The 71,895-nt window shown below is 41.1% G+C and overlaps 3 protein-coding genes and 1 long non-coding RNA gene across 5 annotated transcripts in view; 3 read left to right on the top strand and 1 right to left on the bottom strand.

The window, feature by feature from the left end:
* The window catches only part of adamts10 (ADAM metallopeptidase with thrombospondin type 1 motif, 10), a 34,382-nt gene extending 19,086 nt beyond the window's left edge, over window positions 1-15,296 (top strand). Inside the window, exons 16-25 of the mRNA XM_041230191.1 lie at window positions 2,732-2,865; window positions 3,972-4,095; window positions 8,006-8,086; window positions 8,236-8,399; window positions 8,571-8,697; window positions 9,568-9,697; window positions 10,434-10,638; window positions 11,190-11,366; window positions 12,099-12,255; window positions 13,335-15,296. Of these exons, the coding sequence (XP_041086125.1) occupies window positions 2,732-2,865; window positions 3,972-4,095; window positions 8,006-8,086; window positions 8,236-8,399; window positions 8,571-8,697; window positions 9,568-9,697; window positions 10,434-10,638; window positions 11,190-11,366; window positions 12,099-12,255; window positions 13,335-13,444 (1,409 nt within the window). The 3' untranslated portion in view covers window positions 13,445-15,296. The remainder of the gene's footprint in view (window positions 1-2,731; window positions 2,866-3,971; window positions 4,096-8,005; window positions 8,087-8,235; window positions 8,400-8,570; window positions 8,698-9,567; window positions 9,698-10,433; window positions 10,639-11,189; window positions 11,367-12,098; window positions 12,256-13,334) is intronic.
* Window positions 15,297-21,674: 6,378 nt separating this feature from the next.
* Window positions 21,675-61,696, top strand: LOC121301072 (unconventional myosin-If-like). 2 transcript variants are annotated; one of them, XM_041230187.1, is made up of 28 exons: window positions 21,675-21,837; window positions 35,253-35,381; window positions 38,428-38,517; window positions 38,746-38,840; window positions 39,774-39,861; window positions 40,170-40,259; window positions 41,296-41,427; window positions 41,902-42,036; window positions 42,239-42,371; window positions 42,910-43,106; window positions 43,743-43,823; window positions 44,279-44,365; window positions 44,974-45,060; window positions 45,379-45,546; window positions 46,129-46,214; window positions 46,314-46,395; window positions 48,050-48,156; window positions 48,316-48,414; window positions 49,124-49,268; window positions 49,573-49,687; window positions 50,360-50,529; window positions 50,950-51,095; window positions 52,405-52,551; window positions 53,021-53,169; window positions 53,507-53,575; window positions 58,995-59,193; window positions 59,844-60,019; window positions 60,437-61,696. In XM_041230187.1, the coding sequence occupies exons 1-28, from the start codon at window positions 21,835-21,837 to the stop codon at window positions 60,511-60,513; spliced, it is 3,282 nt and encodes a 1,093-aa protein (XP_041086121.1). In that variant the 5' UTR covers window positions 21,675-21,834; the 3' UTR covers window positions 60,514-61,696. The 2 variants fall into 2 exon arrangements, with proteins under 2 accessions (XP_041086121.1, XP_041086122.1); XM_041230188.1 differs by lacking the exons at window positions 21,675-21,837; window positions 35,253-35,381; window positions 38,746-38,840 and having other exon boundaries at window positions 38,432-38,517.
* On the bottom strand, window positions 53,584-58,981 carry LOC121301073. Its single transcript, XR_005947584.1, has 3 exons — window positions 58,280-58,981; window positions 55,993-56,046; window positions 53,584-55,669 (listed from the first exon to the last, which is right to left on the bottom strand). It is a non-coding gene; the product is annotated as an uncharacterized LOC121301073 (long non-coding RNA).
* A 1,649-nt stretch (window positions 61,697-63,345) lies between the features above and the next one.
* Window positions 63,346-70,539, top strand: LOC121300599 (zinc finger protein 414-like). Its single transcript, XM_041229205.1, has 7 exons — window positions 63,346-63,439; window positions 65,247-65,407; window positions 65,970-66,077; window positions 66,169-66,274; window positions 66,770-67,326; window positions 67,989-68,141; window positions 70,345-70,539. The coding sequence occupies exons 2-7, from the start codon at window positions 65,401-65,403 to the stop codon at window positions 70,419-70,421; spliced, it is 1,008 nt and encodes a 335-aa protein (XP_041085139.1). The 5' UTR covers window positions 63,346-63,439; window positions 65,247-65,400; the 3' UTR covers window positions 70,422-70,539.
* The last annotated feature ends 1,356 nt before the right edge of the window (window positions 70,540-71,895 follow it).

Raw genomic sequence — 71,895 nt, 5'->3', positions numbered from 1 at the left:
AATAAAATAAAACAAATGTATTTGTTTGTTTAAGAAAGGAAAATTGCCATACTTCTGCCAATAAACCATGACTTTGGCTTCCTTCCATCTCCTCAGGAGGCCTTTGCACTATCACAGAATTCTGGGAGTTCCTGTTCATTTTTGGATTAAAACCGGTATTCTGATTTGCAGCAACTTCTAAAATACAAACTGCACATCCCATAGTTCTTCCACATGCAGAAAAGTTATTGCTCATCCATATGAAATATGAGAGCTCTCTCTTTCTATCTGTTGTATTTGCAGTGCACACTGCAGGCTTGCTGTCTTTCTCTCTCGCGCAGATTGCAGGATTACCAAACTCCAGCTTTGCAGAGGATTGCTGAGTGTTGCACTTTTCATTGCACCTTTGTGTTTTGCTCTGTTGACCCTCTGCGGCACTTTTGCCAAAAGCTTAAATTTATTAAAAATAAAGAAGGTCTCAGTGGGGGGGGAGGTCTATAATCACTTTCAGCTGCCTGCCCAAGACCTCATTCCAAACTCCCTTACCTCTCCTCCGCCCTCTCCAGACCCCTCAGCTCTCACTTGGCACTCGCACACATGTGCAGCAGCTGAGAGAGTGCTTGTGGACAGTGCTGGCCTTCCCCTGTAGAGAATATTCAATTACAGAAAAAGTTTCATCGCCAGTACAGAGTTTTTGCTACTTCTTAAAGAGCAGGGTTCCGAAAAACAGTTCCTGTTTAAAGAACCTACCTGCAATTTTTGTTTTCATTGTTAACATCCTGACAACTTTTTACACTTCTAACTTTAAGTTCAAATCTCTTTTCAAAATGTCCACTCCAGTGCACTGGGGTTTGAGATCTGTCCTTTAAATCACTGTGCTCTGGCTTTTCTGTTTTGTACTACATCATGGCTCTTTATTGCTGTGTTACCTGTTTGACAATGTGGGCAATAATCCTTACACTATCAGTGCACTAGAGCAGACAATTTTGAAACAGACTTTAAAGTTAGAAGTGTAAAAAGTTGTCAGGGTGTTAACAATGAAAAGAAAAATGACAGGTACGTTATTTAAAAAATTGAAGCAACATGTGGGGACGTGTAACGCTATATTTATTTTCAGAACCACGCTACTTGCTCTTTTAAACCTGCATTTTTCTAGTATTTCATTTTTCCTCACTACCCTCGGATGTTGGTGCAGCAGCAGCCTGCATGTTCTTTTCAGGATCCTCCACACAGATAACATCCACCTTGATGGGGTCCTGCCACTCAGTAGATTTAAAAAAAATACGTTTCTTAATGATGCTTTGTGTAAAATGATACATTATTCATCACGGTACAGCTTTCACACTGCACATCCAGTACATCACACAGCCATTCACACAGCCCAACCAGAACTTCACATAGCCGTTCTCACAGCCCAACCAGGAGGTTTACACAGGTGGCTGTGTGGTCCAGTGATTAAAGAAAAGGGCTTGTAACCAGGAGGTCCCCAGTTCTCTTTCACTCACTCACTGTGTGACCCTGAGCAAGTCACTTAATCTCCTTGTGCTCCGTCTTTCGGGTAAGACGTTGTTGTAAGTGACTCTGCAGCTGATGCATAGCTCACACACCCTAGTCTCTAAGTCCAGTGGTTAATGAAATGGGTTTACCAGGAGGTTGCCGGTTCAATCCTAGCCTCTGCTGTGTGTGTGACCTTGAGCAAGTCACTGAACCTCCTTGTGCTTCGTCCTTTAAATGAAACGTAAGACTGAGGTCCTACTGTAAATGACCCTGCAGCAGTTGTGATGCATAGTTCAACCCCTAGTCTCTGCAAGTCATTTTGGATAAAAGCGTCTGATAAATAGTAAAAATAATAATCACTGACAGCAATTCCCTGTAAACAAACTCTGTTGGCAGTGCGTCTTCAGGCGGAGCATCTGGCCCGCTCATAAACTATTTACAAAAAGTAACAAACACAAAACCGCCCAAATGAAAGCAAAACACAAACCAAACATTTCTCAACATTTCCACATAAGAGTTATAAGAAAACACATGAAAGCGAGGAGGCCATGTAGCCCTCAGTCCTCATCCGGTTCCTAGTAGATGGTTATATTATATAATTTGATAGTTATATTGGTTGTATTATCTCTAATGGGGACGGGTAAGAAAGGAAAACAAGAAAACAAGGCACGGCGCCCAAGCTCTCACCCCTCATGTTTCACTTGTTATAAAGTTTATCAGCTCTTGCCTGCAATGAAACGGCTATTGATTTTTCAAACCACTTGCAGCTTGATTTCGTGGCTCTGCAGTGCAGTCCTGCCCACACCAGTCCCTGGCTTGGATCTGACAGATTTATCAGACTGTGGCCAAAGCAGGTGTTTCTCCATATCTGGCTCAACACAGTCGTGGATTCAAAAGCTTTTTGTAGATAATGCCTTTTTCAAAATTAAGAAAACCTGAAAACTCGGGGTTCCAACTCAACTCCAGCTACAGTACATTAAAGTAAAACACAGCCAGGTTTTTAAAAAGTGGTTTGATGGACACTAGGTAATTCATTAATATGTACAAAACGACTTGTAGAAGGCTGCTGCAGACATAACATTTTATTGTTGTTGCTTGGTTCTACGAACAACTGTCAAAGATAGCTGACGATTTAAATTAAGATTTAGACTGCATCTGCACTTTTTACGACAACTCTGTTGGGCATGCTGTGAGCAGTGACCACACTGAAACTCTGCACTGCAGGCTGACGAGTGCCGCACTTCTGTATCTGCAGGGGGGGTGAAGTCCTGCTCTCTCAACTGCCTGGCCGAAGGATTCAACTTCTACACTGAGCGCGCTCCGGCCGTGGTGGACGGCACGCCCTGCCGCGACGACTCATTGGATGTCTGTGTCAACGGGGAATGCAAGGTAGAGCACGACCCAGATTTAATATGGAATCAAAGTATAACTTAGCCACAGCCCACAGTCAATGGAGGGCACAGTCCTTCTTCAGTGTCTGATCTGCACCTGTTTCACTGGGGAATAAAAGGAATGGCACTTTTCTGATTAAACAGGGAATGTGAGGTATGGCCCAGATTCCCGCTGCACAGGGCTAATGAGAACCAGCTCCAAGACACTTCTCACAGATGCATCAGCAGTTTAACATTCACACACATCTTTCTCGAGGCTAACCGGGGTAAAAACCATTGGCAATGATTATATATAATCAATACAATTCTTTCAAAAGTACATTATAAAACATGATCAAAACCATTATGAACAATAAAAATAAATAGGATTTTGTGACAGGATGATGTGTGGTGATGTCAGGTCAGAACCAAAACACATAGGCAATACTGCAGTTGCAAAACAAACGCGGCATATGCTGTTTATTTAAATAATACAAAAATAAATCAAATATTTGAACAAAAAAACTAATTGCTCAGAGTGAAATAAAAGATTTAAACAAAATACAAATCTAATAAGTAGGTCAGGCTGGGCAGTGGCCCTCACTGTTCCTACTTTTGTTATTTTTTTGTGTTCTCTCTCGCTCCCGTTTCGCCTCTCAACTACTCTCCTCTCAACTCCCCACCCGGAGTGCAGAGAGCTGCAGGTTTATATACAGGTGACCTTCTGCACTGGTTTTTTAAATTACAACTGGCAGAGGACGAGCTGCCGACCTCATCTCTGCCAGAACATGTTTTAAATAAAAACAAAACAATAACAACCAACGCATGGCTACGCCTCCATATTTAAATCATAAAACAAATACAAAACAATAAAATGCACAGGGGCGAGTGGGAGACCCCATTCTAAAAATAAATAAATACATGTACAGGGCTTCTCACCGTTACAGGTGTATTAATTACAAAGACATAATCCCCAGTAATAAAGGCTATAAGATTAGTTAGTAGTTACAGTCTTGTATTATCATTGTATTATCATCAGTGAGAGTAAAGACTAACTGTTCATACCAATGTGTGACTGTGCGTGCGTGTGTGTGTGTGCGTGTGTGTGCGCGTGTGTCCGTACAGCACGTGGGGTGCGACCGGATCCTGGGCTCAGACACGCGTGAAGACCGCTGCAGGGTGTGTGGGGGCGATGGCGGGACCTGTGAGGTCATCGAGGGGGTCTTCAACGACTCGCTGCCTGAAGGAGGTAAGACTGGAAGCTTAAAACTGGTTGTAATGAACAGTGATGAACCTAAACATGAGCTTTATTAACCTCACTGAAGTGGAAAGAGGTCCGTGACATAGCAGGGATTGAGTTTTAAAAGAACTGGTTGAATCTCTACCATTTTGATTATTAAAATAGACTCCAATCACTTTTAATCAATGGCAATGGTCCTCAAAGTATTAAAACAATTCTGACTCCAAAATGCTAAATAAAATGACAATAAAATACTGATTGAGCAACATCTCAAAAGCAGAGTTTAAGAGTACAGAGTAGTAGGTTGTAATGACTTCCTCTACTACCGCTACATCAGTATTGCTGTATTCCAGATTATGTCGGCTGCCGTTGCCGGCACGAGACTGTGTTCTAGCAGGGATCAAATTGCCCATGGGCACATCTTTTAGGATCACTGATGTAGAGGAGAATAAGGCAGAGAGTTTTGCAGGATGGATTTCCATCAGCAGTAGTAACCTGGTCACCATGTTTTTTATCTTGAAGAATTATTCTGCCCCAATAGCCAGGCTGTCTGCCCACAGGTACTCAGTTTAGACCGTGTGCCCGGGCTAAATCAGTCTGGAAGTTCCCACGCTAGAGCGGTGACAGAAACCTCACTGCACCAACTAGATGCACAGATATACGAAACCGAAGGTTAAATGAAATCGCTTTAACCAGAGTAGTTTTGATAACAAGAGTGTGATTCATATTTTTGCAGCTTTGTAGTTTATCACACACATGTTCCACCTTACACAGCAAACCGTAATGCTGTGAGCTTCATAGCAGTGCTGTTATGTGGAGGCGTCCGTCAGACAACCTCCCTCACACAGGAAAGTGTACAGAAGTGTGTGGGAGAACGAGATGTGTCAGCCCAGAAGAAGAGAAGAACCTGAGGAAGAGGCTGTGGGGTTCATCGAGGTTCCACTGCAGTTGCCCCATTCTTTTCTGAGTGCCGAATTCTTTTTGTATTGTTTCCAGTGGTTTAGATTCAGATCACGTTTACTTCTCTCTGCGGGCAAAAAAGTTAAGTTCTTAAGTTGTACAACATTCTATTTAACGATGCTGAAAATATCTTCTGGAAGAATGTTCATTGGTCTGTGTTAAGACTAAGATGTACCGAATTAGTTTAATTTACATCCTACTTTTACACAATTCTCTTACTGTGTTCTAGTAGTTCATCTTTTGTCCAGTACGCAGAACACGGTAGCTGGATAAATAAAAAAAGGGCTTTGATTGTTATAACAAATAAAGCATTGCATGTTCTAATATGGCTATTAGAACCATAATAGAACGTGTAAGACACAACCTTGTTCCAAGGTTGACATTCATGGCTATTTCCCCTTAAATTATACAGCAGTACACTACTACTATAATCATTACCACTCAAACAAAGGTGGTAGAATCCACTGTATGCCATCATCCTGCACTCCCACTGAAACTGTGTTGAACCGCAGTCGTCTATTTGGAGCGCTTCAGATGGCCTTTGGACTGTGTTTTCCAGCAGCTGGCAGCGGTTGACTGCACAGCCTTGCTGTGGTGAGGATATCAGAGAGCCACCCAGTCCAGAGTCCAGCCCAGTCCCCAGAGCCAGACACAGAATGGACCCTCCATTAGCATCCGTCATGAGAGGGAAAATATTGCACAGGACTTAAAATTGTCTTGAAAAAAAACACCATTCCTTCACGCAATAGGAAGACTACTTTACATCCCTTCAGTTTGGAATATGTAAATGTGATACACCATCTAAGGTTAAAACTAGAACTGTCACTCGGTTGAAACATTTTAATCTGTTAATTTATGAGCATTAGTTAATGAATCGGAAGATCATATAGCGGCTATCATGCATAGCAATACTTAAATCAACAGAATCTAAAAAAATGTGCCCAATGGGAATTTGGTCTTTTTAAAACCATTTTTATTATTATTTAAGTAAATGTAACAAATGTTACCTTTCCATCCTATTGCCCTATAACAGATTTAGGGACCTGATAACTCAGTCATACAATACCCAAGGGCCAGAGCAGCACAGTTACGTGCACTGTTTAACCACTGTTTATAACTAAATCAACAGTTTATTATGTTATTCAGGGTAAATGTGCCCTGCTGGATTTTACCTCAGCGCTCAACAGCTCTGGTTACAATGCACAGAGTAGACACACGTTTGGCAATCATTTAAATCAATGTAGATCAACACTCCAGTTCCAAATATGTATGTACATCTTTAGCACACTGTCAGCAATCCTTGTACAAAACAGTTATGATTTATAACCCCCTTTTTATACGAGTTTAAAACCAGTGTCCTGCCACTTCCTGAGAGAGCGCACAGTTCAAATCAGCACTTCCCTACACAGCAGCACGCATTTCTCTGTCTGCCCAGAATGCACAATTAAATTGTACAAAAAAAAAAAAGAATCTGCGAGCAAACCTTTAGTTGAGTAATCAGTCTGATTTTTTTATTCATCCAACAAAGATCTAAAAAAACAAAGAACAGGCCCTAGCAATGTTCAGATTCTTGGGTGACACATCTCATTTAAGACCTGTGTCTTGCTGGTATGCTCAAATCAACTGTCAATTAAAGGAAGGTTGCAACAGAAAATGAAATCAAGATAGCTTAAACCACTTTAATAAGTCTATGGTATATATTCAATTGATTTAAATGGTAGCAGATATAACTAAAAAGAACCCATAGTTTACCATGCTTTGGCATGTTTTTTTGTTTTGTTTTAAATACGGTTGACAATACTCCCTGGGCTTTACAATGTTACCTATGCTTTATTACATGTGTTTACCATGGTAACCTTTCTTGGGCTCATAAACACAAGCCTGGTGGCAGCAGTCCACAGTGGAGTTAAGCCGACAGCTAGCCTTGACCTCAGGTTACCCAGGGGATCACGGCAGCGGTTTTAGAGCACTTTGGTGCCCTCGACCCCACCAGCCACGCTTTCAAAGGAGTATATTTACAGCTCTGGATAGTTTACAGCTGCTAGCTTTGTTTGCCAAGCCACACATGTTTGGTTATTAAATTACATAAACTCCAAGACTGGGCTTGGGTTAGCGGTAAAGAATCTCTATCCTTATTCAAAGACTGAAGAACGGAATAAACATGAATTTGTAAACTGTAGACGGTCTGAGTTAGCAGTGAGATGTAACCCTTAACCCTTCAAAGTGCAGAGTCCAAATTCATGCAGTCCAGATAATACATTATGTACTAGAGAGTTGATCTTAGTCAGTCTGTACCCTGAGAGGGAAAGTCACAGGTGGATTTTTTTAGAGCATTTTACAGTGTCAGGGTACTAGTGCTGTAAAATGCTTTTAAAAATACAGCTGTGGTGTGACCTTACAAGTTTATCAAATTGACCCCTAAGTAACATATTTCTTAACTGTGTTTGCAATAAGCACGTTATTGAGAACTATAGACTATTCAACAGAAATTTTCGTTGTAATCGACGTTCAGCTATAAATACTTGGGAGCTGATGTTGATGGCAACTGTGGAGTCTGTAGTTTTCTGTTGTATATTCAAAAGTAATCAAATGGAAGATCAAAGGATGTGATCACAGATGTTTTTTTTTTTTAATTACCAAAACCAAGAGGTTAAATTTGAAAGACAAGGGGGGGGGGAGATTCCCGGATTCAAGGCCGCTGTTTCCATTACACTTGACACAGCCTCTAGTTTCATGTATCACAAGTGCTTTGGTATTTCCTTGTTCTGAGGGCCTGGTTTTCAATAAAAAAAAAAGTCAGTTAGTGGAAAACTCTCTGACGTTCTTGTATATCTGTAGTGGGCAGTGTGTATGGTTTTGAAAGGGCAAGGAGATTCCACGAAACACGAAAAACAATTAAAAATGATTTGAACGTTTGAATATGCAGTTTAAATGCAGATCTCTGATGGGTTTCTTTCAGGTTATGAAGAGGTTCTTCAGATTCCAAAGGGATCCGTACACATCAGTATACAGGAACTTAACTTTTCCCTCAACTATCTGGGTGAGAATTTGTATATTTGTAATTATATAAACATGTTATATTCTGAACTTATATCCGTACTCTTCACAGCCTCTGGCAGGGCTCTTTTGCTGTTGATATTATACACTGTATTTTCTCTGTGTGATGTATGCTCCTGGTGGTGTGTTCAGTGTTAAAGGACGAGGGAGATCAGTACTTCATCAATGGGAAGCTGACCATCGACACCCCCAGGCGTTTCGACATCGCTGGAACCATCTTCCACTATCGCAGGCCTGTGGATGAACCAGAGACCCTGGAGGCACTAGGCCCCACCAACATTTCCATCGTCGTTATGGTAACACATTTGGGTCACACCAAAAAAAAACTCTGCATTTGTTGAGAAACCACAAGAAGGCCTAGAAAGTTTCTGCTGGAGCTACTGCTTGTTTTAAACCCTCTTAATCAGCTATGTTCCCGAGTGGTTGCAGCACTGGTACATTTCTTCTTTTTTTCTCTTTTTGTGCAGGTGCTAGTCCGAGAAGAGAACCAGGGCATTCGTTACCGGTTCAACCCTCCGTTCTCCAGGGAAACTCTGACCGGCTCCTCCTGGCACTACACTGCCTGGTCCCGCTGCTCTGCCATCTGTGCTGGAGGTATGAGGCTCACCCACAACAGATACTTGCTGAAGCAGAGATTAACATGCTTGAGCGGGACAAAGTTCAGAAAACAAAACTGTGATGTCCTTACAAGACAGTAGTGTAATCTCTGGTCGATTTTAATGACCCTGAACATGTTAAAACAATTGGAATTGTGTTTTGAAAATGAATATTTTGCAATTAGACTGCAGCAGTAAATAGCAAAGTACATAGGCAGCAATATATAGGTGTTAGAACCAGGCCTGCTGCTGATATGCATTTATTACATTCAGTAAGTCAACCAAGTCAACGGTTCTCAGTTCGGGTAATACCAAGTCCACACCTGGTATCACTTAAAAGACACCTATCCGCCGCTCGAGATCTACAATAAGTTTTCCTGCTTTTACATATGTAGTATCACAAGAAAACATAATCCCGGGTATGGATAATCAGGTAGGATAAAGAGAGCTGGGAAGCTTTCAGTTCCTTTCGCAATGGGGGACTAAATGAGATCTGTGAATCTCATTCTGCTTGCATTTGAAACACACTGAAGATCTGAGGTTGATTAGGTGAGCCATGCGCGGCCTCTTTTAATACTGTGTGGCTGGTTTGCTTTAAATGTCATCAGATACTATCTCACCGGAAAGGGGTGCAGATAAAATAGCATTTTCCATTACGTCAGAGTTTTTGTTTGTTTTAAATTGGTGTTTTATCATTTATTTGAAATATGTAAGGGGACGCCTATAACTTATTCACATTATTGCCCCCATTTGCAGCATTTCTTCACGTTACAAAATAAATGAGAAATTCCTGGATATCTCAGGAGTTACACTAGCCTGTACTTTACCTTGCATTTACTTTTACCCTCTCTTCCCTCTCCAATTCCAGGGATCCAGACCCAGCAGGTGTTTTGCAAGAAGCAGGGGGATCATTCAGTGGTGCTTAACCATTACTGTGAGCAGAAGAGCAAGCCAAAGGAGAAGAAGAGAGCCTGCAACTCTGAGCCCTGTCCACCGGCGTGAGTACTGCCTACAACACTACCTACAGTCCTGACTGAAACAACGACAACAACTACGACCGCACACTGACCATAACAACTGTCCCTAACCCTGACCGTAGCACTGATTGTACACTGGCCACAGTGACCAGAACATTGCTAATTCAGGCCTGGCTATCTATTGCTTGGATGGGCACCTCCAAAGAACATCTGGTGCTGTACTGCATGGAATTGTAACCTTGAGTATGGTTCAGGGGGCAGGTCCTGGCAAAACATCTGCCAATCTCCCTACTTAAACACCAGCCGCGCCACAAAAGTTCTCCACGAGCCAGAGGGGACCCCAGACCAGATCTATCTCTTTAATTTTCCCGTTCTATGTCCAATCTAGGTTCCCTTTGGGGGAAGTAATGCTTGCTTCCCAGCCTTGGAGGACGATCAGTTCGGTCTCACCTGTGCAAGGGTGGCTGTCTGCAAGCCAAGGGGAAACCCTGCCCTATCTTCTAAGTCACAAAGCACTTCTCACCTATTTCAATTCCTGAGCTTCTTCCTCCATGCAGCCCTTTCTCCTGTGAATCTGTTTTTGGACTTTGTTAATCGCAAATAGTAGTTTGTTTGAATTATTATTTATTTTTTAAATCCTCATACTGTGTGGCTAATTCCTTTCATATGACAGCTTTATCACTTCTATCGTGATGAAGATCTGTATCAAAGTAAAATAAAAAGCTGACAGCCTCCTCCTCCTCCTCCTCACCTCTAGCTGGACTCTGGGAAGCTGGTCTGAGTGCAGTCGGAGCTGTAACGGCGGGGTGCGGACACGTGAAGTGCTCTGCAAGAGCAAGATCTCTCCCACGGAAGAGAAGACCCTCGATGATGGAGCCTGCCCCTCACCCAGAGCCCCTCTCACCGAGCCCTGCAACAACCAGACCTGCCCTCCTGAGTGGGCGGCCCTCGATTGGTCAGAGGTAGGCAGCTTGTATCGTATTGCGTCCCCTGCATCTGTTACCAACAGTACACCCACATACCTGTATTGACAGCTGAATTATGCGAATTGCTTTCCTTAGATCAAGCCCGCACCTACTTAGAAATACAACGAACAGTGTTGACAGGCCCGGTCATTCTGTTGTTAGATATGAATGAATGCAAGACAGATTCTTTCAAATCAAATATGAAATTCAGCAGCATTTTACATGACAATGTTATCCAATACTAGATCTTGGAACACTTGCCCTACAAGATGTTTTGTAGAGGTCTTCTTTTTCAAAGCATGTTTTATTAATTAAACAAAGTTTGCAGTTTCTGAAACCACTGCAAACAGTTATCCATGTTATAGTTACTATGTGTCTAATAACACTGGCAATGTAATAATTTGAAGCAGCTGTAACACAAGTGAGAAAGTTAACACGGGTAGGTGAGTTTAAAGTGAAGATACCATTCCTAAAAGTCCAGTAACTAACCATGCTAACAGGCTGACTGTGATGCTGGACTGACAGTCTGTGGTGTTGCTTCCCTACAGTGTACCCCGAGCTGTGGGCCGGGATTTCGTCACCGGATTATCCTATGTAAGAGTGGGGACCACAGCATCACCCTGCCAGCCCCTAGCTGCCCCGACGAGGGCAAGCCTACCACCAGCATGAGGTGCAACCTGCAGCGCTGCCCACCTCCACACTGGGCTGCGGGGGAGTGGGGAGAGGTGAGCTGTGATTTCATCCAATCAGGGTCTTCCTAGACCCAAGTACTAAAACACTTGCAGCATATAGAACTTCATACAGGGTCCCGTACTAAACAAGCTGATATCCAACCCCACAAGCGGGCATTCTGGACCTTCTGACTTTGAGAGGAGGGAAAATCTGCTTGTTTCTTACCATGCGGGGCTTTTTCTGTAATACTAAAGATGTATTACAAAGCATAGAAAATCTTAATGGATGTCTTTTACATCTGATACAAACTATCTGATATAAAGAACCTGACAATGGTCTTATCACAGGGTAAGTCAGGGTCTGCTGTATATTGTAACACTACTATGGCAGTGATCCAGAGCCTTGTCCCAGCCAGGTTTTTAGTGGTTTGATTGAACCTAGTTTTTGGAAATGGACTGAAAGAACCACAGATGCGTACCATTTCACTGTGGCAAACATATCGATGTAATTAACTGAACACTGGCTTTTGTATGTTATCTGCATAATCTTATCATGTATTTGAAACATATTAGACACACAGTTGTATGTATACATACAGTACCATTCCAATCAAAAGGAAAACAGGTAAATAGTCTCATACCTTACAATAACCTGTTTTGTCTTTTACCTTTAAATGTAGTTTAAAACTCAAAACAATATATAGTAAAAAGAAGGCCAGATTTGCATTTTGAAATCACTTCTAATAAGTACTCTTGATGCTTTCTGTTCCCCTCCCCCCTCCCCAGTGCTCAGCCAAGTGTGGTCTGGGTCAACAGATGCGGTCAGTCCAGTGCTTGACCTACACCGGACAGCCGTCCAGTGAGTGTTCTGAGGCTCTGCGGCCAGCAGGCATGCAGCAGTGTGAGAGCAAGTGTAACCCCGGCCCTACAGATAATCCCGAAGGTGAGACAGCACTGCCTGTACAGGTCTAGTTATTGGAGCACTGTGGACTTTCAAAGCTTCTCTTCTGAGGAAAAAAGAATTCTGTTTTTTATATTATATTTATATTTTGTAAATGTATCTGAATGACATAACTTACCTGAGCAAAAACAGAACATAGTTTTCACATCTTAAACTTTAACACACCTCTGTGGCCTTAATAAAGCTCCCAGAATCATGTCTAACCTCCAAGCACATCGACATGCGCAGAATGTAACTATTAATCTGTCCTCTTGCAACACTCTGCTCCTGGTGGACCAGATTAGAGTATAGACATGATTTTGAAAGATATACTGAGGCTGCTTTTTAAAGTCACAAAGATTTGATGACTGAAACAGAAAATTATATACAAAGCGAATAAACAACAACATTTTTATTTAAGTTTAACATAGAAACATTTGAGAACAGCCCCATTGTTAACAAAATGTTCAATAAAACAATAGAACACAAGTGTTATTGCAGATGTAATTGCACAATAATAGATCAGTTGTGATGACTGATTTTTCACTACCACACCGTATTGAAAACTGGACTTTTCAATTTTCAGTCAAACTTGCCCTTGGTAATATACCCCAATATGACCTATAGTTCCACCTTTTAATTCCAGCCTTTGTGCTCGTGGGTGTTGTCAATGAGGAGAGAGGTAAGGAGAGCTCAGCTGGTTTCACCAGTACCAGGAGCTAATAGTTAAGCAGATATATTCTGCATTATCCACTGTATTGTACTACTTTGTGTATTATGCACTTTCCACTGTATTTAATGTACTATTTCATGTATTATGCTACTATCATGTATTATGCACTTTCCACTGTATTCAATGTACTATGTATTATGCTACTATTATGTATTATGTACTTTCCACTGTATATCATGTATTATGCATTTCTCTATTTCTCTATTTTCTCATTTCTTGTATTTATTTCATCTTGTAAAGCCTTTTGTGATGGTGTTCCACTATGAAAGGCGCTATAAAAAATAAAGATTGATTGATTGATTGATTGATATGAACTAACTGGATCTCCCCCTTTCCTCCTCTTTTCCAGAATGCAAAGATGTGAACACGGTGGCCTACTGCCCCCTGGTGCTAAAGTTTCGCTTCTGCAGCCGCCCCTACTTCAGGCAGATGTGCTGCAAGACCTGTCAAGGACACTGACCCTCCAAGCCCATTCCAGAGCACTGCAGAGCCCTCGACACAAGACCACTCGACTCAGGCATTCCGTGAGGGCAGCCAGCCAGCCACAGCCCCCTCACTCAGCCGTCTGTGTGTCAGGGGAGATTGAGAGGAAGGGGGGTCCTACCCAAATGAGAAGTGCACTTTACTGGTGTCTTCCTTCAATGCCTAGGGAGAACTTCAAGCACAGTTGCTTTTCATACCCATTTTATTATGTGTAAAAATGAAAATCAATACTGAAGCATTGGTCTATGTAAGTCAAAAAGTGTCTCAAAGTGAATTTTATTTAGCACCCACTTCTCTGACTTAAGTGGGAAGGGAAGAAGTGTGTTTTGAATTTGGATGCAATCCTGTTAAAGGGAATGTGCAATTCTCATTTTCTGCCCACTTGCGTTGTGTTGTAAGTGCAGACAGACATTGTAAAACTACAACAAATTCTGTAACCAGTTACACTGTACTAGGATGGCCACAAATTCTTATGAACATTACACTGATGCTAATGATATTTCATTGGGATGCATTAATTAGGAAATTCACTACAGTAGAGACATAAGCTATTCAGATGTTTACATGAGATTTCATTTTATATGATATGAAATAGTGGACAGTTTGTATAAACTGTTACAGCACAGTACTGATCAGAACACATGCTGTGACCAGGCTGACCGCCATACTCCCGTGACTCTGTGACCTGATCCATTGGTGCCTACTTCTGTAAAAATCCATTACGCAGAATGCAGACTAATAAACAGTTAAGTGTTCATTATCTCATAGGCGAGATGACATGTTCAGTTTGTTTAGCCACATTTTCACATGGAAAAAGGAACAACTATTATTATTCCTTGTTTATAAAAATAGTCAAATATTTTATCATTTTTATTTGTTTTATACCATAAATAGACGCTTAAACTATATCAAATCATGGTTATGTGCAGACCCAAGTTCATTTGGAACTACAAACGTACTCCTTCATTTATAACTACAAAATACTCAATGGTGGTAAATTTAGAAATACTAAAAGAAACTTTGTAAAATGCAGGGACAAATGTTGTAGGTACTTTCCTTGTGTCTTCATTTTTTAAACGCTCACAATGCTGCCACAGTTGTACTTTTGCAATTCAAATTTCCACAGCTCTGGGGTTTTTGCTCACATCATCCAGTTCACTCTTTGTTTAAGTAGCCTCAGTGTGATACTGTGCCTCACCTGTGCTTTCACACCACACCGTTATTTAAAAAAGCAGGTGTGTTCAAAAAGCCTCCATAAGTAATTATTTTTTCTTACTAGTATAGTAAGAATAGATAGATTGATCGATCGATGTCTTTTTCCCCACCATGGCTCAATTACTTTAGTGTTCTGCCCTCCACACAGTGACCCCTGCTGATACGATCAGTGCTCCTTAACAAACCCATGATTTATCACATCCTCTCCCAATTTTGTTCATCTGATATGTGGTTTATACATGATAACTAATACCTGTGTATCTTTCCAGTGAAAATACATAAAAAGGTGCATTGTAAATACATATACAAGCACTCCTCTGTAATGGTGGGTGTTTGTTTATTTATTTTTTACTTTGTGTGTCCAATTATCATTTTTAAATTTGCATGCTCAATCGTTTTTCTCCTCACAGGTTTGCTGTAGAGCAATGAGGAGAAACAGTCCCTGCCAGTTTTACCTCCCTAACTCACAGGAGCGCCTTGGCCAATGCGCCGCTCCCTTCGGAGACCCCAGCTCAGACTGGCCTATTTGTGGGTGTATGTTTTATTTGTACATTTATTGTCTGATGTAGGCAATTTAAATAGGGGTTCTGGTTTTATGGTTAAACTCAATAAAGCCCAGTTTCTATCTCCTGAAAGTCATGGTTTTTGAAAATGTGGTTTCAATGGAGTCACAAAATGTATTACCTGAGTAGCTAATATAAATCAAGAATACTTTCCCAAACAATGATCAGGATCATTTTTGTGGAAATAATTAAAGGTTGTTTTTAAAAATAAAATAACACTGAAGATTTTAAAGAGTAAGTAGCAGGGTTCCGAAAAATACAGCGTTACACGTCTCCATGTGCTGCTACAACTTTTTACACTGATAACATTAAAGTCTGCTTCAAATATCTTTTCAAAATATCTGTTATAGTGCACGGATGGTGTGAGGATTATTGCCCACAATGTGAAATAGGTAACACAGCAATAACGATACATGATGTGGAACGGAATCGAAAAGCCAGAGCACTTACGTATTTTTTTTTTAATCACTCTTCCTGCAGTGATTTAGAGGACAGATTTAAACCCCAGTGCACTAGAACTCTGCTACTTCCTCTTTAAGAAGTAGCAAAAACTTTGCACTGATTTGTGATGAAGCTTCTTCTGTAAGTGGAATGTTCTCTGCAGGGGAAGAGCAGCGCTGTACGCAAGCACTCTCTCAGCTGCTGCACATGTGTGTAGATGCCAAGCGAGAGCTGAGATCATTGAAATAAACCCCATAAAGAGTGTCCAGTAATACCCTGCACATCCTTATTAAATTATACGCCTTATTAAAACAAACAGTCTTGAAACAGAGGTGACATTTATTATACCAAACTGCAACACAACATGAGCACAAAAATGAGCAGAAACAAACATATCAGTATCTACTAGCTTGGCCTTTTGCATCATGCAGGGCTTGAAACCGAGCAGGCTTGGAACCAATGAGATTCTGTGTTGCAGATTCTGCCACAGTTCGATGAGTTTTGTCCGCAGTTCAGTCACATTGGCAGGTAGTGGTCGAGTTCTCCACGTTTGTTTATCAAGGTGTTCCAGATGTTCAACAGGGTTCATTTTGGGACTCTGAGGAGTCCAGTGAAGAAGTTGCAGCTCCTGTTGTCTCGTCCAGGTAGTGGTGATTCTGGATGTATATCATGTGCCGCTGTCTTCCTGGAGATGATGCAATGTCAACTGCAAAACCCTGTGACGGAGCAATGGTATGAGACGGTTCTGATGGAGAGCATTGTAACATTCCAAACTGAGCCATCCCTCCATGACAACCAACTCTTTCCACTGAACCAAATCGCACCCCAGACAGTGACGCTGCAGCCAGTGTTTTACCCTTGCCTTTAAGCAATCACTCTGCAGTTCATCTCCAACCCTCCTGCATACCCATGTGTTTATTCTAATTGAATTGTTGGAAGTGGGATTTATCTGAAATCAGAAAATGTGTCTCCACACCTTTGTGCACTGTATATTTGCATGGGTGAGCAGGGATTTCCAGCAGGTCACTCACCCATTGTAGCGAGCCCATGCAAAACCCGTTGTGCTGCTGCTGCGCGCTGGCCCATGTTTGCGTAGCTAATGACGTCCGCTGGGTTGGGATGGACGTGGCGATGGGCAGCCAGGCCGACATTGTGCAGCGGTCAGACACTCCTGATGATACATCACAATAATGCTTTGCACACACCCATTTGAAAATCAAAGATCTCTGGCAGTCTGCCTCGCACTTTGCCAACAGTCAGAATGTCCAATTCCGCGACCTTGTGTAAAGGGTGAAATATTATGCACACCTGCTCTCTGAGGCATATTGTATACTCCTTCTCAGCTCCACAATGCAGACAGCATTAGTACTATTTTTGGAGGTGCTCATTTTAATACAGCAGGGCACTGTAAATGTATCTTGCATATGTATTTGGCTGTCAGTAAGTCTATAATACCACTAGATGGCAGCATACCATTAGAGCAGGGGTTCTCAACCTTTTTGATTCTGATGCCCCCTTCCCCACTATAACAATTCCATGACCCACCATACAGATTTATATATATATATATATATATATATATATATATATATATATATATATATATATATTCATCGGAGCACACACACCAAACCGTCTCCAGCTGCATTTCACTGAACTTGGTTCTGACGGAGCTGTCTGATGAAATGTCAGTCAGCTCTTCTAACAGCTTTGATCAGACAGAGGGTGGCAGTTTAGCTTCAATATTCTCACTAATGGTTCATGAAAGTAAGTATTACATTTATGGAGTAGACCAGACAGATACACTGCAAGCTGCGCTTTGCTTACGTCAAAGTCAATGTTTTGTTCCTGAATGAAAGAATGTAATAGATCAAACAAAGCAGCAGCCCACCCCCCCGCAGATATAAACTTTCCAGAGTTGTAGTTTCCTTTTGAATGCGTCAATTCTTTTTCATGCTGGGCAATAAAATTAGTGCTCCCACCATTCATAGTTTTATGCAGCTTATTAATTTCACTGAATATGTCTGTGAGGTAACCTAGTTTTGCCAGCCACACGTCATCTTTCAGCACTTTGGCAAGTTGGGGTTTCTTATCAGATAAGGAAGTACATGACTCTTCGTTGAGATTAAATATACAGGTAAGCATTCTACATCGAGATAGCCATTGCACCTCTGTATGCATGAGCAAGGAGTGGTGCTCTAAGCCCATTTCCTCACAAAGTGCAGCAAAACCCCTGGAGTTTGTTGCTCTGGATTTGAGAAAATGAACGAGTATTACTGTTGTGTTCAGAACATTGAAGACCTGGTTCAATATCTTTTGCAGCAAGCTCCTCTTGGTGTAAAAAGCAATGTGTCCAAACAGCGAGAGGTCCAACGGCTTTTATTTTTGGCACAAAAATGCTTTCCGGTCATTGCTGCGGTTCCATCAGTGCTGACCCCGATGCAATTGGTCCAGCTGATTTCTGCTGAAGTCACAAGATCATCTAACAGTTTGAAAATATCATCTGACTCTGTTGTTGTCTTGAGCTCCTTGTAAAACAAAGCGTTTTCATCGAGTTGTATAGCAAAAGCATTGTCACGCAGCCCATCATGCCCTGCGAAACTGCTGATATAAAAGAGATCCGTCGTCATTTCACGGTGTCGTTTCAGTGTCATTTGACATTGGCATTTTTGCCAGTTCTTTGGCCTTTTGCTCACCAAACATTTCCTTTACAATTTCAATAGCACATGGCATATCAACTCCTCAGCAATCCTATGCAATTTTTTTGCTTTAGCAATTTTCTACGCCACTATGTAGGATGACACTACAAGCTTTTTATCCGCGGTAGTTGTAGATTTAATTACAGCTTTAGTAGCAACCAGTTCCTTAGCCTTTCGCTCAAAAAATGAATGTTGCTTTTTTTTACATATTTAATGCTTGCTAATCAAATGTCTCTAATTTGGAGGGTTTCAAACATTCACTGGACTACTTGTGCACAAATGTTGAGGTATATCTCCACTTCCAGTACAAATAAGACCAAAATTGAAGTAGTTATCTTCGTGTTTCATTAATTTTGCAGGGTTAATTATGGCTTTATGTTTTTTACTCACTAATGACATGCTGGAGCTAATAGGTTTCGGCTTGTCATAAGCATGCAGGGAAAATAACACATTCTCTGGTTTATTTTTGGAGGACCCCTTGAAATTTCCTCAAGGGCCCCCAGGGAGCCATGGACCCCTGGTTCAGAACCCCTTGCACTACAGCACTAGGGCATCAGCATTCTAGTTCTTTTAATGAGCACTGTTCTCTCGCTCAAACTCTCTGTGTTATTAGCGAGTGGCTCTCAGCCAATCAACATGTTTTTAAAAAGTGCGCACGCCCTCCAGGTTACACATGTCTGTACATTATTTTCTCTTGACACCTTTGTAACCTTTCCAACCAACCAGATCGCTCCGTTGCAGTAGGATATGTTACCATACACTACAGCTTGTGATTTCTTTAGTGTGTGAAACAGAACTAGTTTAGGCTTGGGGGGGGTACTATTCTATCATCATGACAACCATGAAGATGACCACAGAAGACAACAAAAGAAAGACAAAAAGCTAAAGAAAGATAACAGAACCCGTTTATATATATATATATATATATATATATATATATATATATATATATATATATATATATATATATATATATGTATAATATCAATGATTTGTTTTTAAGTGTAGTGATAACAAATTACCTTAAAAACACAGAGAAAAACAGTTGTTTTTCAGTACTTGGAAATCATTTTTCCATTTTTTTTTCTTTCTTCAGCAATTTTTGTGGTAGTGGTCATCGTCATGTTTTAATCCTTGTGAAAGCAGTCTAGAATAACTGGGCTTTGAAAATCCACCGATGTGTTAACACTGATAACAAAGCATAAACCGCAGCTCGGTATTCACGCAGGCACGCCGGCTCTCTCCAGCTCTCAGCGCCAGTCGGGTTACAGCAACACGGACCGCATCCTGAATAACACGGGGCTGTTACTGGGGTGGATCCTCTTCCATCAAACGTCTACAGAATTACTCAGGGTTTCATCCGGTCACCCCGAGTGCTAGCTGGATATCCCATTATGTCTTCAGCGGTTACTTTTCTATTTATTTTCTCTGTGTACTGTCTAATGAGGACGCCGGTCATTTGTTATAAATTTACTATGAAAAGCACAGCCCCATCAAAATTAAGTATTATCCATGATATAAAAGCTTTTAGGACAGAAGAAAACACACAGAGGTTAGCCTTCTTTCCCGCTCAGCCTTCTTCGCAGTCTCCCTTTTCTCTGTCTCAATCGCTCACAGTGCTGACCGCTAAATCCCTCCCCCTTATCAAAGGCGTGCTCGTGGATTGGCTAGAGGGGCGAGCTCTAACCAATGGCCTCCTTTGCAAGCTAATCCACTCTAGTTTTGCTGCCGCGTGGTGCACACGAACTGTTTATAGTGGGGCTGACCGCTGAAGGCGGGAGAAGACGAAACGTTTGTCTGCTTGAGCCTTACAAGTTTTACCTTCGGATTTTGATTGACAGGTTTGAATAAAATAATCGATAGTATTATCTTCAAGGCTGGAAAGTGTGTTATCAACTTAACCTCAAAGTTTTGGGGAATTTCATTCTGCTTAAATGTTTGCGTGCCTTAACACAAACAGAAAGAAGGTTTAGTGGCTGATACCTTCGTGACAATAGGCATGCTAGCTTTCCGCAATAAAAAACAAACAAACAAAAAAAGAAAAACCTTAAAAACACGTAGAAATGTAGTTTCCCGTCCCAGCCACAATATAGCTACCTAAAACAAGACGTTTAACAGTGTATTTATTACACTTGCAGAGCGACGAGAACGCCTGCTTTATGAACTTGAAATGTTTTTTTGTTTGTTTTTTTTTTTCCCGCTGTACTGTGTAAAAACAAAAGATGCTGTACCCATCTGTGACACCCCAGGCATTAAAAACAGGACAGGCTTTGGGTGGAGCCCAAAGCGATAGCTGCTGTCCGTCAGTAATACTCAAACCGGGAGTAAACACAAATTGGATATAATCTGCAAAGCCGTGCAGCTGCAACTCGTGTTTTTACACCTATTGCAGTATCAAGGTGAAAGATGTTTTTAACATGGTACGGAAATTAAATGTGTGATAAGAGTATAATGTAAGTTTAAAACGGCAAGAATACAATCTGATTGGCTAAGAAGTGTTCCTACCTACAGATATGTCGCCATAGCAGCACATCTTGGAACTTTCAGGACACTCAGCCTGGTATACAGTCTTATTGTAGAAGAGATGTCCTCTCTGTGTGAAATGAAGTCTAATAATGAGACACTCTTTATTTATCTGACTGCTTTACTGAATCATCATGAACTTCTTAATGTGGTGTTCACCGACCACATTGTCTCTTCAGCTAGACACAATGTAAATAAATCTTCTATATGCTAGTGATATATCTGATGAAGGTAATGGGGCATCGAATAGTATAGCAAATAGCTGGTTTGTGTTTATTTATTCACCACTAAACCATCAAGCACATTGAGAAATCGTTTTGGTTTGTTTCAGCTGGTTGTTTGCCCGTGTTGAAACTCTGTTAAAACACAGCTTGAATTTTTCATTCATGTATACCTTCCATCTCTACAAGTAGCAGCAGCTGCAGCGTATTAGTTTCACGTGGGTCCTTACAGCTCCAAACCTAGAGGACATAAACTAACCGGACAGTGCACTGAAGGCGATGGAAGAATGCCGCAAACAGATTTTATTTTAATGTACAGCATTCTTCCACTGGAAGATACCCCTGTCCGGCGCTTCTGACGATTGAAATATTGACGAGCCCCTCTGACCTGTAACCCTCTACAGATGTTTAAACCTATTCCTTTGAAATTAACGTAAAAAATTGGCCTTTTTCAAAAACTGTGACCACTTTGAGCGATTGAGGAAGTTGAGGGAGGAACTGCAAGTGGCTTGCAGAGAGACCTGCAGTGTGAGTGCAACTGAGCAGGACTAAGCAGGGCTGCACTCTGCTGAAGAGCTTTCAAAGATCCCAGAGAGATGTGTTAGATTTAAAGGGATAGGGGCTTGTCTTGGGAACAGGATCAGGATTGAATTGGAGCTGCTTTACAGGGAGGAGGTGGGAGCTGGAATATAAAAGGCTGCAAGATGGTGAGTACAAACATTTCTTGCTCTCCTTATCAGAACTGAGTGTACAAACTATCAATAGATTAACAGCTTGTTCTCATGTTGGTTAGCAAGTGCTGATGTATTGCACGTAGAGCTAACTATCGCACCAAAACATTTTAAATGCTACAACTGCTACATCTGTGTAGCTAGGTTTGGCTTACTAATTTTAACATAGTCAAACCACAAACTACAAAATAGTGTTCTGTGTAAACCCATCATGCTGTATTTTGGATTAAAACTAAATTACACGAAAAGAGTTGCAAAGAATATATTATGAATAATTATTATGGCGGAATTTTTATTGTTTATATGAAATTGCAGTTAAAACAAAACACAGCTAGGGTTGTAAAAGAGTTTGGCAATAATTCACAAACCAGGAAGTGAGGCTGAAAGTTTAATATAAGATACATTTAATAATTATAATAATATTTTTTATATAGTGCCTTTCATAGTGGACCACCATCACAAAGCGCTTTATAGAGGTAGGCTGTGAACTGTGCATTATATGCAGAGTCACTTACAATAGGACATTGATTTAACATCTCATCTGCAGGATGTGACTTGTGACAAGTGACTTGCTCCAGATCATACAGAGAATCAGTGGCAGAGGTGGGATTTGAATAAGTGATCTCCTGGTTATAAGCCCTGGACTTTGACCACTGGACCACACTGCCTCCCTAAGATATATTGGTGTGCCTAAATACAATTAATTTATTTTATCAGAGAATTGCAGGCCATAAATTTATGGCCGTTGACTCATACAGTAGTGATGTGTGAGTGGAAAAGTGTAGATTAAATTGCTTCTCCTTTAAGAGATTATGAAAAGTAATCTGTGGATAGTGCCACCTTGTGGTCAGGTTTTAAAACTACACCCAGTTACCAGTGCCTAGTTCCAATACTGCAATACGCTGGTGTCACTATAAATAATTCAAACCATCACTGATCTGTACTAGAGATAACTAGATGTTGACTTTGCGGATTATTATATAGGTACGTACTTGTATTTAAACCTAAAATTATTTGAAATTAAACTGAATCTGGTTAAAAACAGCAAATCACTTGTGTGAAGAAGTGTCCCTGAGACGCAAGCACGTGAAGGGGACGTTCAGTGGGTCATTAAAAAAAAAAAAAAAACAGCAATAAAAACTTCAGTTTCAGAAGTATTCCATCTGTAAACCTGTGAGTAAATAATGATTCACACTGTACCCCCTTCGGGTAGTTTAAGAAAAAAAAAAGAATCCTAAGTGTTTATGTGAACTCTCTGAGGTATGAAAAGGTCTCTGCCAAGACTGAAAAAACACATGTGCATGCTAAAGTAAATACATAGATAAGAATTATGATGGTACAACATGTATTGACCAAAGGGAACATTGTAAGAATGGCCAGGAGCTGGTGGAAGTTGGTCATTTTCCTGAAAAGACAGTAATGAACAACAATGCATTTAGTATAGAAGCGTTTAATGATAAGCACCTGCAACCATTCAGTGTATCTTTATTAAAATGTGATTTGACATACAGTCCTGCATGTGGATAAAATCACAAACATCTTCAAGGTGTAGCTATTATGAAGTACTGTGGTTTGGATTGTAATCAGTAAGTCATAATCACCCTTATGCAAGTTTACCATGGTATTTTTACACTGTGTTTTTGCACTTTTACCATGCTTTTTACATGGTAATACCACGTATTAACCATAATTTACCCTGGTTTACCGTGTTAATTAATAAGCTTTACCATACCTCACTGTTCTTTACGTTGCTTTGCTATGCTTTAGCATGCTTTCACTATGCTTTTACTATGGGAAACTTTTATAAGGGCAATAAGTCATCTCTGTGCTGATTCTGTCTTTGTTTTTCGATAGCCTTTGCAGGAAGACAGGATTCAGAAAGTGAGTGGCAGAGAGATTCCACTCGTTCTAATATACTACATAATATATTTATTCCCTAAACACTTAACTCTGAGTAGCACACTTTCCTACTAGAAAGTTCTTCCGAATCGCTGATGAGCTTGGGGCTGCTGAGTGTACTACACTGTAAATATGCACAGCATTTAAAAAACAGTTCATTAATTCCATAACTAATCTCCTGACATCACAAAATCCTATTGCCACCTAGTGCTTGTTTTCATTGTGTGTGTGTGTGTGTGTGTGTGTGTGTGTGTAGGTAGTCGGAACAGTATCGGCTATATAGGCTTGCCTGTGGGTTTCAATTACCCAAACAGTTTCCTGTTACGTTGACGGGTTTTGTCATTTTCGTGCTTATCATGCTGTAAGCCCAAATATGGAGGTGCTAATCATCCTTGCACACCCCCCTCCCATCTACTACCATGTTTGCTCTTTCTAAATTAATTTGCTATGAATTACAAGCTATGCAAAGCTCTCGAATTGCATACTGCAGCAACAGCGGGCAGTCCTGCATATTCAAAAAAGTTCAATTGCACAATGATAAGGGGAGCAGTGAAAGCAGTACTGAAGCCAATGAAACAGGAACATCGATTTGAAAGAATGTGACTTAGATAGGGTTGTACAAAAATTAAAAAACGGGAGGGTTGTTAAAAATGTAAAACTCTCTTTAGAAATCTTATGTTCATCCAGTGGGAAACATTGATAATCTTACTGCTATAGTGTTGACAACCCGTTAACATTATGTGTCTATTGCAGTAATACTGTGTCCTGATTTATCTAACTTGTGCTTAATTTACTGGCATTTAGTGTCCTGGGAAAGCATGTTGAATTCCCGGGACACTTTCCTCAAAACAGAGGCAATCCAGGGAAAAAGGGACAGGTGGCAGCCCAAGAATAGGACATCGAAAAATGCTGTCAACTGAAGCTAAATTACAGAAACTTGTGAAGCACAGATCTGATGCATTTTCGGAGATTCTTCCCCTGCGGATTTCAGTTTGCCCCTGAAAAGAGGTAGTAGGTCTGCGTCACAGAAGGGAGATGTTGAAAAGATGACTGATCATGACGCAAGAGGAAAATAAGGAACTAGTGCCGACACAGTCAGAGCCTATCAGAATCTCAAGGAATCAGAATTCAGAATTCTCAAGGGAGAATGATCCAGCATCTTAATAACCATCTGCCACAGCATAAATACATTGCAAAAGCACTTCATAATGGGGAGAAGAATATGTGCCAATAGGGGAAAGAAATTCTATTTAGAACGTATTTTTTACTCTTGCCTTTACCTCTTTATGGTGTTTGCAATAGTTCTTATTACAGCTTCTCAAAAGTTGTGTTTTTGAGGGGCTTTGAATATGAGTTCAGTAGATCAGCCAAAGCAGGCATCAGAAACATGGAGTGCAAAGGAATGTATTGCCAGCAAAACAAAACAAAAACTTGATCCAAAGTAGCCAATCACTAGATGGCACAAATGCATTTTGGCTAATCTAGTTTATGTTACCTATACCTATGGCAGGCAACTGGAACTGAAGAGAAGCTACGGACAGGTGAAACTGTCTTGCAAACATCATAGAAAGGGTGTCATTAAAGCTGTGTCCTCTTTACAGATGGTTATATGAGTTAATGAAATCATTCCATGAGCCCTACCTGTCGTGCACTTTGTGATTCGCTACATAGCGCTCACGTGTGTATTCGTGAAGGAAGCTATTGGGATTGCAAACTTACTTTCAGGTAGTTGGTTACACTTCTTGGCTCATTGGTTCCCAGCAGTGTCTTCTGGAAGTCAAAGCGTCTGGCTTTACAGCATGCCTTTAGGGGAAGTAGCTGGTTGATTTATGACATGAAAGAAGGTGCCGAAGAGGTGGGGACAGTTTCATTCAGAACAGTGTGGACCACATCTGGCAGCATCTCCAGAGGCTTGTCATATCTTGTCACTGTGAAGTAAACAGTAGATTTTTAAAAATAGTGTTCTAAACCACAAGGACAGTGTCATAACAGTAAGAACCTTATAAAACGGCCATTTAGTATTATTATTATTATTATTATTATTATTACACTATGTAACACAATTTTTGTTCCTAGGTAGTAAGTGTTATTTCCTAATTGCTTATGCCTCAAAAGTATAGAAAATGGCTATTATTCCCCACAAACTTTGCTTTTGTGACCAGGACAGTAATATTTCAAAATATCACTATTTCCATTGGGAAAAACGGGCAAATGTGTGTCTTTTCGTTCACATAAAGTCAGAAAAAAACAACATATGAATCCAAATTAACATGTATTTATATTAAAGTAATACAAAAATGACTACAAAAGATTTAGAAGTAAGTAGTTTTTCGAGATTTACGATTATACTGTATTTACTTTAGTATAAATACATGTTAATTTGGATTCATATGTTGTTTTTTTCTGACTTTATGTGAACGAAAATTTGCCCATTTTCCCATTGGAAATAGTGATATTTTGAAATAATAATCATTAACAATAATAATAGCCATTTTCTATACTTTTGAGGCATAAGCAATTAGGAAATAACACTTACTACCCAGGAACAAAAAAATAAAAAATAAAATTGTTACACAGTGTTATTATTATTATTATTATTATGTTGACATATTTGCTGTTTGCAATTAAGTGTGTTGTTCTTAAAACCTTTAAGATTTTTTTTTGTGTTTCTAATTATTCTTTTAGGTTAAACAGTGCTTGAAAAGAAGAATAAACTAATAAACCCACAAAAAGGTTTTATAAATTGCAACTTGATTCAAATAATCAAAGTAAACAAGATTTACTCCAACTTTAGTGAAACTGTAGTTCAAGACAAAAATTATTGGTGATGCTAACGGAAACTGTGATGATAATAATTTTTGGTTGTTTCCAGACAATTTTTTTTTTCAAACTATAGTTGACACTTTCTGTAGTTTTGTCGCAATTTTAAAAAAAGCACCTCAGGTGCTAAAACATCAGTTTGGTAAACTTTAAAAAATGTATGTTTTTAAAACCTCAGTAAATTGTGACAGAAATCATAAATAACAGAAGCTCAAGTTATCTAACTGTAAGAAACTAAAGTCATCTAACTATAAAAAAACTAAAGTTTATATTTATAGTAACTGCCAATTATTTTATTATTTTCTCCCAATTTGGCATATCCAATTATTTTTAGGCTCAGCTCACTGCTACCACCCCTGCGCTGACTCGTGAGCGGCAAAGACAAACACACTCTGTCTATATATATACGTTATGATGCCGTGATTATAGGCCAGTTGTCTCCAGTGTTCTGCCGTACTGTATATTTTGTAGTTGTGTGTAATTAGCCTTGTATTGCTGCTGTATGGTAGGGGTCTGGCTGGTCAGTACAGCTCTGCATGCTGCTGGTGAGGCCACTGACTGGGCAGTGAGACTGAGATGACCTGAAAGAATAAAAACAAACTCTTGCGGTCTGAGCTATCTCATACATGGCAGCTATTTTCTTTCACATGTGTGCTAGTAGGAGCGCAAAACTAAGCAGTGTATTTATAGATGTGGTCTACTAACTGAGAAGAAAAGCCTGAGAGAATGCAAAGGCACTTTTTTGCTGCTGATTCTCCTCTTTATCAGATTTACGGATTGCAAGATTAAAACGCATTTCAGCTAGTAAAAATAGCAATTCCCAAAAAGCTGAATTTCAGGACTTGACGAGAACGTTATTGTTTGCAGCTCGTTTTGTGACTTTAACAGCTGGATGTGTCAACTTGTTAAGGTTCTTGTATTTGGAAGTTCAAAGATGCAGGGCTTTTTCAAGACTGTGTTGAAATCCATTCAGCCATTTACATTCTATTTTCAAAGAATGTTGCCTTGGATATCAGTACTACTCATGTTACTGGTTTTAAAGAAAGCCTAAATATTTGCACACTTGTAGATATTAAAATATCTAACAACATGTCAGGCATTGCTAGAACAATTAACGTTTGGTATTAAATATATCAATATTAGATATACTATGCGTGACCTACCAAAACACTGAAACCATTTGTATTGCACACTTTTTAGTTAACTTCCCTCATCAGTATGGAGGGATGGAGTTCTGCCAGCCTGCATTCCTAACTGGGGCTGACTGAGAGTCCCAATTGAAATGGATTGAATCTCGATCTGCTGCTGATTGAAATGAACAAGTCTGATCTCAAACCACTTTCAACTCTCAGTGATAGATGAAAATGTGGCATTAATATCTTGGTATCATGCCTTTCTTGAAAATAGGCCTTCAGAAGCAAGGCTTCTCACAATTGGGTGGATTTTCTTCATATTAATCCCCAAAAATGGGTTTCTGCCACGGTGGCTCCCATCACTGGTACAGTGAAGGGTTATTTTGTCATATCTAGCATTCCAGCCTCAAGGCACAAGTCGAAAACATCAGCATCTACTCAATTAGTAAGCAGGAAATTGAATGCCAGTGGCAAGCTGGGAAATGGAGTTCCCAAGATAAAAGATTAGAAGCTGGACACTGAGTCCAATCAGCTGCCTTGAACACATCAATGGTGCAGTCGAGACCAGGAATCACAGGCAGTGACAGGATCCAAAGACTAAGTTTTATAAACAAGTTTGACTCACTACAGTGTTTTAAAAATAAAAGACGAACGGCATTGTACTGCCGGTAAGATGGGTGGGGTATTTAAATGATTATTTTTCAGGTATTATTGGGTTAACTTGGTTGGGTGTGATAGAGGCACTGGGTGAGCATTTTCTGTTAATAATAACCACAGTAGTTAACTATATGGGGGACTTTCAGGCTTTGATAATGTGTCATGCATTATTTTTAGAACATTGAGGTTAGCATCACCATAAAACCTGTTAGCAGAGTGTCACAGAGACGGCCGAAGTGGGCGGCGTCAGAGCCAGGAAAAGTAATGAAATACACAAAACACAGGACGGATGAAATGAAATGATGAAGACGCCTGTTGGCGCCGGTTTAATACAAAATAAAAGGTTTAACAAACACGAAAAACACAGGACACGGCACTCTACGCCAAAATAAATAGACAAACAAAAACAGACTAAACTTAACAAAACGGTGCACGGACAGACACTGACAAACACGGTGAGCGGATACTTACTCCTCTTATTATTACTACTACTGCTTATTTCCTCCGTCTCCAATCCCGTTCTCCGCTCACCGAACACCCAACCGCCAGTATGTGACAACGTGCATCTATATATACTATTGTGCTGGGATTCAATTACCAATTAATTATTCACTTGAATCCCAGCACGTGAATTAATAAAGTGCAATTCCCCGTGCTCACATATTACTACATTTTACTTGCACGTGAAGTGCTGTGCAATCCTCGTGCCTAAATACACATACAATTTTTAAACACTCGTGTTACACAGACCCGTTTATATCCCGTGTACCAATGTCTATACACCAACATTTAAACACACCACACGCAACACATAACAGATAATATACACAGGGGCGGGCACTTTGTTACATATACCCCCTTCTGTGCCAAGCACACATGGCCTCAATGGCCACCTCCCCCCTTAAAAGCCCAAAAGTCCCGCCCAAAGTCCTTGGCCAGGACCAGAGGCTTCCAGGGGCCCACCGGTCGTAATGCTGTCAGCGGGGTAGCATTCTCCTGCCAGGGTAGTCCTAGCAGCGGAAAGGCTGCTTGGGGTGTGGTCTCCTGACCTTCCCCCTTCTTCGGCGCCGGCAGCTCCCCTTGGTGGGGCTTCAACCACCGTTCTTCCTGCAGGGAAGAAACTGCAGAGGGAGCAGGTCTCCGGACCTCCCCCACGATCTCCGGCGGCGAAACTGCTGCTGGGGTTGGCGGTCTCCAGACCTCCTCCCCCTCCTCCGGCGGCGAAACTGCTGCTGGGGTTGGCGGTCTCCAGACCTCCTCCCCCTCCTCCGTGGCCGGCAGCTCCCCTTCGTGGGGTTCCGGCCACAGTACTTCCGGCTGTGATGCGGAGCGGCGGGCAACCCCAGGCGATGCAGAGCGGCGGGCAACCCCAGGCGATGCAGAGCGGCGGGCAACCCCAGGCGATGCAGAGCGGCGGGCAACCCCAGGCGATGCAGAGCGGCGGGCAACCCCAGGCGATGCAGAGCGGCGGGCAACCCCGGGCGAAGCGAGCGGCGGGCATCCTTGGGCGAAGCGAGGCTGGCAACCTTGGGCGATGCGAGGCTGGCATCCTTGGGCGAAGCGAGGCTGGCATCCTTGGGCGAAGCGAGGCTGGCATCCTTGGGCGAAGCGAGCGGCTGGCATCCTTGGGCGAAGCGAGGCTGGCATCCTTGGGCGAAGCGAGGCTGGCATCCTTGGGCGAAGCGAGGCTGGCAGTCAGGACAAGCTGGGGTGCGGGTGTTGGCCCTCTTTTCGGCCACTGCAGCCGGGAGGTTGGGCGAAGCGAGCCGGGAGGTTCTTCCCCGTGCTTCCCTCAGCAGCCTATGCAAGGGCTGCTGAGGACCGCCAGCATCTAGTCCTGGCATCCTTCTGGTGCAGGGAGAGGCAGCTCCTGCTCCTCTCCCCCTGATGGAGGTGGAGGCAGAGGAAGCTCCAGCTCCTCTCCTCGTGATGGTGGGGGAAGTGATACCAGCAGGCATTCACCCTCTGCTGGGGGGAAGTGGACCAGCAGGCATTCACCCTCTGCTGGTGGACAGGGACCCAGCAGGCATTCACCCTCTGCTGGTGGACAGGGACCCAGCAGGCATTCACCCTCTGCTGGTGGGGGAAGTGATACCAGCAGGCATTCACCCTCTGCTGGTGGACAGGGACCCAGCAGGCATTCACCCTCTGCTGGTGGCGGAGGCAGAGGCAGCTCCTGCTGCTCTCCCCCTGCCGGTGGAGGTGGCGGAGGCAGAGGCAGCTCCTGCTGCTCTCCCCCTGCCGGTGGAGGTGGCGGAGGCAGAGGCAGCTCCTGCTGCTCTGCTCCTGCCCATGGAGGTAGGAGCGGCGTGTAGTCTCCTGGTGGTGGAGGTGGGAGCAGTGTGTAGTCTCCCCTTGATACAGGGGACTGGTGCGGCTCTTCCTCCCTTGCAGGAGACTGGTGCGGCTGTGGAGACAGCGGTGGGACCTCTGCCTTCCTCTTCCCCTTTCCCCTTCTCTGCCACCTCCTCACCTTCCTCTCCTGCGGCAGTTCCTCCTCTCCTTCCTGGTAGGGGCAGCGCACCACCGGGTGCCCAAACTCCCCACAGGCAAGGCACCAGCCCTGGTCCTCCAGACCACCGAGGAACTCCTCCAGGTCCTGGCAGCCATCTCTCCAGTCCCAGCCTTCCATGTTTTTTTTTTTTTGTTGTTGTGGTTTTTTTTTTTTTTTTTTTTTTGTTTTTTTTTTTTTTTTTTTTGACAAAACACCTCTCCTGGTCTGACGCTTGGAGGCGCTGTTAAATCCCACGCAGGACACCACAGTGTCACAGAGACGGCCGAAGTGGGCGGCGTCAGAGCCAGGAAAAGTAATGAAATACACAAAACACAGGACGGATGAAATGAAATGATGAAGACGCCTGTTGGCGCCGGTTTAATACAAAATAAAAGGTTTAACAAACACGAAAAACACAGGACACGGCACTCTACGCCAAAATAAATAGATAAACAAAAACAGACTAAACTTAACAAAACGGTGCACGGACAGACACTGACAAACACGGTGAGCGGATACTTACTCCTCTTATTATTACTACTACTGCTTATTTCCTCCGTCTCCAATCCCGTTCTCCGCTCACCGAACACCCAACCGCCAGTATGTGACAACGTGCATCTATATATACTATTGTGCTGGGATTCAATTACCAATTAATTATTCACTTGAATCCCAGCACGTGAATTAATAAAGTGCAATTCCCCGTGCTCACATATTACTACATTTTACTTGCACGTGAAGTGCTGTGCAATCCTCGTGCCTAAATACACATATACATTTTTAAACACTCGTGTTACACAGACCCGTTTATATCCCGTGTACCAATGTCTATACACCAACATTTAAACACACCACACGCAACACATAACAGATAATATACACAGGGGCGGGCACTTTGTTACACAGAGACAAAGATGAATAGGTCTACCTGCAATCTACTTTCAGAGCTGTTTACTGCAATTCAAAATACCTCTCCCAGGCTTTACCGTAGTAGATGGGTACGATTATATGGTGCCGTACTAGAATGGCAAATTCCATCCAGGGGCACATTTTGTCAGAGAAAGTCACGTCAGGAATTTCCTTCCAGTAGAAAATGTCGTTAAGACGAGCCACTGGATGATTTTTGATCTATTCCGGATCTCCTGTTAAGTCTGTTTATATATTAATCTGTAATGAAGTACTGGATTATTAAGAAATTAAACCATATGTTGAGTTTTTATTTGTTTTTATCTGTACAGGCTTAATATACAATATAATAATACCATTTTATATACAGCATATATTTGCATGCAATGCGATGATGTATGACTTGATGTCCTGTTTTGTTTTTTGTTTTCTGCACTTCTGAAATTTGCCACCAGATGCAATTTGCCACCACAGTCCTGTACTGAGAGAACCCGTTTAGAGAATATCAAACCCACGTCTGGTACAGCAGTGTTACATTAATTATGTACCTTACACTTCAGGATTTGCTAGAAGTTTCCTGATTTTTCAGTCTCTTTAGGAATTGCAAACTTTAAAATGTAGGACAATCCCAGGGCAATTTATAAGTCCTCAATACCAACATTTCAACAATATTCTACATTGAAATCACATGTATGGCTTTTTATTCAAGGGTCTCCGATAATAAAACACCCTGTAAAACAGTCCATTGGCTGCTCAGCTGTCAACCAGTGCTGCTGCTGACACTGTAGACACCTAGCCTGCTGCATTAAATACACAAACCAACACCCCAACAACACTTGACATTAAGTGTCTCATTATAATTGCAAGTTTGGTATATAATAATGACACTGTAATTACACAACCACCCGTGAGAAATATACTAACAGCTGCCAGCAGTTTTCATTTTGAAATCGGACATGTTGTTGCAGTGTTATTGCAGGATAATTACTGTAGCTACCCACGGCTAAGTACATAGGATACGCGACTTCATCAGTTATTAATTTAAAGCCGGGAGGCCTGGTTCAAGTAGTGGAGTACCACTCCACCCAATCAAGGGTTGATTAGGATACATTTTAAAGGTAAAATAGGTTAATAATTTAGGGTCTGAATTAGGGCAATTTGGAAAACATTTGGGACATCTGAGATTGAATGGGCTTTCTTTGCATTCCTTGATTGTGAATGCACAATGATAGAGAACATTGAAGATGGATACTAATAAGGATAGTGGCTGGAATTGCTGGAAGGTGGGACGGAGGCTGAATGAAAGCTTTTTACCTGCCAATGGAAATCAACTGTAGGCAGTGCTTCATTTTGTAAGGAGATAATTGGCAGTTCAAGAAAATTGTGAAGAAGTATTGATCTCTTCAGGATTCAGCTGATGTAAACTGGGGAGAAACATATTGGATTTTAATATGGCCTTGAAAAAATGTTGATAGGATTTGATAACTGCGATGTTTGTCATTTCTAAAAATTCCCTATTTTGTTATCGACCCTTTGCAGAAAATCCCCACCCACACTTCTTCTTCTAAAAAAAAAAAGAAGACAGTGTATTCATAGAGTAGATGCTACATGGTGTCATGCCTTTGGTTTTAACCTTGCCTTTGTCTTGGGAACTTACAGAACTCTAGTTACAAGTATGCAGAATGCAACAATGTGTTCCGCTACCTCTATTAGAAATAGATGTAGACGTATTAATTAGTATTAGAACCTGAACATATCCATTAAAAGTCACCTGAATGTTACTCTGGTAGAGCTGTATTGTTAAGTTTCACAGAATTTTTGCTTTTCATACAGCAAAGGGACTTTTGGAGAGTTTCAGGTAGATAATCTGAAAAAGCACAAAATAACAACAAAAGAGTCTAAACTTGCGTTGAAACCACATTTTCCGAACCTAATAAAACCAACCAATCCACGATATCAGTGCTCTTCTTAACAGTAACCCTTGTTAGGATGCACAAGTATTAGCCAGGATTTTACATTTTGCGTTTGTATGCAGCGATATAAAATTTGCTTTGCAAAGTTGCAATCAGTCTTGAGGTTTCTGAATGTGTGACAGAGCCAAGAGCATGCCAGACAGGTGCAAAACGTTTCTCACATTTCTGCAAAGGACTTCATACACAATATAGTAATATTCAAGGTCTGGTCCAATTACTTTTTATCAAGATGCCAAATGCAACTATTAAAAATCTAATACTGCAGAATTTAGAAATACTAAAAGAATAAATATATTCAATGACAAACATTTTGACTTGAAGTTTCTTATTTTAATGCAAACTTCTGGTTGAAACGTTTGTCACTTTTAAGCTTATTTTAGTATGCAGAGGGAAACGATAAGTTCGTACTGCATAACTAGAAGAACGGAAATTAAGCAATACTTAATTGAAAAAAACATTCATTCTACAAATAAATGAGGTTTATGTTGTTCAAGCATTGGTGCCAATCTTTAATTCACTCACATTTCTTGCAAGGAGAAATACAATTCAGGTGATGTCATGTTTTTTTTGTTTTTTTTTAAGTTCTTTATTTATCATTTGTTAACATAGAATTTTGACTCCTGAATGTTTCATTACCGCCATGTTAATTAAATCCAAGGAAATATTATCCGTCTGTAGAGAGGCAGAAATGCAAAAAAGCACGACCAGCAATGAGTGTGAAAGCTGTGGTCCAGCCCACTGCAAGTCACCTGAGTTTTCACATCACTTCTGCAAACACGTTGCTTCAGATATCTGCAGTGTGCTGTCAGTCACCAGAGCAGCGTCAATATTTAGTTATGTATTTGTTAGAACTAGAAACCGTCTGCTTCTGAAGCTGCACAAAACAATCACGTGACATGAATTCTAAAAACTACGAAACCTCCTGTAACTTATTTAAGTTTTTGTTAACTTTTGAAATTTCCTTCCATTCCACTGTTGAAGCATTATGAAAAACATGTTTACAAAATTACATTTGTCAAAATGTAATTCTTATCCTGTGTACAGATGCCATTCTGTGCACATGAACAGTTTTGTTAATATTACTGTATTACTAGTAGTTCCCAGTGCAATCTTTGCTTCTATAATTTATAATAAGTGAGTCTCATTGTGGATAGTTTGAGCTCAGCTTCATTTCACCGCCCTCCCAAACTGCAAAAGGTGACATCCTTTAAACAATAAGAAACAGCCTATGATGTATTCACTTATTATATAATGCAAATACTGACAGTACACCTGTTTCTATGCTTTCATTTCCAATTAGTCTCAATGCTCAATTCACATCTTCTTCTGTCTAAGCTGTCCAGGCCGGTCCGGGCTGCAGGCTGGTCTGCCCATCAGGATCCCAGACTCTTCCCTTCCCATGGATCCCACTGAAATGGGGTTCACCTAAACCCAGTCTCAGTACTGATTGAGTGGTTGCAGTTCTGGATGAGATAACACCTGCAGTGACTCTTTTTTTTTGTCTTGCAGGCCAAGTATCACTGGCAGAGTCAGAACGTCAAGCAGAGTGGGGTGGACGACATGGTCCTCCTGTCCAAAATCACAGAGGACGCCATCGTGGAGAATCTCAAGAAACGCTATATGGACGACTACATCTTTGTATCCTTTAGAGAAACCAACTGGAGAAGTGTGAGTGCTCAACCAACAGCTGCCAACCAAGCCCCTTTAGATGCAGGTGGTGAAAGTCGTTCTTTATGTGCCACTGGGACACCCTTTTTCATGAGTGGTTTTGTTGTTGTTTTTACTTTTCTTTGAAACTGGAAAGAGTTTTTAATGTTATTTTTGGAAACAGGCAGTGGCCTCCCCTGATAGATGATCGGCTGGCTTGTGTGTGGATGGGTTAAGTTGGAGGCCATTTGTTTCTGACATCACCAACCACAAGTATGAAGTACCCAATCGCAAGCATTGTCCGCCTGTCTCCATTTCACTAATTACCAGTTGACGCAACCCACCTAGGGGACAAAGAAATCTAAATAATTGCCCCAAATCTTCCAAAAAATAAACTGCCACCTACCCATCTATAATGTAGACTCGTAAATATAAATATTACATTTAACACTTTATATTTGGTCTATAAAACCACATCGATACCTACCATAAGCACTCTGGCAAACCGTTCGTTAATGTGGGGTAAATTGAATAGTGACTTTTGCCTGTAGGCTCCTGTTTCCTCTTTACTGAGGGACAGGACTGGGGAAGCATGAAGTAGTGCCCTGCCCTGCAACCCTCGTGCACAGTGACTCAAACCGAGGGAGTTTGTAAGGCTTAATACCGTACAAGGACTGTAGGAGAGACTTGAGGCTGTCTCTGGCAGGAGGATGTTAGGAAGTAAACCACTGCATAGTAACTACTCTACACACATACACACACATGCACACACACACACAGAAACATGTACACACACACACACACACAGAAACATGTACATGTGTGTGCACAGAACATGTACATGTGTGTGTTGTGTGCGTGTCTTTGTACATGTGTGTGTTGTGTGCGTGTCTTTGTACGCACACACACACACACACACACACACGCACATGCACACGCACACACACACAGACAGAAAAAAACACAAACACGCACACACACACTACACACACACACATGCACACACAAACACACACACACACACATGCGTGCACTGTCTTTGATTCTGTTCCTGTTTTTTATGACCACTCTATCATGCATGAGTCAACAAACAACCAAACACTTCCCTTTTCACGGAAAACTTCTGACCAGTGAGGAGCTCAGTCCAGTGTGTGTGTGCGTGTGTGTGTGTGTGTGTGTGCGTGTGTGTGTGTGTGTGTGTGTGTGTGTGTGTGTGTGTGTGTGTGTGTGTGTGTGTGTGTGTGTGTGTGTGTGTGTGTGTGTGTGTGTGTGTGTGTGTGTGTGTGTGTGTGTGTGTGTCAGTGCTGTATATCTGTGTGTTATGGTGTTCATCCACCATCTAGTTATTTAGGCTCAGTATGCGTCCCATTAATGCGTTGTTATCTGTGGTCTTGTTTCATGCCAGCAAGACAAAAGGATATATATTATTGCAATAAGAACCACTCAGAAGGAACATTATAAAATGTTATAGAAAATCAGAACATTTACTCTGAAGCTAGCCCACTGTACAACTGCTCTGCCATTGCGTTTCCTCTGAAGATCATTCGGGAGACTGCTTATGCATGACATCTTCAGTGAGCAGAAACAGGGGGAGGCTGAAGACTGACTACCCTTTATCTTACTCATCTAACGGAAGAATTGCTGCAGACAGACAGACAGACAGACAGACAGGAAGCAGGTGGGCTAACCCACAGTGCTTCAGACAAGCAGCGTTTCATGAGAATGTATTAACACCCTCCACCCACCCTCAACCACAGATATTAACTTGAAATATTTAGCAGTACTGAAAAGCCTGGACTTCCTTTGCTTTAACAGGAAGATTCTTTGTGTACTTTGCAGCTAAGTGGGGAAGTGAGAATTTTTTAGTTTTATTTCTTAGCATTTTTTACGGTATACGGTACAGGAAGACACAAAATAAGTCATTTATTGTAAAGCAATTACACGTAGTGTTGAAAATAGCTAGAGTGAGTTCATCTAACACACAGAAAACAAAGGTGAACTTTTGATGATGTTAACTTTTGTTAAGTTTTTCTATAATCGTATGATGTGCATCCAGATCAGATCAATCAAATTAATGTTTCAGTGATGGGAGCTACAGCCTCGTTACACAAAACCCCATCTTACGACCGCATAGACCATTAGACTAGACAAGACTGTGATCATCTGTAGTCTACTTTTCAGTTGTTAAAGGTTCCAAACGAAACTTAAGTTTTTACGTTAATATGTTCAAATACATTTTAAATTCAAAACTATTAAACTACTGCATCCTGGTGCTTTTGCTGTGGGTAACGTGATCTGGTTCCACCAGTGGAGTTTTAACCATCGACTTATATTTCAGTGCTGAAGTACATGTCTGGATTGGACCTCCCCTGCTCTCTCTAAAACCAATAGATTTTAACTTAAAGACGAGGGCCAGTAAATAATACATAAGCCTGTGGTCTTGACCTACAAGGCACGAAGTGGTTAGGTACGGTACTGTGAAGCAGCAACTTCTCATTAATAGCTTTTAAATATCTGCATGTTTCACAGTATAAAACACAAGAAAACAACAGACAAAGGAACGGTGCTTATACACACTCACACAAGATTAAGTAAGAAGTGGTGTTAAAAACCATGAACACTGAGCAACCTTCTCTATCTTCCCCCTGCAAGAGCTCTTATACATCACAGTTTCACATGGGGCAGAAGTTACAGCTGCACACCCCTAGTGGTCATTATCAGCTTCTGCGAGTCTTCAGATTAAGCAGGCCAGGTGGATGGTAAATTTTGCTGGAATACTTAGTAATCTGAGCAAAACAATAGCTGGAAATGATAGAGAACAGTAATACATGAAATAGTTTACCATGAACCCTTTATAGATGCCCTTGTTTTCACTGCCTTGCTTTTCTTGTCTTTAAGAGCGCCTGGTGCTATTTCTCCATGAAAGGTGCATTAAAAACCTAAATTGTATTGCGCAGTAAAGTCTACTATGCTATGATACAGTATAGTGTATGCTATTGTATTGTGTCATATTGTATTCCTTGACTCTAACGTACAGACATACATTGGCTCAGTGTTAATATCAGTGAATCCATTTAAACAGATGCCCTACTTCACAGACAGAGAAATCGAACTCTACCAGGGAGCTGTAAGTATCGTTATAGAATATTTATCTGTTGTAGCTGTATGAGTGTGCATGTGCATTCCAAAAGAGAAACTGTGCCTTTTCAGTGCCAGTGAGCATGGCAAAATGATGATCAATGCATAAATGTGAAACTAATCAGTATTAACATTTTATTGAATTTGCTTAAACTCTGGAATGCCTGTTGTTATCCAGGCGATATCAAGCATGTCTCTTTGACATCTGTCTTCACAGGCTCAGTATGAGAACCCACCCCATATCTATGCCTTGACAGACAACATGTACAGGAACATGATTATTGATGCAGAGAACCAGTGCGTCATTATCAGGTACAGTCTAGCACAACTACTGCACTTCTAGTGGACTGAACGGGCAACAGTACAGCATGTGTGTGGCTGGAAGAAGACTAATATCTGAAAAGTGTGTGTGTGTGCGCTTTATATAATTCCTTGCGTTTGTATCATCAGTGAACTTGAAAAGCCCCACAGACTGGATTTGAAACATACACTTACAAAGACAACGTCTAAAGACTTTAGTAAACTGAGACAAAACTCGAGTTGGGTAGTTTCTGGTTTTTATATTTTCTTTTACTGTTGTTTTGTGAACTAAACCCAAAACGAGTTACTGAAATGTTTGCTCAATTGAATAGCATGTTGTTAAGTTATAAAATGAACAGCATTACTCGTCACCCAGCAGGCATCCTCTCATCTGTGTCTCTCGGTTAGCTTTCTTGGAAAATATTGTTGCTTCCTTTCTGAAAGGCATCCAGATGCAAATCAATCGCACAAGTATTGTATTGCTGTACTCTGAGAGCAGTACAGTCAGTTACTGTAGCTTTGACCTTTATCAGTTAGGAGTGATATTGCGTAGAAGCAGCGTTGTTGGAGCCAGGGGGTGTTTGTCAAATCAATGTGTTTCTGATAATCAAATTATTACTGATAATTGATTATTTGGCACATTCACAGAAACCTCCAGATCTGATTCCAATACAACACATATACAATCAATAATAATAATAATACATTTTTTCATAACATCCATAAGAAACCAAACAAAAAATAACAAATGTTTAACTGCTCCACACACCACTTCAGTATTTTTGTAAATGTTTAAATATCAAAATCCCTTTTGTTGCTCTTTGACCTCTACCAAAAACTACTGAGTGTCCAGCCCTCAGCTCTAAATCGTGAGAGCCTTGCTGTGGGACAGCCCTCGTTTGGAGAAATAACCTCCTCTCTCTCCCGTCTTGTCCCTTCCTTCAGTGGTGAGAGTGGAGCCGGCAAAACAGTGGCAGCGAAGTACATCATGGGCTACATCTCCAAGGTGTCGGGGGGAGGAGACAAGGTGCAGGTAAGAGCTGACAAACCGTGAGCCACGAAAAACAAGGATTATGCAGATTGTCAAAAATAGCCAACTGAAGGCCACGTTTGTCTTCAAACTGGATTCAAAATGCAGGCCAAAAGGATTGATATTTGGACTGCATAGTTTTGACAATCATTAAACTTTTAGGGTAATTTAGAAATGTTTAACGCTTGGGTAGCAATTAAACTCTAAATTATTGGCACCCCTGGTCTTAACTTTTAACAATACAACGAGATGTATGGTTGAGTGTTTTTATTTATTTTTTTGTGTATATAAACCCTTTCTTAAACCTACAGCACGTCAAAGACATCATTCTGCAGTCAAACCCCCTTCTAGAAGCTTTCGGGAATGCCAAGACTGTGCGGAACAACAACTCCAGCAGATTCGTGAGTTCCGTCCCTCTTTACAGCTCGGCTGCTTTGCACTGAGATAAGATTCAGCAATATGAGTTTTCAGTTTTGAAACAGCTGACTGAAGCTGTTTTCTGAAAGGATCCTCTGATTGAAACAGTAACTGAAAGGTAAAACTGCAGTCCGCAGACTTGAAAACTGTCTTGAAACTGATGGGAGTTACATTATATAGATAATACATTATATAGATAACCCCCTCCCCCACCACCACCACAAACTCCAGCACCAGAGCCTTACGAAACCCCACACAGCGCACAGGGCATCACTACAGACACCCTGCAGCCATCTGAGAATACATTACATTAAACAAGGGTTGCCCATATAGATAATATTTTATGCTTTTATGATAATATATAATTAATATATGAGTAACTTACTACTTTGATTTGAGCTGTACTGTCTTCTCAAATGTTGCCTTTGGGAGTTAGTATATTGCAAGTACTACAGTAATATATTTATTTTAGCTCTGTGTTAAGGTATTTTGACTACGGGTTCAGCAGCTGCCTTCAGTTGTTGTTGCCTGCCATAGACATATGTAATGCAGGCTAGATCAACCAGAGTGTCTTTATATTAGTAAACGCTAGCGCCATCTAGTGCACAGCAGTGTATTGCCAGCAAAACAAAAAGAAACTTCATCAGAAGTGGCAGCTCACAAGGTTCTTACTTCTGTGAAAACACGTTGACCAAAATATACAATGGCTGTGATAAAGATAAACTGATGACTTTTGACATGTTGTGCAGCGAAAGCATTAAATAGCTGATCACAGTGTTTGTTACTTGGTGCTTTTTAAACTTGTGAAAAGAAGAGCCATGCCATAATTCAAACCCAAGTGATAGGAAGATATCTCTCAAGCTCGGCACTGCTTAAAATAGCAAAATAGTTAAAAATCTGTATTAAAATGTTGATTTCCGACATGAAATACGGAAGTAACACAGATAAACCTACCCCTGCAGTCGGGGGTAGTTTTAAACCCAAACTCACCACACAGAAACGTTTCCGATCTAATTTCAGGGGAAATATTTTGAGATCCAGTTCAGCCGTGGAGGCGAGCCGGACGGAGGGAAGATCTCCAACTTCCTGCTGGAGAAATCGAGAGTGGTGAGCCAGAACGAGAACGAGAGGAACTTCCATATCTACTACCAGGTCAGCAGCAGGATTCAACCAAACTGTGCCTCCTGTGGTCAGTGAATACCCCTAGCATAGCAGAGGCAACTACGCAAGGCTGGCTCCACAGCTATGGCCAAACGTTTTGCATCACCTAGAATTTTAGGATTGAGACATCATTTATCTATATAATTTAGATCTTTTTTTTAACATCATGTAATCAAAGAAACTACAAAATGATATTGCAAAAGTCTACTGGAAGGCATAATAGTAGTACAGTATTTCATGTTAGATTTCAAAATGTAACATTTGTTCAAGTATATGGGAAAAATAAAAATGGTATGTAATTTAATATGTTATCGTAACATTATTCAGCAAGTTTCATTTGACTTTATGAAGCAAAATCAGTTAATTTTATGGGGTGATGCAAAACCCTTGGCCCAAGCTGTAGGTCTATTAGCTATGCCTTGGCCACGCCCATGATGGATTCCTCTTCCTGTTCTCGCTGTCTAGCTGTTAGACGGGGCCCCCAAGGATCAGCACGAGGCTCTGGGTATTATGACACCGGATTACTATTTCTATCTGAACCAGTCAGGGACCTACAAGGTTGATGGCACCAATGACAGCAAAGACTTCCAGGAAACCATGGTGAGTGTTCTCCAAACCTACTCCCCTTCAGAGCAGATAGAAACAGGCCTGCTTCTATAAGTGAGCCCTGACTGCGCCGTAGGGATTGAATATCTTCTATAAATGACATGTCCAGGCTCATGGTGTGATATAGAAAGCTGGACAAGCCGGTTTTATGGATCAGTGAGAGTCTGCTGTAAAGGGTTCTCCCTTCTTTCCCCAGGAAGCCATGAAAGTGATTGGTATCTCCCAGGCTGACCAGACTCAGGTGCTGCAGATTGTGGCTGGAATCCTTCACCTGGGAAACATCTGCTTCATTGAGGTGGGCAACTACGGGCAAGTGGAGAGCACAGACTGTGAGTGAAGCTGTTGTGAACCCCTTCTATAGAGAACCCTTATAATGAGCCTGCTGCATAGTGAACCATATACAGAACTAACTCATGTCCTGAAGTATCTTTTTGAACAGATTCCATATATATTCTCATCCATATGTTCTGCATCGAACAGAAGTATGCCTTTGTTTTGGGGCAGCGGGATTGCTTCAGTAGCAATTCCCCGGTCACTTAATAACCATGGGCATGTGGCTAAATATATTAGGGTTGGGTTTATGTTCAGTAATTACCCGAGTTAAAAAAAAGTAATATGTTATGAATTCCAACAGGGGTATAACTTATAGAAGACGTTTCAGTTTTATAGTAAGTGAGTAATAATTATTACAGTTACAGCTTGGCGTAACAGTGTTGTGACATCACTGCTAGAAGCTGGTCATTGAGATATGAAAGATAATTGTTTGGAACACCCACATGTGTTGTATATAATGTCTTGTAGCCGTCATTATTGCTGGGGATATTTAGCAGGCAGGTTCCTGACGGTGTCCTTGTTTTGTCGAGTCAGTGCTGGCGTTCCCTGCCTACTTGCTGGGGATCGATCAGAACCGACTGAACGAGAAGCTGACCAGCAGGAAGATGGACAGCAAGTGGGGCGGGAAGTCGGAGTCCATCGACGTGACCCTGAACAGAGAGCAGGCCACTTACACCCGCGACGCCCTGGCCAAGGCCCTGTTCACACGGCTCTTCGACTACCTGGTGGAGGTCAGAGCGGCCAGACTCACAGCATAGCCCTGTGCTATAGGGGGCACTGCAGGGAAATGCGGAGGGGAAGCTTGTTAGCATTGCACAGGCTTCATTGGGAGAATGCATCACCTTTGGGCTTCAGTGCACAGAGCGCAATCTTGTGAAGTTGAGTTCTAAGCCAGGGCTAACAGATGGATCTTAAGCCGTTAATAGCTCATTAAGCTCCATGATATTCAGACTGCAAAATCTGTAGTCTTAGGTTCAAGCAAATTCAGTCAAGGTGCAGCACGATTGGTGTTTAAACATTGAGCGTTTAATGCACAGAATATTACTGAAGCAATCTCTGAGTGAGATTCTGCAACTAGGGGCCTGATTGCTCAAAATGATGGTAATGATTAGAAACTTATTTTTAGATTCTCACAGTATTGTATTGTACTGTAAATCTCAACAAGACACTTATAAATATAATACATCTACAGGGAAATGATATGTGATCAGTTTATACGGTGGTCGATTACATTTACACACACAGAACTATCCCCTGAAAGGAAATAACTTTTTTCTTTTATTTCTAATGCAATTTTGCATAGCATACAGTGCCATCCGGTGGTCAGTTGCTGTAATGCCTAAAATCTTATGTGTCTCTGTTTTCAGGCAATTAACAAGGCAATCCAGAAACCACACGAGGAATTCAGCATTGGGGTTCTGGATATCTATGGATTTGAAATATTTAAAGTATATAAATGTTTTTTTTTTTTTTGTTATTATTATATTAGCTAAGAATAAATAGCTACAAATGCCATTTCAATAGTTTTTTTTACATTTCTCTTTCAATTTTATTTAAATCTGCCTTTACCTTGTTTAGAGCTTGTCTGAAAAACCCCAAGTGAACACCGTTCATCATTCCATTTAATACTTTGTATCGTTGCACATTTCTTTTTAAACCCAGCTGTAACTGTTTTGCTATGTAGCAGTAAATCAGTAAATCATTATAAATCAACCAAACACTGTCTACCACTGAACTGGCTCCTTAGTTTTCAGGCTAACGTGGCTACTTCCCCTTTGCCTGTAAATAGAGGCTGGAGTCTGTAAACAGATAGCCGTGAATATCTCCTCTAGAAATATATCAGCAAGTACCAACTGGGCATGGGTTGTATCCCTAATTGAAATTTATTTCCTGCCTTTCTCAGAGGAACGGGTTCGAACAGTTTTGTATTAACTTTGTCAACGAGAAGCTGCAACAGATATTCATTGAACTGACGCTAAAAGCTGAACAGGTAGGATCAGCTTAGGAAACTGTAGCTTCACACTGTGTTTATTTATCTATTTATTTATTTATTTGTTTGTTTGTTTGTTTGTTTGTTTGTTTGTTTTACTGTATCTGATGGTTGCAGTTATGCTGAATGTTTCTTTTAATTACTCAAACACAGTGTTGTAAATGGTTTGATAAGTCTGCAATGTAATACGCTTATTGTCCAGGTACCAAGATGGCCAAAAGTTTTGCATCACCCTATATAATAACTAATTATGCTTCATAAAGTAAAAATGAAACTAACGATTTATTACAATTGTATAACTTAATTGTAAGGTACATCCACGTAACGAAAAACTGACAGCAATTGAAAAATGTGACATTTCCAAATCTAACATGAAATACTGTACTACTATTATGGCTTCTGGTAAACTTTGCGATTTTGTAAAACATCAAAGAAAATATCGAACTACAATTGTTAAAAAAGATCTAATGACAAGGATAGTTTTTTTTTGTTTTGTTTTGGGTTTTTTTTTTTGTAAGTGATGCAAAACTTTTGTTCGTAGCTTCAAAATGCACCTGGCACCCTATAGAGACGTCAGTCTCATCTTTCTGATCTCTTTTGTTTTACAGGAAGAGTATGTCCAGGAAGGTATTAAGTGGTCTCCCATTGAATATTTTAACAACAAGATTGTCTGTGACCTCATTGAAAATAAATTGGTAAGAGCATGCCGGTTTATAAACAGCACGGGCTGGATTCTAAAATGAAAAATAAACTTCTTTAGACGACTCACAAGCTCCTAAATGAAATGTCTGAGCTGTTTTGGTTTTACTAACTTTATAGGGTGGATTTTTAGTTTGAAAAACTATGCTTATGATGATTTGGAGTGAATAGCTGTATTTCACGCATGTCAATTTGATTTTGAAATGCTGTATAAAACTATGTGCAGAAGTGTAGCTGGCCTGCCGGGGAGTGAAGTCCAGACTCCCCTGGTTTGAAAGCTGTCGCACTGTCCTAAGCAGCTGTTGTGTCCACAGAACCCCCCCGGGATCATGAGTGTCCTGGACGATGTCTGTGCCACCATGCATGCCAAGGGAGATGGAGCAGATGGCACGCTGCTCCAGAAACTGCAGGGCGCCGTGGGTACCCACGAGCACTTCAACAGCTGGAACTCCGGCTTTATCATCCACCACTACGCAGGCAAGGTATGGAGGAAGGGTGTTCTGGGGGGGGGCGGGACCATACCGAAGCAGGAGGCTTTTCTGAATTTCAATCATAGCTCTATCTGTGCTTCAGATTGATTTCCACTGTAGAAATAGTTCATGTTGGGAGCGTTTTCTTCTCCAAAATGTCACCCTTACTAAGCACTTGCTCTTAATTTGTAAATATGAACAACTATATAAAGACACTGTTGTGATTTGCCACAGAAGGGGCTGTCTCAAAAAGGAATAGGGTGTCCTTCTTGGTTTTTCAAATTTTACAATTATACTGTATTCTCTTTTTTAAATTGGTATTCCAATTTTATTACATTTTTGTTTTCAGCTCTCTTATGTGATCTTTTTCTACAAACTAGCTTTTTGTTTTATTTTTTTTTTATCATTTTAAAGTAAAAACACTTTTTTTTAAAATCTCTTTTTAATTTCTGTTTTATCAAATTCCTAATCAAATTAGACAGTGGTTTCTTTTTTTTTTACACTTTTAGATCCTTGTGTTGAAAGACGCTCTATAGCAGTGTGAATCCTTGTTGTTGTTCTGTAAGACTCAGAGATGTGCTCTGTTTGGTACAGGTGTCCTACGACATTAACGGGTTCTGTGAAAGAAACAGAGACGTCCTCTTCACCGACCTCATCGAGCTCATGCAGAGCAGTGAATAGTAAGTGCATTGTAACCAGCACTGTGTGCGCTTTCATACAAACCCTTGCCGTTCTTGTGTCAGCATTCATACTGACAGCATCACCTTCTTTCTCCCCAGTGCTTTCATCAGGGGGCTTTTCCCTGAGAGCCTGAACACAGACAAGAAAAGCAGACCCACCACGGCCAGCATGAAGATTAAGGTACGCACTTCATCTCTCACTTCAGACCCTGCAGAACGAATTCGGGAGACATACGCAATGTAACGCAACCAGGCTTTGCAAAACAGGGATGTATAAATGGCAACTGTTTTTACATTGCTGAGTAGAGACCCCGTATATATATGGTAGTGTTTCTGCATGTTTCTGTCTTATTAGCAAGGAACATCATTTTGTGGTTTTACACATTTTGCCACAGGACTGACGCAGCGCACTGACGGCTTACCCACTTGGGATTTCTGATAACCTATATTGAAACTATTGTGAGTCAGGCAGCTGGCAATACACAACACAAACACCACAACTGTCTAGAGATATTTCACGAATGTTACCTTGAATTACAGTTTTTTACAATTGCTTGACTCATTTTTCAATACATTGTTCCAATGTCCACAACTCAACACAAGATGCTGAACTGGTCATTTTGGGGTCAATATCCCATGCAAAATGCAAAATAAATACTACTGTGTCAAATGAGATAAATACATCATGCAAAAGCAAACCATAGCACCAAAGCATCAGGTGCTTTGATCACTGAAGTTTAGTCATTGAAGCATTGCTAAATAAAACACCCATTAGCAAATAATGCTGTCAAACACAAAATAATTCAAATCAAAACAAAGTCTAAAAGCGTTATTTGCTCATATTCAAATGATCAACATTACAATGAGCAAAATGATAGCAACCTCCAGAATAAAACATATTCTAAATAATGTACAGTAAGCATTCAGTGATATTCTACACAATTGCATCAAATATTATGTAGCAGTCCAAAGATGACCAAAACCCAAACTACTGATCAAAATCCTGTATACAGTGCAAAATTAATGCAGTGGAGTCAACCATGCAGCAATAAAGACACCAAACGCAAATAATATGTCCAAAACATCGGACAATTGTTTGAACATTTTCTTTTTAATCTTTGAAACACAATAAGATAAACGAGTCTTACATAACAATCACAAATACTGCTGTTGGGAAAAAACTACAGTAATAGAAAGCTCAGAGCTTTCTGTAGTGATTAACTAATTATCAATTAAGCTGTCTTGCATTCTCACGTAGAGAAAGTGATTTGCAATTGTAACCAGGTGATCAAATAGTGAAGGACTCTACCAGATAAGTGTTAGCATTTGACATAAGTCCTAATGGTTGACAGGGCAACTTTATGATTGGAAGAGGTGATTTACAGTTATGCATGTTGTATGTTAGCATGGAAAAATGTGTCTAAATGGTTGCATTTTACCACTCAGTTTATCATTATGTGTTAAGAGTTGTGCACGTTGGGTCGCTGTATTGAAAAGTGAGTCAAAGCAATTGTAAAAAACTGTAAAACAACTGACATCAACACTTTACACCTGCATTGTGTGTATCCTACCCCCTGTTGGACAATAAAAGTTTAACACTTAATTTCCAAGATTTTGTACTGTTACTTTTAGTTTGAGGGTAAAGTGTTAGAAGGCTTAAGCATATGGTTCGGGGGGAAAAAACTAGTTTGAAATGATAGATCCTATTAGTTTCCAAGTGCCTCCCTTGACAATGACGAGGCCGTGTATTGCAGTGGCACGGCAAGGTAACCTTGCTTGGTGGTGGTGCTGTCTTTGCACACAGTGGAATTGATCGATTGTGTGTATTTGTTTAGAAACAAGCCAATGACCTGGTGAACACCCTGATGAAGTGCACGCCACACTACATCCGCTGCATCAAACCTAACGAGACCAAGCGCTCCAAGGACTGGGAGGAGAGCAGGTCAGCAAAGCCAAAGACAGACCCGCGTGGGCGCTGACAAACTGGGGGACTGAACATCATTTAACATAGACATTTGTACAGATATACGGTACCGCCACAAACTGTGGCAACAGCAAACGATTTCCAGCAAGGCTTGATGCTCTGCTGGTTTTGTTCCAGGGTGATGCACCAGGTGGAGTACCTCGGTCTCAGGGAGAACATCCGAGTGCGTAGAGCCGGCTTTGCCTACCGGAGAGTCTTCAACAAGTTCATGCAGAGGTAGAGCCACCAGGAAACTGCATTGCGCTCAGTTGCCTCTGTGTGTGCGTGAGTGTGCGTGAGTGTGTGTGAGTGTGTGTGAGTGTGTGTGAGGGTCTGTCTGTTTGTGTATGAGTGTGTGTGAGTGTCTGTCTGTTTGTGTGTGAGTGTGCGTGAGTGTCTGTTTGTGTGTCAGTGTGTGTGTCAGTGTGCTTGTGAGTGTGTGTATGCGTACGTGCGTATGAGTGTCTGTGGTTGTGTGTGTGTGGTTGTGTGTTGGTTTGTATGATTCCCTCTTTCTCACAGTGTGAAGGGGTGTGTGGGTGTGTGTGTGTGTGTGTGGGGGGGGGGGGGGGGGGGGGCGGTATTCATGTTTTGGTTTGATTCCCTCTTTCTCACAGTGTGTGTGTGTGTGTGTGTATTCTTGTGTTGGTATGATTCCCCTCTTTCTCATATTTTCAAAGCGTTCACTCCAGTCTGTAATTAACTCAACAGTAATCTACAACACTGAGAAACTTGAGAGAGATGAAGAGACCTGCAATTACATAAATTAAATCTTTGCTACTAGTTTGGTAAAGTCAATCGGTACGATTTTTGTCCTTTAGTTCGTTAATTAAAGACTGGGGTGAACTCTTTGAAGATATGGCCATGTGTGTGTGTGTTAACAGGTACCTGACCCTGACTGTGTGTGTTGACAGGTACTTCACCCTTGCTCTGTGTATGTTGACAGGTACGCTATCCTGACAGCGGAGACCTGGCCGTGTTGGCGTGGGGACGAGCGGCAGGGGGTGCAGCACCTGCTCCGCGCGGTCAACATGGACGCTGATCAGTACCAGATGGGACAAAGCAAGGTGTTCGTCAAGAACCCAGAGTCGGTACGGCAGCATCTCTCTGCCTGTGTGTCAGTCTGTGTGCAGATCCTTCAGTTCAGGAGTTACAGTACTGGGACCCAACCCGACTCCAGCAGAAGCCCAGTGTAAAGGGAGTTACGGTGGCATGGTAAAAGGACTGAAGTCACAATGAGTCTGGGAACTAAATAAAGATAATAAGTATGGCTTCTAAGAAAGAATCTTTGAAACCACTTTTGTATGCATGTATATTCATATACCCCCCACTTCCCCACCATCCTGGACCCCCACCTTCCTGAACCCACAATGTTGTGTTGTTGCTCCGATCCAGCTGTTCCTCCTGGAGGAAATGCGCGAGAGGAAGTTCGACACTTTCGCCCGGACCATCCAGAAAGCGTGGAGGAAATACATCGCCAGGAGGAAGTATGAGCAGATGAGGGAGGAAGGTAAGAGCATTGCCAGCTCGCTGCAGAGCAGGTTGTTGATTCAAACAGCTCCAGGATCGACTCCAGAGAAACTGAACACGTCAGTGTGTGAACTGGTCCAGATTCTACACACATACTGCTCGCATCGCTCCAATAACAGAACTACTGCTGCAGGGTGCTCCTGAAATCGCTTCTAGCTAAATATTTACAGCAAGTGTACAGAATGATCTGTGTACTTCATTTTAAAAAAAAAAAAAGTATTCGAAACTAACAAACTAATCCATAAGATTTAAGGCCAATAAAATGTAAATCTTTCAATTTCTTCACCCCTGATGTTAATGGATGTTAGCTAAAAAAACAACAAAAAAAATCCTTTTAGGAATTAGGATCGGAATTAAAATAAAATAAAATAAAAACAATTAAAACCATTTTTATTAATATTAATATCTAAACAACTATCCCAACCCTGACAAGATCCCTTTTCTACACAGTGAAAGCCCAGGATGTGACCCCCAAAAAGATTTGCAATGAAACAGCAAGCTAAAGCCTAAAGGTATTAGCAAAAGGGCTCAAAGCTTCCTCTGGAGCCCATGACTGCCTGTGGCGCCTGGTTTCAATAGCACAGGCAGTCACTGAATGGAGAAGGGCCTTGGTGACTTGATACTAATCCCATGTGAAACCCTCTGTGTTCAGCCTCCGATATCCTGTTCAACTGGAAAGAGCGGAGGAGGAACAGCATCAACAGGAATTTTGTGGGAGATTACCTGGGCATGGAGGACAAGCCGGAGCTGAGACAGTTCCTGGCCAAGCGAGAGCGAGTCGACTTCGCAGACTCTGTCAACAAATACGACCGGAGATTCAAGGTACAGATCAGCTGGAAACACTCAGGCGTATGGGTTTGATCTGCTTTCTCATTGCTGTTTAGGTACAGTACGTGTGTTTTGAATTGTATTTACAGTGTAATGAATCTCCTCCGAGTGCCTCTAGACTACAGAGCTTGCTGGGCAGTTGAATGGAAAGGCGTTCGTCTTTGAACTGTATGGGTTGCGGTTCAAGTCCAGCCTTTACCTTTCCATTCAGTTCAATGGGCTGAGATGCCAACTCGTTATTGCAAGATACAATAACACAATTCTTAATGTAGTTACTGTTCTAATGAGGTCATGACTTGCAATAACATAAATACATACATATATATATATATATATATATATATATATATATATATATATATATATATATATATATATAATGCCAGTATTAACTATCACCTTTTCTGCTTGCAGTGTATAAAGCGCGACCTCATCCTGACCCCCAAAGGCATTTACCTGATTGGTCGAGAAAAGGTCAAGAAGGGTCCTGAAAAGGGACAGATCAAAGAGGTTCTGAAGAGAAAGATGGAGATTAAGAGCATCCAAAGTGTGTCTTTAAGGTTTGTAACCCCTTCGTACACAACCCCCAGCCCTCGCTCCAGCTGCTGATGAGTCACTTTCCAACGGTGTCACCTAGCCGGGGGGGGGGGGTTTGGGACTGGAGTTCACAGCCAGCGCCACCCTCTCTTATCAGCTGTCTCATCACAGAGGTGACCTAGTTTCAGATTGCAGGAAGGGGAATTTATTGTCGTGGCAGTTACTTTGTTGTTGCTGAAATATGCATGAAATGCAACCCTCATGTTTTCAGTGATTGTGGAATGGAAGCACGATAGCTGACGATGCAGGGCAGCAGACAGAGCCTAAGATAGGGAAGGAGGTGTGCTAGCGCTTATGAGGAATGACTCGCAACACCTCTGGCTGTATCATTGATTCCCCTTCTGTAGTTTAAAAGGAGGAGTCAGAACTGCTCTACGTGTGCATGTTTCATTGCTGCAGTTGTTTGTAGCTGTTAGATAATTTGCGTGGAAAGTTTGAGTCAGATGTAACCAAGTTCACATTAAGTTACAGGGCATATGCTCCCACATTATCATGAACCGTGTAATCACAGTGTCATCACCCCACATGACTGCATTACCCCATCGGTTCACAAACCTCTAAGGATCTTTTTAAGGGGTTTGTGTTTCAGATTAACATTCAGTTAGGCGGTGCTTTGAGAACAAAGTAGGCACCAATATGAATGATATGCCTTTAAGGCAAAACCAATATAATGATACTCAGTTGATGACTGTTAACTGGCTTACTGCTGTGAGTCTTACTGTGTGGATGAATCCAGAATCATTCGCTCAATACAGCAGTTAGTCAGTTTAATACTAATACTTTATTAAAGTCAAAATCAACATGCATTACAAAAAAGGCATTAATGTGCATAATTACCAGTTTGGGAGACAACAGTGCAGTCCTCATTCCTCTAGTCTAACAAGAATCTGTAAACCAGCCTTTTTATACCTACCCTGTGGTTACATCATTCTTCAACAATTCTTTCTTTTGTAACTTTTTTGTCCATTACAGCTTTGGAATCGTCTTGGTCCTTCTAATAAACATACTTGCAACCCATGCATTTGACACACACACACCTTGCTTTATTACTACAAGAGATTGCAAGACACCGGAAGAGTACAAGACACCAACAACCTCCATAGGGCATACCCAAATATGGAATGTGTTCTTATCATTAACCTTCCACGAGCTTGCCTTTACATTGAATTTAAGAAAACACACACAGACAAAGCCTAGCAACATATAGAAGAGAAATATATTACAAAAACAACCCCTTATCTTCTAACATAAGTGTGTGATCCTGCGTTGCAGCATGCGGCAGGACGATTTCTTTGTGATTCACGAGGAGCAGTATGACAGCCTGCTGGAATCCATGTTCAAGACGGAGTTCCTGAGCCTGCTGTGCAAGCGCTTCGAGGAGCAGACCAAGAGCAAACTGAACCTTAACTTCAGTGACAGGTAAGGCCATCTGTTATCAAACTAGGCTTCAATTTCTGGAACCCAGGGGAAGCAGGAGAAGTGAGGGGGTGAGGGTCCCTGAGGCAAGACCACTTAGTGTGCAGTATGAGTCATGTAGTCAAGGAGAGCAGGTTTGAGTTCCGGCTGTGCCAAGTTGCAAATTAGCAGGGACTGTTTCTCCTCACTGTGCTACAGAGGACCCTACCAGCAAGGGGTACATCTGCAGGGCTGGTCTTTGATCCCCAGGGGCTGGTAGCTTGCTGGCATCACCTATAGAGCTCCTGGGTCAAAGAGGCAAATGGCTTAGAAGTGGGATCAGAAGAGCTGCGAGCATCTGACAAGCATCCTCTAAACATTTCTTCATCTCATTGTCAAGTAGGGCTGATTGAGAGCGAAACTGAAGGCTGCTGTGAATATGAAGGGATGGTCAGTGTGTCTCCCAGTTAAAGCTGTGTCTCTCCTCCTCCAGGATCGAGTTCAAGGTGAAGAAGGAGGGCTGGGGTGGAGGGGGGTCTCGTCTGGTCTTGTTTACCCGGGGCCAGGGCGATGTGGCACAACAGAAACCAGGAGGCAAGACCCTGACTGTCAGCATCGGGGACGGCCTGCCCAAAACCTCCAGTGAGTTTGCGGGACTGAAGCACTCACATGCTGTCACCAACAGATACAACTTTTTGTTTTTTTTCATTAGAAGCAAAAAACGAAAAAAAATTTAAATTCTGTTCTATATACAATACAGCACTTATTTTTCTGTCTGACTCAAAAATATTGAGAACAACTAAAGTGTAGCACATAGACAACTTACTGCCTACATGACCGGACCATGAAAACAATGATCAGCCATCTCTCCATCTGTTGAAACAATAAACTCAGCTTGTTACATGAATGTACTGACTGATAAGATACAATATAATGTATTTTCCATTATATAAAATCAAATACTATTCTGTTTTCAAAGAACCCACGAAGAAAGGCCAGGGCCAGAGCAGAGCCCCTCCTCGGAGATCTGCCCCTGGGCCCCCTAGAGGTAAGGAACCAATCCACAGCATTGCAAGCAATGAATCAATCACAGCATTGCAAGCAATGAATCAATCACAGCATTGCAAGCAATGAATCAATCACAGCATTGCAAGCAATGAATCAATCACAGCATTGCAAGAAATTAATCAATCACAGCATTGCAAGCAATTAATCAATCACAGCATGACAACAAATTGAAAGTCGTATTAGCCACATATTAGTTTATAAGGAGAAATTAAGAAACGTGACAGATTTAGTCATATCAGCCAACCTAGCCAGTTTACAAGCTAACGTTAACAGTGCTTGACTACAAATTGAGTCATTACTAACGTTAACAAGCCTCGCTAATTACCATTAGCTTATTACAGCTAGCGTTAACTAAAGCATAAGTTACTCTAACATACGCTGCTTAAAATAAGGGACAACATTATGAAACAAAATAAAAGTAAAAATGTAAGTGATTTTTATTTATTTATATGTGGTTAGCACTGCTGCCTGACAGCGCCAGGGTCCTGGGTTCAAATCCGGCTTAGGGGGTCAGTCTGTGTGGAGTTTGCATGTTCTCCTTGTGTTCGCCTGGGTTTTCTCCGCGTATTCTGGTTTCCTCCCGCAGTCCAGACATGCTGTTCAGGTTGATTGTCAACTCTAAATTGCCCTGTGTGTGTGGTGCCCTGTGATGGTCCTGTCCAGGGTGTAGTCCCGCCTTACGCCCAGAGACTGCCGGGTTAGGCTCCTGCTCACCGCAACTCTGTAAAAGATTAAGGATAGATCAGCTAGCTTGTTGTGTTGCCTGTGGCGTCGTTTCATGCTAGCTACTAGTGTAATCAGAAACTGCTTGCTCAGACACTGTAATGTAGGCCAGCCCTTCCCAGTCTCTTTCTCCAAATGACCCCATTCCAAAAAAGAAAATATTTGGTGACCCCCATAATGTTGCGGACAATATGAACCTTTGAGCATAAATACAACCTTACAAATACAACTTTAAATAATAGCCATATACTTTATATTTTAAACATGCAAATGCTTTATACCGTTCAATTACAATAAATATGACCAACACAACATGCTAATATATGTACATGTTCGACAATAATCTTTTTGTAAATTGACTGTATATGGCTTAGGATCCCGACCTCAGGGTTGAGAACCACTGATGTAGGCTAACTGCATGTTCTCTTTACATTGTTATGCATAAGAGAATTGTTAAGCATGAGGAAGCATAAAACAACGCCATGGTGTTTCGATGCACTCCAGTGACTTTTTAAAGATAGCTATATTTTGATTGAGAGCCTCAGCAAGAGTCCGCTATATATGCATGTAACAGGATGGCCCAGGGGCAACAATGCAGGTAAACAAAGGGGTTTTATTAAGAAAAAAAAGGTTTCCAATTGAGGGAGTGCTGCTTTTATAGCAGGTGGCTGGGGTTGATTGTTCAATTAACTCCAATCAACACCCATGTTGCCATGATAATGTTTCTTTTCTAAGACTGTCAGAAACCTACATGCAATAACAAATCTGCCGTACACTGTAGTACACTTAAATAAGAGTGAAAACATACCGTTATCTGATTGGATCCTTCACTTGACTTTGATCCTTCAAAGAAACCCGGAATTATTAATGTGATTGACTAAGTGCTTTCCATTAATTCAGAGTTAATTGTTTTGCTTTAGCTAATTTTCCTTTATGAGACCACAACTGGAATCCACTGGAGACACCACAGAGGGTAATACCTGTTTCTCTGTGGGAGTCTGCAGTCGCTGTTTTTTCCCCCTATCTCAGCTTCCTGTGTGTCACCTGTTAACACATGGACAGCCTTAAACCTTTAATTTCATGTAATTATGAATTAAATACTTTCCACGTATTCGAAGACTCATGTTTTTCAGGCGTTATTCATAATTATTGTGAACTTTGAATACACAGACTAATACCTGTCTTCCATGGGTATTCAACATAAAAAATATATATACTAACTTAGTATATCAATACAGAGTTAATCGTTATTCACGAAAATAACAAGCGATAACAGAATCTTACACATACCTTCCAAGGGAGAAGCTCTCCATAAGGAGCACACACCACCACTTACGAATAACCGGCATGTCTAACAAACGATTGAAAATAGATATTGATTTCATATTCTCATTCTGCATATTTCCTCTTGAAAGCCTTTAAAATCAAAGGCCATACCCATTGTAATGTACTAGCCATACTATAAAATGAATTAAACAATCCATTAGCATACTTCACAAAGCAGAGTTTTATTACTGAAATACCCTGCTTATTTACCCACTCACCATCAACTTGAAAACGCTACAGTCGATGCCTGTGTATTGCTCTGGAAGATCCTTTAAATTGTGATAGTATGAGTACATAGAAAATGACAAAAAACATCCCTTCCCTTACAACAAAGTATATATGACTTACTCTTAGGCCAGTTATGGTTGTCCAAGGACCTTTGACAACAACTCTGCCAGATTGCTGTAAATACACACAACTTGTTAGTTGGTGTGTTGGCAAATTAGTGATTTATGAAAAGCATGCATAAAACACAGAACACAAGCAGTTAGTATTATGTAATTGGAAATTATATAAACGTGTACGGTCTAAAACAAAACCACCATGAACATCTTACATTAGTGTAAACTATGAATTGAAGAAACAATTTGCAGGTTCTCCCTAGTAATTTAAACAGGGTTTTCCCTGCCATTCTCCATGCTAGGTGGCCCACCTAAGAGTTTTTCTCTTACCACCTAAGGGGTACATGCCCAAAAAGCAGCTCAAACCTGTGTTGTATGAAATTGACCCCAAAAACATGTTGTTGTTTTTTTTCACACTTCCATCCCGGAATCGCCCAACCCCTGTGTTGCCTCACCACCTAATCCATTTCAAAACCCAGGGAAAACCCTGTTAAAGTATGATACTGCAAATGAAGCACTATACTGGAGCAACACAACAGTTCCATTGTCTTGAGGAGAAGCCTGTAGTATGAGCTCAAAACTCTAGAACAAGAGTTGAACTTTATATTCCAAAATGAATGAAGCTGCTGCACCCCCCTTTCCAGCTGCGGCACCCCCCTTTCCAGCTGCGCACCCCCCTTTCCAGCACCCCCCTTTCCAGCTGCGACACCCCCCTTTCCAGCTGCAGCACCCCCCTTTCCAGCTGCAGCACCCCCCTTTCCAGCTGCGACACCCCCCTTTCCAGCTGCGACACCCCCCCTTTCCAGCTGCGACTACCTTCGATCCAACTGCTGATGCTGCTGCTTTTTCAACAGTCGGTTGAGCCTGGTTGGATCCAGAGTGCAAGTGTTTAATGAAATTATCTTTCTTGATGATTGTCTGTTGACAACGGAAGCAGTGAGAATGGCCTGTTTCCCTACAGTCCCAGTGAGAAAAGTTGGAATATAAACACACTGATGGTGTGCCTTAGAAATCATTTCAAATGGTGATTATAAAATGGTTAACAAGCCTTCATGTTTCACTGCTCCATTCAAGTGAACAGTCATATGATTTTTAAATTTGTGGCGCAGTGCTAGTTTAAATTCCGACGTTGAGCAAAATGGATAATATATGATGTACAACACTTGGCACATCTACTGATTTCTGGGGCCTCTCCCGTTTGTATTACTGTACAGTGAAATGATTGATTACACTGTGTAACAATTTTTTTTTGTTTTGCTCCTGGGTAGTAACTGTTATTTCCTAATTGCTTATGCCTCAAAAGTATAGAACATGGCTATTATTCCCCACAGACTTTGCTTTTGTGACCAGGACAGTGATATTTCAAAATATCACTATTTCCAATGGGAAAATGGGCAAATGTGTGTCTTTTCATTCACATAAAGTCAGAAAAAACCACATATGAATCCAAATTAACATGTATTTATACTAAAGTAAATACAGTATAATCGTAAATCTCAAAAAACTACTCACTTCCAAATCTTTTGTAGTCATCTTTGTATTACTTTAGTATAAATACATGTTAATTTGGATTCATATGTTGTTTTTTTCTGGCTTTATGTGAACGAAAAGACACACATTTGCCCATTTTCCCATTGGAAATAGTGATATTTTGAAATATCACTGTCCTGGTCACAAAAGCAAAGTCTGTGGGGAATAATAGCCATGTTCTATACTTTTGAGGCATAAGCAATTAGGAAATAACACTTACTACCCAGGAACAAAAATTGTGTTACATAGTGTTATCTAGCTAATTAGTTAGCAATGTTTGCTACTATACAGTACATAATGTGAACCATTAATAAAGGACAGTACATGTAGCATAGTTTTATGATTAGCTGCAAGATGCTACCCAGCTACACACATCTAAAACCAGCACACAGTAAAGACTGGAAAAACAGCAAATATATCAAATGAATGAATCATTACTTTAGAATGGACGAAGTAACGTTTGCTAACACACACACAACATGTAACTTACAGTAAGCAATAACGTTAAGTCCTTTTCGAAAAACAAATCATTTTTCACACATAACGTCGCTAACTTAACAAGCTCAGTAGTGCCAAAGCAACTTGCGAAACAAGTAATCTTAGTTAACTTAGTGTTAGCTAACAACTTAAATTATACAGACAGAATATGTCATGGCACATTTGAGCAAAAAACAATCATGCAAAGACATGCGATGCATTGCACCTGATTTATCCACAGAGCTAGCTAGCTGCCGTTCAATTCAATCACATGTCTTATCGCTTACCTTTTTCTCTCTATCTTCCATCTTTTTTCTGTTGTCCCCTTTTCTGGAATAACATCACTTCTTCTGATGGCATCTGAACTCCTCACGTGCGGATGGGAGGGGGAAGATGCGCACGCAGAAAGGCTAAGAAGGGCGGCTGAGAGGGAGGTGCCTCTCACCCTGGGTCTGCGGGGATGCAGCCATAGCCTTCTCACATTGCAAGCAATGAACCAATCACAGCATTGCAAAGAATGAACCAATCACAGCATTGCAAGCAATGATGCATTCTCTGAGCTAATAGGGCTGGTGACTTCTGGGGACACTGTGCCGCAATTAGTGAATAACTGTGTGGGTGTCTACTAGACATTTCAAGGTGATGTACAAAAACAAAAGCTCCTAATTTAGTATTTTCTTCTGGTGGACAAATGTTCACTGCAAATTCCTTTAAGGGATTTTTGCAGAGAACCTGCTGCACCTGACTCTGTGTGATCATTTGAACCCTGAGTGCATGTGCCCTTGAGCTATCTGTCTTAAACAACAGGAAAAGGGGGGGCCTGTTTTGGAGCAAGTGCAAAGGCAAATTAATTACTGAATGAAATGATTTAAACGGTAAAACATTTACAAGAAACAACTTAGTGCCAGGTCCGAGCAGGATATTTCATCAGTGCATTGCATTTCATTCACAGCTTGCTGCTTGAAATGATTGTATTTGTTTTTGTGCACTTTGCCTCTTCAGGTAACTACAAGAACGGAGCGGCGCAGTTCTCCCGCAATGACACCAGGAGGCAGGAGCAGCAGTACTCCATGCCCCAGATGCAAAGCCGCCCCCCTGTGGGGGTGTTGCCCAAGCAGGGCTCTACCTCCAAGGCCCGGCATGCTATCTCAGAGGCAGAGAACCTGGAGTTCCTCAACGTGCCCGACCAGGGTGTGGCAGGGTAACGTCACCTCTGGTTTGATTTTCTGAAATGCCAATGCTCGAGAATGAAATGCTCCTGAAGATGAGGGGCTACGGCGCTATATTTCTCCTATATACTGTAAAAATCTTGAGCTGCACAGATGAAGATCTAAATACTGCCACTGTTTAAATATTAAAATAGGAACGAATTCCAGCACCGAAGACTTGGTTAAAGAATCGACACGTTTGTCATTGTATTTGTAAAAAAAAGGAACAAATTTGTCGGTTTACTTTTTAAAGACAAGAATATTCTTAAGAGACTCACACATACAGTACTGTTAGAGATTTAGGTTATTAAAAAGATCTAACTGCTGCAGTATTAAAATCTGTTTCCATCAATTGAATAAACTTCTGTGTGTGGCAGTGGCACGGGAACAAAGTGGGGGTGCTGAAAGCCATTGAACAAAACTGTAACCCCTGTATATGATGGAAGCCATGCAAAGCCAAGGTGGTGCTTCCACACCATCAGCACCCCTAGTTCCAGCGCCCTTGGTGTATGGTAGTCTTCTAAAAAAAAAAAACACACTTAGACAAACTCAGCCAGTGCGTTTGCAGTATGTATATAATGGGTGAGCGATGCAGGGATCCTCAACCTGGTTCTCCTGTAAGCGTGTCTCTCTTGTCCTGCAGGATGCAAAGGAAGAAGAGCATCAGCCAGCACCGCCCCCCTCCGGCTGTGACGGGACGGCCCAAACCCCAGGCCTGCCCCCAGTGGCCCCGCTGTCGGGCCCTCTATCAGTATGTGGGACAGGACATCGACGAGCTTAGCTTCAATGTCAATGATGTCATCGACATTCTAAACGAGGGTGAGGCAGCAGGCCACGCTGTGACATCACTCACTGTGGTGGTGGTGGTGGTGGTGGTGGGGGGGGAGGGGGCATACACACCAGGCCTGATTTTACCACTGTGGGCAAATCACTTATGTAATAGATTTACTATGGTGGGGGTAATTTGCTTGCAATTTGCCCATAGCGGGAAATACAGATCATCGGGTCACAGTGCAATATGCATCACAACAAGCAGCCTGTTCTTCCTCAAAAAACAGGTTATACCAGTTTTGTTTAAAATGCTATGGGTGTACAGCAGAAAGGGGTAGTGTTAGAAATCCAATCAAACAGTTTCTCATCAAGGAAGTATTTACAGTAACTCGCTTTGCCACACAAGGATTAACGATTTAAGTGTGATTTTTTTTAATTTTCTGCCCTCCTCATCTCTTTTCTTAGACACCTCCGGTTGGTGGAGAGGAAAATTTAAAGGCAAAGAAGGGCTTTTCCCAGGGAACTATGTAGAGAAGATATGAATTCTTCAGCTGAGAAGAATCTGCATTACGCCCAGGCCCAGGACAAAGGGGCTGCAGCTTTAAACACTTCCAAGTTGTCAACATATGTATATAAATATATATAATCACACCTCCACAGCCACATTGCTACACCAGACGTGCAGAAAAAACATCTAAATGTGTTCTGGGGCTATGATATTAGTGCTGAAGTTCAGCACAGGCTTTGAAAGGTTGTTTTGCTGTGGGGGTGTGATCTGTATACAGTACTGTACAATCGTGCAAATAGACACATGCACTTATACTGGGGAGATAAACACACTGGTTTGCATGCAGTGAAGCCGATTAGAAATCCACCTACTTTAATGTGGTATTTTATACATTTTACTACCCAACTTGCCATACTCTTACAAAGCAATGCCTAAGCATTTCAGCCCCCATGCCTTGCATTTGAACTCATCTTCAGCCATGGAGCACTTATACTCATGCATGCGTTATGTATGAAACTGAAGACTGAATTTCCATGGGAAACAGTGTACACCTCAGTAGAAGCCCGTACCACTTTGCACGATTATACGGTACAGGTTGCTCAAGAAGGGAATTAGATGTTGTATGTAATAGGGAGAGGTGGATCATCTGTGATCATCCTGTATGGAGTATTGATAGATTAGCCTGTGCAATGCTTGACAAAACACTGCTCCTTCTTGGGTCCAATCGCCCCTGTATTTAATATATTTTAACCCTTTACTGCCCAGTATCCAGTATATTTGACATCGAGATAATACCATTAAATAGGTATGGGAACATACCCAGGGCAGTAAAGAGTTAATAGAACAAAGATGCCAGCTGCTAAGGGACATTGCATTACTGCAGTGCACCCCGAGCAACATTCAGTGAAACAGAATGAAAGCACTGTCATCTGCATGTGCAGTGCCATGAATTATACCAAAGAACTTACAGTATATGCAATAAGGTGCTGCTGAGCTCTTATAGCCTAGATTCTAGCTATATCTCTGTGCCCAAAAACTGTAAGATACTTCAGCGTGATTGTGGTTCACGGTCGTAAAGTAATAAATAAGTTTTAGATCAAAAATGTTGAAAAAATGGAAATTGTGTAGTTTTTTTTTTATTATTATTATTATTATTATTATATTACAACTAACGTCTTTGTAAATTAATAAGAACTACTGCTTCCCCAAAACTTGAATGTCGTTATTGTTACAGTATAATGTACACAACCTTTTTTTATAGATTTTTTTTTTCTGTATTCAATAAAAAAAAGTATTCTGAATGAAAAATAAAAACTGTATTGCATTCTTTGGTCGTTTCCAGTGAATGGTGTCTAATAGAGGAAGATGGTGGCTGCAGAGATAGTCATGATATTTAAGTAGAGTACACTGGGTGCCAGTGGAACCGAATGCATTAGTTTCTTTTTTAAATGAACAGTAGCGAGCAAAATAGTAATAACATTTTTCTACCATACACATTTTTTTTTTCTAGGACTCAGATGTGCAGTTTTGAAAGAAACACATTCTAGCAAACACATATTTTTATTTTAAAACTTAAGATTTTAAAATATCTGGCACTACACTAACTGAAAGAAAACTGTTCACAAGCCATACAATGTTGTATTTCCTGAGTCCTTTCATCTGGAGAGTGAATTTGTCCCCACCCCATTCACTGGCTTCTTTCCTGTCAGTAGCCCATCTGACAGTACAGCATATCCTCAGTACACATATTGGTAGTTATGTCATTATGTTTATGTCATTAAATCATAAACGGCCCGTCTGTAAAAATTTGGGGCCCAGCCAGGAATGAAATCCTGCCGCCGCCACAGCTGTATCCCTTATTGACTGACTTGCTTTCATCAGCCAGTAACATGCTTTGACCCAGAAAAGACACTGCTGGAGTGAAATGACCCAGGAAGTACAAGTGCAAGCAAGGAATACTGGAATAAACCATAGAAACTGAGAGCGTCTTTTAACCTAATGCAGTACCAGATGTAATGTTTTACAATGGGGAAAAAATGTGTTTCTCTCAAAACTGCACATTTGAGGGCAGCTAAGGGCAGTGCAAAATGGCCGCGATTAATTGAACTATTTTGTTAGCTACAATTATTTAAATCAACCTCCTGATTTATTTTAAGCTTTTTTATTTTTTTTCTGGAGAATTAGGACACCTGGGATCATGTTAATACTGTGAACAGCACCCATTTAGTGCAATGCTTTATACACTGTAACTCAGAAGCAAACTGTCTCCGAATACAGACATAGCAACATGCTTTTGCAATTGGAATCCTATTTGCACCAAAACTAATCGATGTAACGGATCGGAAAGCACCCTAAAAATATGTAAGTGTGGTGATACACAAGTATTTAGTGTTAGCGTTAGAAATCCAATTACTGCAGAACATTTTGCATTAGGCAATTACTTGTGTCCAAAATAGAATGCAGGTAAGAATGAACTGTGAAAATAGTTCATTTCCATTGCTTTAGAATCTTAGTATGAAGAATATATATATATATATTATATATATATATATATATATATATATATATATATATATCTATATATATATATATAATTTAAAAAGCAGGTATGAGTCATTGCTACATTTCAAAGGAATTTAAAAGGTAATTTCCAACAATGTGCTGGAAATGTAAACACATTAGCAGGAATCCACCAACCAAGGGTATTGCGTCACAGTAACACCGCTCCCTTGTTTAACTCGCGACAGCTCGTCTCATCCAAAATGGCTGCGTAGATTCTTAATAGAAGCATAATATTTGTTGTTAAAATGTAATAATATTTATGTTTGTAAAAGGTTTTAAACTATCTGACTTTAGAAAATACGAACGTCATTCCACTCGACCGTCAGGGAACCTCTCTATAAGCTATTTCGGTTTGGTTTTTTTTCCCCGCGATGGAAGGTCCACAGTTCCCGAACTAGGCGAGTGCTGTATTGAACGGGACACTGTCTTGTCCTGTTTGGTACTACATGTTAAAAATAATAAGAATAAAGTAAAAGGTGCATTGACAGTGTTGAGACCATAGATATGAACTTATTTTACATAGCGGTGTACAATGTGTTGATTAAGCAGAACAATCTCTCAATGAGGATATTTGTTTACCTGTGTACGTTTCACACACAGAAATAAGACGTTAACAATACTAGGACAAATACCTAATGTGTGTTTTATGGGAATGAGAGCAAACTATAACTTGAATTTAGTTTATAAAAATATTAAGCACCACATTTGCCATTAATAACATTGTATTTGTGAAGCAAGGTTGTTATATATAACTCCAGTGTACAAAATTGAAGGCATGTGAAAGAAAAGGATTTTAAAAATGTACACAGAAAGTTTAAAAGATATATATATATTCAGTCAGTAACATATTTCCACCCAGCCCTGGATTTCACATGGAACTTACCAGAAACGGGCAATAGTATATCTTTTTTAGACATTTCCATCACTGTTTTGAATTCCACCATTAATACCACTGTCTACTACAAACCAACTGATTCGCATTCATATCTGCAGAATGACTCCTCACACCCTAAGGCTTGCCGTGACTCGATTCCTTATTCACAACTGTTAAGACTCACGTATTTCCAGCGACGATCAAGATTTTTTCACCAAAAGCGAGGAAATGTGTGTGTTTTTTGGAAATTGTGGCTTCCCAGACAAAATTATCACTAAAGCTAAATCCTGCATTTCAAATATAAATAGAAAAAATGTGTTATATAATAACAACATACAACACACAGATGATAGAATCCCTCTGGTACTCACTTAGCACCCTACCAACAGAAAGATACAGAGAAGTGTGCAAAGAAACTTTACAATGTTACAAGAAGACCCATCTACAGTGCCTATTTTCAAGACTCCCCCCTTGATGTCATATAGAAGAGACAAGAATATAAGAGAATATGTGGTACACAGTGCTATTCATCCTTTTGGGGAACCTTTGAAAAGTACATATCCATGTAATAGACCACAATGTAATACCTGTAAATACATTCATTCTGAAACAGAGATTAGAGGCATTAAATCTTCATTCAACATTCATGAACATTTTACTTGTACATCTATAGGAATAGTCTACTGTATCTACTTTTTGTGTACAATTTGTTAAAACCTTTTCTTTATATATATATATATATATATATATATATATATATATATATATATATATATATATTACATATATTATATACACACACTATATATAGATATGGGAATATCCCACATATGTGTATATATATATATATATATATATATTATATATATAGATATATATTTAGATCTATATCTTATATATATATATATAATGTCATAAGATGTGCAGTATATATCGAACAGTGTTCATGTGCAGTATATGAGCAGGTAAGGGCAACTAGGCTGATCTCAGGAGTTAATGACGTGAGCTATGAGGTCAGGTTAAAATAATGAAATCTCTTCAGCCTAGACATGACTTCAAATTTAGTAGAGTAGAACAATAGGGCATATGTGGAAGCTGAGTAATAGTAAGTTTAGAGCAGAAGATAGGATCAAAACACTGGGACAATTTAAAGAAAGCGCTGGATTCCATGCTTTTAAATTAGACACACACACACACACCCCCCCCCCCCCCCCAAAAAAAAAAAACAATAAATAATAAGTACTAGTGAGGAAATGTTTTATGGATATGGATATTTGTTTTCTTCGATGCTTTTGTTTATGGACTTGCTGAAGCCAGTGTTTGTTTTCTAGACAGTATCCCCTGGAGAAGCTGTCAGACCTTCTGGCCGCAGTTGAAGTCCAGTCTGCAAGTGGGGTTTCCTTACCAGGAGCCCTTGGCCTCTGCGGGCACCAACATGTCCGTGTTACCAAAGGAGGAGCAGGGAGCGTGGTCTCCTGCAATGTCATGGAAGGTATTGTATCAGACAGACCTGTCGGTAATTACAGTTGGAATTGTGCAATTCAGAATTAATTGCAGTGCAATAGCTGTGATCAGTTATATAGAGTAAACCGTGTGAACATGTTAATGTGTGCAGTTGTTTAGGTAACTTTAGTGTTGTTATAATTATAACTGTAATTGAACGAAATAGCATTGCAATTGCAATATCATCAAGCAATGCTGTTGTAATAGTAATTCTGATTATAACTGACCCCAGGTCAGGTATGAGATGCAGGTGCAGCAGGATTCAGTGGGGAGATCCACTTGTTGAGATGCAATACAAAAATTGTCAGGTAACAGCAATTTGGTGGTTAAGGTAATCTGGGGACGTGAAGCTTGCTTGAGGTTGGATAACTCTTGCAAGGCGTTTGATCGGCTCAGAGCAGGTTATTGAGGTGTGTTGTAAAGCATCCAAGACATATTCTAAAAAAAAATTAGCTGCATGAAGGTAATCTCACAACAGTTTCCTGGGATTTCAGGAACCAGGATCATGGGGTAGAAAACTTGGGTTTGACAATATTTCTGTCCTTTTACAGGAAAAGGGATGCATTGCTCTTTTTCCGGCTGCAAGCAAGTCTTTTGGGACATGCAAGAGCTAATGAGGCACGCGGGAAGCCACTACATTGCCACGCAGTCCTTGCAGGGTAAGCACAGCTAGCAGACACAGGACAGGGGCTGGCTCCTTTTGTCCAGACGCAAGGTTGCTCAGTGAGTGTGTGTGTTCATCTCTTCCAGGTAAACTGTTCCATTGCTCCACTCTGAGGTGCACAGGGACCTTTCCCAGCATGCAACAGCTCATGGATCATATGCGTCAACATTACAAACCCAATCGCTACTTCATGTAAGTCAGTGGGAAGAGGGGGGTGTGGAGGACAGCTATACAGATCTGAGTGTATTTATGTTTCCACAAGTATATGGAACGCCAGGAAAGGCTCTATTTTAATCATTTAAAGAGTATATTTAGGTAGACCAATTGAATATATAGATATAGCCAGTTGATATGTTTTGTGCTTATGAAAGGCATAACTAGTAAGTGAGGCCCCAAGTGGCTTGGTACTAAGGAAACCATGGTAATAAAGCTGGACAGATGTTTTCTCATGTGGGATTCCCCACACTTGCTTCCAATGTGCCTCAACTACTCCAGGAGGTAAGAGGGTAGATCAGAGTCCATACCTATCCAGTTCTTGGTCTTTCTGAGAAACAGTCTGCAAAGTGGCAGTTGTAATGGGTGGTTTTGTTTTTTTTTTTTTTTTTTTATGAGAGCACCTGTCCGCTATAGTGAGCTTTTCAGAACCACAGATTTTTTTTTGGTTTTTCTTTTTTTTTTTTTTTGCAGATGTGAAAACTGCAAAGTGCATTTGCGCACACACCGGGCCCTTTTCAAGCATCTCCACATCTGCTCCAAGGTTGTCAAAAACAAAGCAGCTCACAAGCTGGAGAAGCCTAAACCAGCCACTCTGCCTGCCACAGAGCTCTCCAAACCGCAGGTCAAACGAGCTGCCCCCGAGCTGCCCAAACTGCAGAGTGTCATCCAACATCTTGAGAAGCTGGTGCCCTCGAGCCTGGCTTCGGCTCCCTCCCAGCCCCAGGCCTCCAAGGCTGCCCCCTCCATCTCCAACAGCCTGCCCAGCGTCCACAGCTCTCTTAGCTCTGTACCCCTGGTCTCTCCGAGTCCGCACCCCTTCCAGCTGCTCGAACCGTCCCAGTTCGGACCCTCACCCCTGCGCTTTGCTGGCCAGTCGCACGGCGCCTCCATGCCTGGCCATTTCCTGCCCTACGTGCACCCCACTTCCTACTCCTTACCCCAGTCTGTCGTACAGCAGCGCCTCGGGCCGTTTGTCCCCAACCAAGCTGGGCTTCCCGCCTCCAACGCTGTGTGGAAGAAAAACCAAGGTGAGATGTGTGGATTTCAGAAGGTGTTTAATAGAAGTTCATTATTAGGACGAGGTTTGACTGAAATCTGTCTGGTTTTTCAAGAAAGTGGAGATTAGAGTACTCAAATCTAAGAAATGATTTAGTCTGATGCTACAATTCCATAGCCTATAAATAGTAAGAACCATTTCCTGCAGCCTGCCATATCGGACAATTTGTGGTTTTGGGATATTTAGGAATAATGTAATTTTGTTTTTTACTGACTGAGCAGTATTGTCTCAACAAGGTCAAGTGTTCAATTCAGTACTGAAGGATCTGGCTGGAACAAGGTCCTGGATTGGAATGGACCAAAACTGATGCGGTAAAAACACTTAATTGGCCAAGCTGTTGAAAGCTATGTCTATAGTAGTTGATGGGTGGCTTGCAGTAAATCATTTGAGCTCTCAGCTGAGATTAACTGAAATAATAATACTCCTAACTTGTTGCATTTTAGTAGTATAATTTGCACTTACTGTAAATTATACTGTATTTAAATATCAATTTAGCACTGTAACCCTGTACTGCCTTGTAACTCCTGTAAGTCACCTTGGATAAAGGGATCTGCCAAATAAATAAATGTTGATAATAATAACTTATTGTTATTGTTGCTGTTATTGTTATTTTCTGTCTGTTGACATTTACAGGCCAGTCCTTCAACAGTCGCATTGTGTGGGAGCACACTAGAGGGCGCTATAACTGCCTACAGTGCTTGCACTCCACCCCATCCCGCGAGGAGATGACACTGCACATCGAGGAGCAGCACAAGGGTCCTGTCAACCGGATGCAAGGAGACATGGGTAGGGGCCTCACAGCATTCTGCTGCCCCCCCGAGTCAAACAACGTAAACCTCGGCGTTCTGTCACGGCTGGATTTTATTTGAGCATTCTTCAGCACTGGGGAATCGCCCTGGATTTCACAGATAGGTAATGGATAAGGGTGATTCCTCAGTGCTGTGAAATGCTTCCGAAACACCTAGTTGTAGCATAACTCTGCTGGCTGCATACTGTATGTTTTATTTTATAATTTATGATTGTGTTTTGAAGTTATGGATGAATTGCTGCTGCTATTCCAGTGGTCACGATGCTAATATTACACTTCGCACAGATCTTAATGTCACAGACAGCATTTTAATATTTCCGACTGTTAAGGAGAAATAGGCATAAATAGGAACCGTCTTCTTTTCCAGTGTTGAAGAAAAACTCAGTAAATGTTTGAGCTCTTAAGCTCTGATATGTACAGTGCCGTGAAAAAGTATTTGCCCCCTGTCTGATTTTCTGCATTTTTGCACGTTTTCCACATTGAATTTGGTCAGATCTCTTTGTGGGTTGTAGTAGTATATAGAGGGAGTCTGAGAGACAGAATGACTCCAAAGTTTGATGCTTCTTTCATTTGTTTGGTGTGCAAGGTAATCAAACATGCAAAATCTTCAGGTGTGAAAAAGTTATTGCTCCCCTAGTTAACTCAACCCAGTTAAAGGGATAATTAGGGTCACCTGTTTGAATACTTTGGTTAACAATCAGGCCTGATTTGGGCCAGCCCTGCCAAATATAAATCTGACTAACTTTGGCCCTTACCATCAGAGGGAAGTTGTCAGCACACAGGTTCTAGAGGCACATCATGCCACAATCAAAAGAAATTCCTGAAGTTGTTGATGCCGATTAGAAAGGAAAGGGTTACAAAGCCATTTCTAAGGCTCTGGGGCTCTAGCAAACCACAGTCAGAGCCATATTGTCCAAATGGAGAAAGTTTGGCACAGTAGTGAATCTTCCCAGGAGTGGCCGTCCTGCCAAAATCTCTCCAAGAGCAAGGTGTAAAATCATCGTGGAAATCACAAAGAACCCTAGAACAACATCCAGGGATCTGCAGGCCTCTCTCACCTCAGCTAAGGTCAGTGTTCATGACTCCACCATCAGAAAGACACTGGGCAAAAACGTGATTCATGGCAGAGGAGCAAGGCGGAAACCACTGCTCACTAAGAAGAACATGAATGCTCGTCTCAAGTTTGCCAAAAAGCACCTGGATGATCCTCAAGAGTTCTGGAACAATGTTCTATGGACAGATGAGTCAAAAGTGGAACTTTTTGGCCAACATGGGCCTCATTATGTCTAGCAAAAACCAAACACTGCAATCCACAGTAAGAACCTCATACCAACGGTCAAGCATGGTGGTGGTAGTGTCTTGATTTGGGGATGCTTTGCCATCATTGAAAGAACCATGAATTCTGCTCTGTATGAGAGAATTCTACAGGAGAATGTCAGGCCATCCGTCCGTGAGCTGAAGCTGAAGCGCAGCTGGGTCATGCAGCAAGACAATGATCTGAAACAAACAAGCAAGTCTACATCAGAATGATTGAAGAACAAGACATTTTAAGTTTTATAATGGCCTAGTCAAAGTCAAGGCCTAAACCCCATTGAGATGTTGTGGCAGGACCTGAAACAAACAGTTTATGCTCCAAAACTCACAAATGTCACTGAGGTGAAGCAGTTCTGCATGAGCAGGCCAAAAATTCCTCCATGGCGCTGTAAGAGACTGATCAATAACTACAGGAAGCATTTGATTGCAGTTATTGCTGCTAAAGGTGGCGTAACCAGTTATTGAGTTTAAGGGGTCGATTACTTTTTCACACGGGTGCATTGGGTGTTGCATAGGTTTCTTTAATAAATTAAATAAGTATCAAAATGTTGTGTTGTTTGTTCACTCAGGGTCCTTTTTATCTTATGTTAGATTTTGGTTGAAGATCTGATAACATTCAGTGTCAGAAATATGCAAAAATGCAGAAAATCAGACAGGGCAAATACTTTTTCATTGCACTGTATCTCCTATCAGGTCAGGGTATCAAACTTATCCGAGCAGTACCTTAGACCAGACTAAGAACCTGCTAACACTTATTTTAATGCTGTCAGAAATTTTACACGGATGGATTTAGTTTTAAAAGCTCTGCAATCAGCCCCTGTCCTGTGTTTCTTTAATTATCTAATGGTTTGTTCCAATTTATTTCAGATTTTGATGTCGGACTCACGTCCTTCCACTCGAAATTGACGTCAGAAATGGAGAGCTCCCTCTTTTCACATCTCTGATGGTTTTTTACTGGGTGGGTGGGTTTGTGGGGTTTGATGTAAAAATGGTGAGGAGATTTACAGAGGATGATCTGGTTTGTCAACTCCATTCCTCTGGTACCTTTTTAATTCAGTTTTTTTTTTTTTTTTTTTTTTTTTTTTTTATAATCTGCACGTGACAAAATTTCTTCACGGTTTTTTGACGCAAAGTTTTTTATACTGTGATAAATTCGATAAAACAGTTACTGCACTATCTTCTATGGTTTGTACTGCACTGATTTCAAGAAGTGCCATCTTGACAGCACTCAGGTGTATGACACTATTAATCTATTTTTCCCCATACTATACCAAACATGTTAAGTTCAGAACTGTGCCTGCAGTGTTAATAACCCAGACGGTAGCTTCCATGTGCCAGGGTTACTTTTTTTTTTTAAATTTTATTTAGTCTTCACCAATGATTTTTACCCCGGTTTTCTCCCAATTATTATTTTTATCCCGGTTCATCGCTGCAACTTCCGCACCGAGTCGGGAAACGGCGGCAGACATGTGTCTTCTGAAACTTGTCCTGCCAAGCCATCTTTTTTCATGCTGCAGGTCTACAGTGAAGCTACCAGACCCATAGTGCAGGAGGACAACACAGATCTGAGTGGCTTCTACAGCAGACCCACAGGCGCCCTATTGGCCACAGGAGTCGCTGGTGCTCGGTGAACTGAGGATTACCCTGCCGACCTGAGCCGTCCCCACCAGAGCGGCGCTTGCCCAATTGTTTGCCACCCGCTGGGAACTCCCGGCCATGGCATAACCGGAACTTGAACCAGCGCTCTCCAGGCTATAGGGTGCATCCTGCACTCCTCGTGGAGCTCCTTTACTGGATGCGCCACTCAGGAGCCCCTAGGGTTACATTTCTAACCTCCACCATGGGCAACACACAAGAGCTGACCATTTTCCACTAATTACACAGTTTAAAAGAAAAAATGTGCATTGATCTGCAGCTATAAATCACCACCCAGAAGCAAGCAAGTCACCATTTTGGATCCTTGTTAATTTGTAGAAGGGAATCAGAAATCTCAGATTACCTGTATACTCTTTCACTTCTTCAGTGAAGCATTAATAATACATCTAGCAACGCACCAGGCTGTTCTCTCGCTGCATATGTGGCATTGAACCACTGAACTGAATGTACTAAACTCACTTCAAACATCCTGAAACACGTCCTCACTCATTGGCGTGAGCAGATCAATGTTTACCAAAAAAGCCTACACTGAGTGGACTTAATGTGAGTTTTGTTTGTCCTGTAGTGCACACTGTATGCTGTATAGTCCTATACTGAAATATAAGAATTCGATTTTGAGCCAGTCTAAATCTGAGGAGAAACAGCCTGTATCTTCAAAGAAAATCACAATGGGGAAATATATCAGTTTTTATAATATCTGGAACAAGGTTAGGTTACTTTCACGCTAATAATGTGATAAAAGCAGTTACATGTTGTGGCTGT

The sequence above is a fragment of the Polyodon spathula genome, chromosome 26, assembly GCF_017654505.1.
Source record: "Polyodon spathula isolate WHYD16114869_AA chromosome 26, ASM1765450v1, whole genome shotgun sequence".
In the NCBI taxonomy this organism is placed as follows: Eukaryota; Metazoa; Chordata; class Actinopteri; order Acipenseriformes; family Polyodontidae; genus Polyodon; species Polyodon spathula.
This window is presented reverse-complemented; position numbering and strand designations above follow the sequence as displayed.

Excerpts from the sequence above, each read along its gene's own strand:
- LOC121300599 (XM_041229205.1), top strand. Across the intron at positions 66,078-66,168 it reads TGCCACGCAGTCCTTGCAGG|GTAAACTGTTCCATTGCTCC; the intron begins GTAAGCACAGCT and ends CATCTCTTCCAG. Across the intron at positions 67,327-67,988 it reads TGTGTGGAAGAAAAACCAAG|GCCAGTCCTTCAACAGTCGC; the intron begins GTGAGATGTGTG and ends TGACATTTACAG.
- LOC121301072 (XM_041230187.1), top strand. Across the intron at positions 42,372-42,909 it reads GCAAGTGGAGAGCACAGACT|TGCTGGCGTTCCCTGCCTAC; the intron begins GTGAGTGAAGCT and ends TTGTCGAGTCAG. Across the intron at positions 43,824-44,278 it reads ATGGATTTGAAATATTTAAA|AGGAACGGGTTCGAACAGTT; the intron begins GTATATAAATGT and ends TGCCTTTCTCAG.